The following is a 72,089-nucleotide window of genomic DNA, read 5'->3' as shown; positions in this document are numbered from 1 at the left end:
AAAATTTCTTCTCTCTCTCCTTTGTTCAAGAATTGGACATGAATAAAATCAGATTTGATCTAATTTTTATTCTCTTCCTCTTGATCCATGAGATGGACAAAAAGTTCTCCTCATTCTTTCCTAGATCTAGTTTAAAGGTTGGATAAGAAAGGAAGAAGAAATTGATTAAATCTCTTGTCTTCCTCAATAGACCTTTGATTTTCTCTTGAGAAGAAAAAAATGAAAAAAAAAATTAGATGTAATCTGATTTCATCATCCTCTTATAGATCTGATTGATTCTCTTAAGAAGAGAATCAAAAGATTAAGTTGATTCATCAATCCAGGGAGCGAACTCTGCAAGGGAGCTAGTATCTGATGAGATCGAGTCCTCCTGATCAGATCAATCTTGATGGATATCCTAGAGGTCGATGCATGTACAGCTCTGCAGGAACCTCACTAGATTATCATGGATCATCGGATCGCGGTGAAGATCTATCTACGTAAAGATAAAGGTCTAACTCTAAATTTGATTTTAATTTTCAGTATTTTAATTTCAGCATATGAACGTTCTTAGCATATATAGATTAGATCTATATTTTATATATATTAGATTTAAAATTATTTTAAATCTAGATCAAGTTTAGTTTCTACTATAATTTGATTTCTGTATGCATATCTCAGAAGTCGAACTTCCTTCAAAATGAACCGAATCGAGTCGAGTAGCTGAAAATTCGAGCTCAACTAAAAATACTCGGATTCAAAACTTGATTTGAGATCGATTAAGCCTTCATATCCCGAACTCAAACTCGACTCGATAAAAAGTAGATAAGACTTCAGATTGATTTAACTCGACTTAAATATTGATCGAGCCATATTCGAACTCGAGTTTGAACTCGAAATTGAGCCTTAACCTATTAATATTATATATATATATATATAATATAATATATATATATTATATAAATAAAAATAATATGATTAAAATATATATATATTTGAATAGCTTTGCGAGCTCGAATCGAATATCCTACATATTATTTGAGCTACTCGAATTTGATAATAACTAAATCGAGTCGAGCTCAGATAAATTATGAGCAGTTCGACTTGTTTACATCCTTAACTATATGCAACAATGGCATCGCTTTCTTCTTCGGAGAATCATCCCATGGGACTTAGCATGTTTAAACAATTAATTTACATACATTAGATACAATATGATGCGATATCTTCCCTCCGCTTGCTGCTATACTTGCTAGTCTTTTTCTTATTATTGATATTCTTTTGCTGAGAAGTCAGGGAACCTTAGATTCCCATTTTTCTAAGCCATCCATTGGACATAGCGTCCACAGAACAAACAAATCTTGGTGATCTCACGCCCACCTTCAGTTTCCAATTACGCTCCAACTTTTGTGAAAAGAAGACAGAAGAACGCTAAAAAGAGCAAGAAGAGAAGATGGTGGGGATTGTTGGTTGAGCTTTATGGTGACTGAGAAAGCGGGGAGGGAGTTGATGGAGAGCCAAAGCCCAAAGCAAATTTGTGACTGGAATAACTTGCAGATGGGCTTCTCGATTGCTATTTATGTCTGCATTTCTCGAAATATTGTCTCTGCTTATTGTTGTGACAAACGGTGTTTTTCAAAGTCCCATATCGACTGAGACTAAAACAGAGAGAGCCTGCTCCTAAGAACAGGCCCTCCTAGTTCTTATTTATAACCACCACAATAAATCAAGTCTTAGATTAACTAAGAGGATGTAATCAGGGTCTTGGAGAGTTGTGAGGAAGAGAGGATTTGTAATTTTATCCATTCAAAAATTATAGCAGTTTTATTTTAGTGGAGATATCTTTTTCGGAATTGTGGATGTAGGTCTATTTGAGGGATCGAACCACATAAAAATTTTTGTGTTGTTTTTCTCTTTTTTATTCTCTCTATTATTTATGTAAGTACTTCCGCTGCCGGTCTCAACAAGTGGTATCAAAATGAGATTCCGGCCTAAGAGAGAAGAGAAAAAGGAGCAGGAGATGCCACATCAGCAGTCCAAGTGGAAGACCAGTCAATGCCAGGTCAGCGGGTCCCGACACCACATCAGCATTTTTTCGAAAGAGATTGGTTCTAACTAATTTCGATGTACTGATTCCATTTTTTAGGTCAGTTTTTCCAAATTTGACTTATTTTATGGTACTTATTGCTGATTATTTGAGTGGAGGTATTTAATTGGAGATTTATTAAACACCATGACTATATCAAAAAATAAGATTTCATTGTTTGATGGAAAGATTGATTTTACTTTGTAATAATGCACAATTCAAAATTATTTGATACAGCAGAGTCTTGATTCTGCATCGCAGGATGAAAAGTCGAATGAGATGAAAGATTTAGATTTGAGTACAATCCAAAAAAAGATAATTAATACGATTCGAACGGCACTAGCCCAACAAATTAAAATCACGATGTTGAAGGAGACATCACCGAAGAAGTTGTGGGACATGTTCGAGAGCAAGTATGCCTCAAAGACGTTAAATAACCGCTTGATGATAAAGATGGATCTGTACTCACTGAAGATGGAGGAAGGAGGTAATGTTATTGACCATTCAAATAAATTGAATGAGTTAGTATCTCGACTATTGAATGCAGGGGAGATGATTAAGGAAGAAGAGCAGGCACTGCTCTTGTTGGCTTCATTACCCAGATCCTACAAATCACTGGTATAGTCAATGTTAGCAGAAAAAAGCACATTGCAGTTAAATGAGGTGATGAAGGTTTTAAAAGAGAATCATCAGATGATGGGAGTGTTGCGTAATTCAGTGTAGGGATAAAATGGTAATTTTAAAACTTTTTCAAAATTATGATTTTACAGTGGAAAAATGTTAATTAATCTAATTAATTAACATGAATTTACCCAATACTAGGATCTAAATATGATATATATCATGCATTCATTTAAATTTAAAATTCAAATTCGAATAGTAAACACTTTACTGTAATATGTTCAGAACACAATACCTTTGTGCGGGTAGTAGATCGCCGCAATCTGATCATCATTGAGAGAGTCTGATCATCGCGACGCAGCCACACAGCGTGTCTGGCATTTGTGGATCGTCCACACGAAGTTTTCGGTCTGATCGACTCCTCACGAGTGCTAGCTCGTTGTAGAGCCCTTTTGACGGCCGATACTGATCGAACTCCTTCGATCAATGTCTGTCGATTCTTCAGATGCTTTGGATCGTCAACAGATATGCTTGAGAGGATGTTGAAGATCTTCCTAAGATTTTGTGGGCTCACGACACTTGTAGCTCACTTTCTCACTTCTCGAACTCCAGGCTAAAACTCTAGGGAACTCACCGAAAACCTTGCATCCACTTTTCTTTCTTTTCTTTCTTTTTCTCTTGGAAGGATATGGACTTCCTTCTCACGCACAAGACTTTCTCATGCCTCAAAATTTTTTTTCAAAAAATCTTCTTCCTATACGCCCCACTCTTCTCCTCCTTTTATAACAACGTCAAACGTCTTATCCAAAAGAAAGGATAAAGATGAGTAATTATACATTTGAATTCAAATCAAATTTTGAATTCAAATGGACACCAACTCATCCCTTATCTACTAAAGGCATGAGGTGTGGCTTAAATTATGCATGGAGTAATTTTATGAGAAATATTTTTCTCATGTAACAAATGGGGCGTTAAAAAAGGGATAAGGCGCAAAGATTGATTACCCATTCAAATTCAAACTTTATTTTTAATTTGAATGGCCAATCAATCATCCTTATCCATTCAATTGGTACATTAAAGTGGGGCGTGGAGAGGGCTTGGCATGAGAAAAAAATTCATGAGAAGTTCCTTCTCATGAATTCAAATGGGTGCAATGGAAGTGAGGTGGCGCATGGAGATTGGGTCAAGGTGGTTTCATTATTTAAACCAACCTAATTGAACCAAATAAGTTAGGCCAATTAGACTAATTTAAATCTAACTTAATTAGACTTAATTAGGTTCAATAAAATTCTAATCAAATCAGGAATTGACTAAGCCCAACCCTTGATCAAATCAGGGACCAAACCATCTCGACGATTAGGTCAACTCTTAACCTAATCGGGTCAAACCCAACCGAATCCAATTCAATTGGACTTGATCCAAAAATAATTACTCAATCAAATTGAGTTAATTAGTGATCAAATCACTAATAAAATCTCTCATAAATATTTTGTATAAATTCGATGGGCAATCGGGCATCAGAATTCATCGATATGTAATCCTGATCGAAAAGTCCCAACCAGTGGGACTCTTGACCCCGGTACCCATAATGTGTGGAACTCGTGATCAGAGAATCTTGATTCTTGATCACTGAGTCTCAAACATGTAAGATTCTACACCAGCCATCAGATCAGATAGGAACCTCTAATGTGTGTGACCCTGCAGGTTCGAACCTAAGCCAGTAGCACAAGAATCAATTCCTGTACTAATCGAAGTGACCATCTAGCAATGGTACCCGACATTTGGATAGGTCGAAGAGTCACAATCACAACACTCAGAATCTACATGAATATGATTACTATATAATTCATCCTTTTGACCCCTGTGTTTAGGATGACTAAGGGTTAAACTGTCAACCCTGATCAGATCATCCGAATCGTGCTCAACTCAAACAATCCTGTGACTCCTCACAAGGACTACCCTGGCCAAAGTTTTGCTAAATTGAAACACGACTGTACACAGCTCCTAAACTGGAGTGGTCAATCCTATCTTGACACACGCACCGATAAGTCAAGTACTTGACTATACCCAGCAGCCTTCTATCACTGAATTAAAAATTCAGGTAGTCCAGTGCCTAAGTGCAGTGAGTTGCTTGCAAGTCACCGTGGCGGTCTCAGGTCGGAGGGATATTTATACCCATATTCCATCGGAGCAAATCTTGACAGCAGAAATAGCTCTAGAGTTGGTCACGTTCAGTGTAGATGTACCCTTATATCTCACCTATATGCCATACCAGTGTCTCCACACTCATTGGTTAAGAGGACAACCAACCTATATGGCACACAATGACCTATGCTTGATAAAAGTTGTCGTCCTTAGTAACAACGTATCATTTGGTCGTGAATAGATTTAAGGACTCAACAATAAATCCTCCTTTGTCGAGTCTAAATAGTCCTAAGGACTTCACCACAACATAGGAGTTCATTAGAAGATAAAATATTTTATGATAAAAAATATTAAAATAATTTTTATTAATTCATAATTCATGTATAAATATAAAAAAATGAGCACAACCATCAACAGGCTGATGATTGACTTTGGGATACTATTCCCAACAATCTCCCACTTGGCCTAAAGCCAATCGGTGCAGTATCTAATACCCATCTTCGACTTGTAGTTGTCGAACTCCTTCAGTGCAATGGCTTTAGTGAATGGGTCAGTCAGATTCTCCTTCTCTTCGATCTTCTGAAGATCGACATCACCTCGATCCATAATTTTTCAGATGAGATGGTAGCGGTGCAGAATATGCTTCGTCCGTTGGTGTGCCTTTGGTTCCTTCGCCTGAGCAATGGCTCCAGAGCTGTCACAATAGAGCAGAACTAGACCAACAAAGGAGGGTGCTACTCCGAGCTCGGTAATAAATTTTCTCAGCCACACCACTTCTTTGGCAGCATCTGATGCAGCGACATACTCCGCCTCACAAACTGAATCAGCCACTGTGTACTGCTTGAAACTTTTCCAGCAGATAGCCCCACCATTAAGGGTAAAAATAAATCCCAACACACTTTTGCTATCATCGTGATCAGACTGGAAACTAGAGTCTGTAAACCCTATAAGTCTCAAGTCCGATTCATCATAAATAAGCCACTGGTCCTTAGTATTTCTTAAATACTTCAGGATAGTTTTAACAACCTTCCAGTGATTCTTTCCTGGATCAGATTGGTATCTACTCACTACCCCTAGTGAGTATGCCACATCTGGTCATGTACATGTCATGACGTATATGATAGATCCCACTGCCGAAGCATATGAAATCCAATCCATACGTTTTTTCTCTTGAGGTGTTGTCGGACAATCCCTCTTCGAGAGAGAAATTTCATGGCCTATCGGAAGATAGCCTTTCTTGGAATTCTCCATGCTGAACCTCTTCAATATAGTATTAATGTACGTGGACTGAGATAAACCAAGCAACCTTTTAGATCTATCCCTATAGATCCTCATCCCTAGGATGTAGGAAGCTTCTCCCAGATCCTTCATGGAGAACTGTGATGACAGCCAAATCTTTATTCTCTGTAATGCAGAGACATCATTCTCGATTAAGAGAATGTCATCCACATACAATACAAGAAATACTACTACTGGACTATTAGCCCACTTATAAATGTAGGACTCTTCTCCATTCTTAACGAAGCCATAAATCTTGATCGTCTTATCAAAACGTATGTTCCAACTCCGTGATGCCTGCTTAAGTCCATAAATGGACCTCTGTAGCCTACACACCTTAGACTCATCTGTGGATGTGAATCCTTCAGGTTGTATCATATACACCTCTTCATCCAGCTCTCCATTTAGGAAAGCTATCTTCACATCCATCTGCCAGATTTTATAGTCCAGATGGGCAGCTATCGCAAGCATAATCCGAATAGATTTGAGCATTGCCATAGGAGAAAACATCTCGTCATAGTCTATACCATAACGTTGATGATATCCCTTGGCAACCAGACGGGCTTTATAGGTTTTCACATTTCCGTCTGCGCCTCTCTTCCTCTTGAAGACCCATTTACACCCTATGAGTTTTACTCCTTCGGGTGGGTCAACCAATGTTCACACATCGTTGACCTTCATGGACTCTATTTCGGATTTCATGACCTCTAGCCATTTCTCAGAGTCAGATCTCTGCATTGCATCCATGTAGGTGATCGGATCCTCATCATTTTCATCAAGCTCGATAGGATCGCCGTCCCGGACCAAGAAACCATAGTATCTGTCTGGTTGACGTGGTACTCTACCTGATCGCCTTAAGGGTGCTTGAACAATGGGCTTCGGATCTGATCTAACCAAATTTGGTTCAGGTTCAGCAACTTGTGTCGATTTTTTCATCTGTCGAATTTTATCAAGTTCGATCTTAGAGGCAACAGTCCCTTCACCAAGGAACTCCTTTTCCAAAAAGATTGCCTTAAGGCTGATATATACTTTTTGCTCATCAGCTAGGTAGAAGTAATACCCTTTAGTCTCTTTTGGGTACCCTATAAAATTACACTTGTCAGACCTAGGTCCAAGCTTGTTCGTAATTAAATGTTTAACATAAGCCGGACACCCCCAAACCCTAAGGTGCGAGAGTATTGGCTTATGTCCTATCCATATCTCATATGGCATTTTGGTTACAGATTTACTCGGAACACAATTTAGAAGATAACAAGCCGATTCGAGTGCATATCCCCAGAGGAAGATCGGCAGACCAGCAAACTCCATCATGGATCGAACCATGTCCAACAAGGTCCGATTCCTCCTCTCAGATACACCATTATGTTGTGGTGTTCCAGGAGGAGTCCACTGAGAGAGAATCCCATTCTCCCCAAGATATGTCAGAAAATCATTGGAGAGATATTCACCTCTTCGATCAGATCGAAGAGTTTTAATACACTTTTCAGTTTATTTTTCTACCTTATTTCGGAATAGTTTGAATATTTCAAACGACTCCGATTTATGCTTCATTAAATAGACATACCCATATCTCGATAGGTCATCTGTGAAGGTTATGAAGTAGAAATATCCACCTCTTGCACATGAGCTCATGGGTCCACATACATCAGAATGTACCAGACCCAAGAGTTCACTGGCTCGCTCACCTTTTCCAGTAAAAGATGATTTGGTCATTTTACCAAGAAGACAGGACTCACAGGTTGGAAGTGATTCACAATCACCTACTTCAAGAATTTCTTCTTAAGCCAATCTGTTTATCCTGTTCTTATTGATATGACCTAGCCTACAGTGCCAAAGGTAGACTTCTGACACATTATCTATTCTAGGACGTTTACCGGAGGTTTGAACCACATTAACAGGTTGTGATAGAAAGTAAATTCTATTATTAAGTTATCCAACAAACATTGTAACACCATTCAAAATGATATTGTAAATATTTCCTTTTATTAAAAATTGATAACCGTTCATAGCCAAAAGGCCTACAGAAATAATATTTAATAAAAAGCTTGGACAATAGTGACATTCACTCAGAATTACATTTCGAGAATTGATTACAAGGTTCATGATTCCTAATGCTAGAACTGAAAGTTTGCTTCCATCTCCAACGTTCAGGAATCTCTCGCCTTCATCAAATCTCCTACTGACCTGCAGACCCTGCATTGAATTGCAAATATGATAAGGGCTTCCAGTATCCAATACCCAGGCAGTAGTATCACAAATGAAAAAATTACAAGGTATTATCATATAAGTACCTTGCTTCTTCTTCGGCCTGTTTGGGTCCAGGGAGGCAATGTATAGAGGACAATTCCTCTTCCAATGCTCCTACTTCTTGCAAAAGAAGCACTCCGCCTGGCTCTGGTCGGGCTTGCGCTTCTTGGTCTGACCCTGTGCAGACGTCCCAGCATGCAGCTGCACCTTCTTATTCTTCTTCTTCTTGTTCTTCTTCTTCCCTTTCTTAAAGGGTCGACAACCAGAAGAAGATCCTCCCACAATATTCACCGACTCCTTATGGAGCTGGTGATCCTTCTCAAAGTTCTGCAGCAACTCCAACAAGCCGTGGTAGTTCACTGCAGGCTTTGTCATCCGAAAATGAGTAAGGAAGGGGAGGAAGGACTTGGGCAATGAATTAAGGATCGCATCCTTACCGAGCTGCTCATGCAGGGGAAAGCCCAGTTTACTTAGGCGCTCAATCATTTCGATCATGTACAGTACATGATCAGTGACTGAGGCTCCATCCCTCATCCGAGCATTGAAAATGACACAACTAGTTTTGTGCCTTTCAACGTCGTCAGGCATGCCAAAGGAGTCCTTCAACATTTGAAGTATCTCCTGTGGCTGGATGTTCTCAAACCTGCGGCTGAACTCATTATTCATTGCCGCAAGCATAATGCACCGAACGATGGTGCGGTCGTTGAGCCACTTCTGATAAGTGTCTCGGACCGTCCCTCTAACGTTCGGGGCTGGCTCCTCAAGTGCCGGATCCGTTACTACATAAAGGATCCGCTCATGCTCAAGGATGATTTTTAATTTTCGATACCAGCTATCGAAATTAGGTCCCATGAGCTTGTCATTATCTAATAATGACCGGAGTGACAGAGTAGTGGCCATAGCTGCATAAAGAAAAATCAAATCTCTATTAGTACATAAATTATAAATACTAAAGACTTGGACTTTAGTCTAAAGTTTCTCCCAGTATTTTTACGAACTAGTAGCCTCAACCTTCAATTCGAGGAATTACTTTAATTCCTTAGTGAGTACTAGAATCCACACAGACTACACACGAGCCCAACTTTGGTTGGTCAACCCATGGGCATCTATGGGTAGGTTCATAACCAGTTGTTTCTCTAAACAACTTCTAGTAATTGATTTTGCCCCAGAACCTAATCAGTAGGCTTTGGCCTCCACTGAAAAGATCTAGTTAGGTCCAACCATTAACATGATTTGATTTGGTGAATCGGACCAATAAATGATCAGGCCCGACTTTGGCCGGCCAATCTGACCACCATCAGAAAGACTCAAACCAAATTATCATATTATGAATGATAATTCCATTAGTCAATAAGCACCAGGCCTTTGGGCCTCCAATGATTATTAAACTAATGGACTCATTATCACTCACTTAATGAGAGGTTATGACTTAGTTATCAATATAACTTAATCATTTTTAGGGACCTAATAATTTTTGAGGATTTTATTAAAGGATAGATGAGAAAAAAATATCCAGCCAATTTCAATCCTCCCACTGACTTCACCAAGTCAGATTAAAAAAAGGATTTAATTAAAGCTGGCATTAGGAGCACCTAAATCAGTCAAACTGATTTACCTAATGACATGGGTGAGCCCTAATCACCAAGTGATCTAATCAAAACCTAATTCATCAGGTTGGCCAGGTAAGTGAGATCAATGGTGGGGATAAGCCATTAACTCGTCAGAGATCGAATCACTGCGAGTAGCTCCCACTTAAAAATCACTGGTCAAACCGCCAAACTTACCTTAGACACTAACTGGTTCATTAGTTTTAATTTGATCAACTTAGTAAATAGGGTTCCACCACATAGCCATGAATTAAGTCCATCTTCGTCTAGTTAAAGACATGGACATTCAACTACAACTATTGAAGTTGAGTCTAGAGTATCCTTGACCTAATCTAATTCAACTTTTGATTAGATTTGATCAATTACTCTAATTTAGTCCATTTCTTTAAGCTAACCTTAGGTCTAATCCAATTATAGACCTAATCTATCTAACCCATTGACCCACAAGTTTATGCAATTATCTTAGGTCTTAATTCATAATTTTAGACCTACTAGACAATACTTAATTCTTTTAATTAAGTATTTGGACTGATGGGTCAGAGTTTGGCATTTCAAAAATAATTTTTAAATTTGAAAGGTTTTATTTTCTGTTCATCAAATATGTTGACTCATTTCATAAATAGATCAGCACATTTCATAAATAGCAATCCTATTGCTAATTACATAACAAAAAATAACACAATCAAAATAAATCATGAATATTCCTTTAGATCTAATCTAACACATTCATGATAAATTTCACAATTAAATCTTTACAATTAATTCCTTTCACTGCTTCATCTGCATGGGATATAATTGCAGCGGCACCCCTACCGCCATAGGAGACCCCATCGAATGGGAGGAGAGGACTTTTAAACCGTGCTTTTCTCCTATGACCAGACGGCCATGACAACCAACCCAATTCAATTACTTACTACTTGGATCAAGTATATCTAAATATATCAATTTTAAATTTTAAATTTTAAATTTTAAATTTTAAATTTTGAATTTCATATTTCAAATAAATTTCAAATTTTAAATTTTTGAATTTCAAATTTTAAATTTCAAATTTTGAATTTTAAATTTTGAATTTCAAATTTGAAATTTCAACCAAATTTTAAATTTCAAATTTTGAATTTTAAATTTTTGAATTTTGAATTTCAAATTTTAAATTTTAAAATTCAAATTTTAAATTTTGAATTTCAAATTTTTGAATTTTAAATTTCGAACAACTTTCAAATTTCAAATTTTAAATTTCAAATTTTTGAATTTTGAATTTCGAACAACTTTCAAAATTTAAATTTTGAATTTTGAATTTCAAATTTAAACTTTTAGATTATAACTTAATCTATGCATGCAAATATATATATCATATCTAAGAACCCGCTCTGATACCATTTGTTGCGTAATTCAGTGCAGGGGTAAAATGGTAATTTTAAAATTTTATCAAAATTATGATTTTACAGTGAAAAAATATTAATTAATCTAATTAATTAATATAAATTTATCTTACATTAAGATCTAAATATGATATATATCATGTATTCTTTTAAATTTAAATTCAAATTCGAACAGTAAACACTTTACTGTAATGTGTTCAGAACACCATACCTTTGTGCGGGTAGTAGATCGCCGTAATCTGATCACCATTGAGAGAGTCTAATCATCGCAACATAGTCACACAGTATGTCTGGCCTCTGTGGATCGTCCACATGAAGTTTTCGATCTAATCGACTCCTCACGAGTGCTAGCTCATTGTAGAGCCTTTTTGACGGCCGATGCTGATCGAACTCTTTCGATCGATGTCTGTCGATTTTTTGGATACTCCAGATCATCAACAGATGTGCTTGAGAGGATGTTGAAGATCTCTCTGAGATTTTGTGGGCTTACGACACTCATAGCTCACTTTCTCACTTCCCGAACCCCAAGCTAAAACTCTAGGGAACTCACCGGAAACCTTGCATCCACTTTTCTTTTTTTTCTTTCTTTTTCTCTTGGAAGGATATGGACTTCCTTCTCATGCACAAGACTTTCTCACACTCCAAAATTTTTCTTCAAAAAATCTTCTTCCTACACGCCCCACTCTTCTCCTCCTTTTATAACAACATCAAACGTCTTATCCAAAAGAAAGGATAAAGATGAGTAATTACACATTTGAATTCAAATCAAATTTTGAATTTAAATAGACACCAACTCATCCCTTATCCACTAAAGGTGTGAGGCATGGCTTAAATTATGCATGGAGTGATTTCATGAGAAACATTTTTCTCATGTAATAAATGGGACGTTAAAAAAGGGTAAGGTGCAAAGATTGATTGCCCATTCAAATTCAAAATATGCATGGGCAAATTCAAACTTTATTTTGAATTTGAATGGCCAACCAATCATCCTTATCCATTCAATTGGCACATTAAAGTGGAGCGTGGAGAGGGCTTGGTGTGAGGAAAAAATTCATGAGAAGTTCCTTCTCATGAATTCAAATGGGTGCAATGGAAGTGAGGTGGCGCATGGAGATTGGGTCAAGGTGGTTTCATTATTTAAACCAACCTAATTGAACCAAATAAGTTAGGTCCAATTAGATTAATTTAAACCCAACTTAATTAGGCTTAATTAGGCTCAATAAAATCCTAATCAAATCAGAAATTGACTAAGCCCAACCCTTGATCAAATCAGGGATCAAACCATCTCGACGATTAGGTCAACTCTTAACCTAATCGGGTCAAACCCAACTAAATCCAATTCAATTGGACTTGATCCAAAAATAATTACTCAATTAAATTGAGTTAATTAGTGATCAAATCACTAATAAAACCTCTCATAAATACTTTATGTAAATTCGATGGGCAATCGGGCATCAGAATTCATCGATATGTAACCCTGATCGAAAAGTCCCAACCAGTGGAACTCTTGACCCCGGTACCCATAATGTATGAAACTCATGATCAGAGAATCCTGATTCTCGATCACTGAGTCTCAAATATGTAGGATTCTATACCAGCCATCAGATCAGATAGAAACCTCTAATGTGTGTGACCCCGCAGGTTCGAACCTAAGTCGGTAGCATAGGAACCAATTCCTGTACTAATCGAAGTGACCATCTAGCAATGGTACCCGACATCCGGATAGATCGAAGAGTCACAATCACAACACTCAGAACCTACATGAATATGGTTACTGTATAATTCATCCTTTTGACCTCTGTGTTTAGGACGACTCAGGGTTAAACTATCAACCCTGATCAGATCATTCGAATCGTGCTCAACTCAAATAGTCCTGTGACTCCTCACAAGGACTACCCTGGTCAAGATTTTGCTAAATTAAAACACAACTATACATAGCTCTTAAACTAGAGTGGTCAATCCCATTTTAACACACGCATCGATAAGTCAAGTACTTGACTACACCCAACAGCCTTCCGTCACTGAATTAAAAATTCAGGTAGTCCAGTGCCTAAGTGCAGTGAGTTGCTTGCAAGTCACTGTGACAGTCTCAGGTCGGAGGGATATTTATACCCATATTCCATCGGAGCAAATCTTGACAGCAAAAATAGCTCTGGAGTTGATCATGTTCAGTGCAGATGTACCCTTATATCTCACCTGTATGCCATACCAGTGTCTCCACACTCATTGGTTAAGAGGACAACCAACCTATATGGCACACAATGACCTATGCTTGATAAACATTATCGTCCTTAGTAATAACGTATCATTTGGTCGCGAACAGATTTAAGGACTAAACGACAAATCCTCTTTTGTCGAGTCTAAATAGTCCTAAGGACTTCACCACAACATAGGAGTTCATTAGAAGATAAAATATTTTATGATGAAAAATACTAAAATAATTTTTATTAATTCATAATTCATGTACAAATATAGAAAAATGAGCACAACCGTCAACAGGCTGACGATTTGCTTTGGGACACTATTCCCAACAGGGAGATGAAGATTACCCCCGAGAGAGTCAAGTACTAGCTACGGAGAGTTCTAAGAGAGGGAGGAAGAAGAGAGGTGACTAACGTGGTAGAAGATTGAGATCTCAGTTGAGAGACTTTAGCACTGTTAAGTACCATTACTGTGAAAAGTTTGGTCACATCCAAGTTTGCTATCCAAAGTTCAGGAAGGACTTAAAAAGCTTGAAAGAGTTTAAGGGTAAGTCAACGGTTGATTCTTTCATAAATATAATCAATACTGATGATAAACTTTACCTCTCAAACATGACTGCTATTGAATGTAATTCTAGCTGGGTGATGGATTCTGCTGCTGATATCCATGTATGCACTAACCGAGACATGTTTGATGCTTTGCACATTGAGGGAGATTTTAGCTACGTAAATATAAGAAACAATCTGAAGCAGAAGATTGAAGGCATTGAAAGAGTTTGCCTAAAACTCTACAATGTTAAAGTCAAAGTAATTCCTGATGTAAGGTATATGCCTACTGTATTGAAAATTATGTCCTAAAGCCAATCGTTTGACGATTGTGCTGATTATAAATGTATATGAATTGATAAATAATAAAAATTATATAGTATTTTTCATCATAAGGTTATATCTTCTAACAAACTTCTATATTGTGATGAAGTTTTTAGGACTACTTTGATCGATAAAGAAGAATTTATCGCGTAGTCCTTAAATTGGTTCACGACCAAATGATACACTATTACTAGGACAATAGCGATATCAAGTATAGGTCGTTGTGTGCCATATGCGTTAGTTGTCCTCATAATCAAATAGTATAAAGATACTGGTATGACATACAGATGAGATGTAAGAGTACATCATCACTAAACATAATCAACTACGGAGTACTCTGCTGTCAAGGATAGCTCGCGAAGGGTATGGGTATAAGTGTCCCTCCAACCTGAGATCACTATGATGACTTGCAAGAAACTCACTGTATTTTATTGCCAGACTAATTAAGTTTTTAATTTAGTGATGAAAGATTTTTGAGTACAGTCAAATACTTGTCAAGTCGGTGCGTGAGTCAAGACGGGATTGATCCCTTCGAATTAGTAGGAGATATGCATCAGTGCATTTTAATTTAGCAAAATCTGAGCCCGGATAATCCATGTGATGGATTTGAAAAAGATTGAAATATAATATAGATAATTTATCTAGGATTGATAGTTAAATTCTAGGTCATCCTCGAGTATTAGGGTCAAAAAGATGAATTATACGGTAACCATACATCAATAGATTCCTGAATGTTGCTTCGTCATCATTCGATCTATCTAGACGTCAGGTCATCATTGGTAGGTGGTTACATCGATTAGTTCAGAAAGTTATTTCTGTGCTATCAACTTAGGTGCGAACTTATGGGGTCACACTCAAAAAAAATTTTTGACTGATCATGTGACTGATCAACGATTGAGAATCGTTCAAGAGCTTAATCATCAATTCGATTGATGATTAACCTTATGCAAAAGATATAATAAATTAATTCATCAAATGTTAATAAATTAATAAAGAATTAATTAGCAATTAGATTGCTAATTAGCTTAATTTGATTGAGCAAAAAGGATTAAATAAAATCTAATTAAATTAGATTCAATTAGATTTGACCCGATTAGGTTATGAGATGATCTAATCGTTAAGAAAAAATTATTCCTGATTTGATTAGAACTTTGGTTCAATCAATTCTTAATTTGATTAAGATTTGATTAAAAATTTATAGATCTAATTAGATTGAGTTTTATATATTTTATTTGGGCTAAACCAGATGTGATTTGATTTGGATTCAAATAAGAAAACTTAGAGTCCTTATTGGAATAGGACTCTTCTCCCTGTGCCAACCTACTTTGCACGTCATATATCTCCAAGCATAAAATTATTTTATATGATATTTTTTCACACCAAAGAGTCTTTTCCCTTATCTATCTCACATCCAAATCTAATTTAGTTTTGATAAAAGGAAGGTTCTGAAATTAGATTTCAAAATATTCCTTATCAGGAGAATCTATTCTAATCCAGATCAACCTCTCCACGCCAATAAATTTTTTTCTCCTTATATGTTGACATTTTGAAGAGATTTTTCATGGAAGATTAGTTGGAGAATTGATTTATTGTAAAAAAATATGGAAAGATGTGTCCCTTATTTTTTTGGTATGTTTTGGAATGTAGAATTGTGAAGGAAAACAGAATCCTATAAGAGTCCAGGATCACTAGGACTCTTCACCCCACCTTCTTACATACCTATAAAGGGATTTTTATGGTTTCTTTTATGCGTGTAAGATATCATAAGAGAGTTCTTCATGTGGTAGAAGTTTGGGTATGATTCATAGTGTGAAAAATAGAAAGGAGGATCCTCTCTCTTGGGGTGTGCGCAAAAATCTGAATTTCAGATTTTTGGTTCTAAGGGTTTGGGAAGAGAGAATAAATTAAAAAAATATATATTTTCTTTTTCATCTTTCTTTTACCTCTTCATCTCCTCCAAAAGTCTATCTTCAATCTCTAAAAAAGTTTTAAAGATTTGAAGAAAGAATCCAGATCAGCCAAGAAGAAGATCTTCGTGCGAGCTAGCACTCCCGAGAAGATCGATCAGATCAGGGCTTTGAGTGGATTTTTTGTAGAGACCGGACGCATGTGCGGCTGTGATCAACTAGCAAGGATCCTCTCCACCATGTCTCTCAATAGCGGATATCATCAACCTATGATCAGATATGGAGTTCTGAACTCAGATTAGAAGTAGATGTGATCTACTGCTCACATGCATGCATGCTGATTTTATCTTCAGATGATTTCAAATTTTATATGCTACATAACATATCATAGATCCTAGAGTAGATTAATTTGATAATTAGATCATATGTATATTAGGTTAATTTGATTAATGTAGTTATCTTCCATTGTAATTTTTCGAAAAAGTTTCAAAATATATGCATGAAATCGCCTATGCATCTCAACAGTGGTATCCGAACCCAGATTCTATATGACATGATTTATATGCATATTAAGTCTAAAATTTAATTTTATTTAGATCTGATATATAATATTTTGATATAAATTTAATTAATAGTTGATCGTACAACTGACAGAAGGTTGTCCTGCTGTAGGGTTTACCCCTTACAGTAAAAAGGTTGTCCTAGTTTGTGTTGATCGTTGATAAAATCTGATTTTATATCATGTATGTAATATTTATGATCTGATTTAGATATGATCTAAGATTGTAATCAAATCTAATATAATTTAAATTAGATCTAAATTCATGTATATATAATATGTGATTAGATTAGATGATCTGATTTGCAAGTACTTGGATTGGGTTGATCACCAGACCGTCCGGTCATAGGAGCAAGAAGGGTTTAAAGGCTCTCTCTTCTCATTCGATGAGATACTCTTATAGCGTGTAGGGGTGCCATGTGATTAGATCCCATGAAGAAAAATACAAAAGGAAGAACTTACTTTCTTGCAAAACCCTAGATCTTAAAATCCTAGGTATTGTTGTATGTGATGCAAGTTGCAAAAAAATTAGTTACATCTAATCTTGTTTAATCAGAATTATTTTGATTTAAAATTATAAAAAGTTTAGATTTGATTGAAAAGATTTTATGATTTACACGTGAAAATCATTTTCAAAATCTTAACCATGTTCATGCAAAACTTAATTAAGAATTAAGTGTTGAGTTGATTAGATCTAAAATTATGATTTGAGATCTAATGACATTGTATAAAACATGGTGCATGGGTTAGCTCAAATCAGATCCTCTTAATTGGGTTAGACCTAAGGTTAGAATCAAAGAGTTAATGGACTAACTAGAGAAATTGATTCAATCTAACCAAATATTGAATTAGATTAAATCAAGATTTCTCTAGAACCAATACAATAGTTGTAGATGGTCAAGTCATGTCTTTGATTAAACCAAATAGACCTTAATTGTGGCTCAGTGGTTGAATCTGAATCATTAGGTTGGTCAAATCAAAACTAATTAACCAATTATTGTCTAAGATAAGTTTGGCATTTCGATCGGTGATTTTTAATTGGGAGTGACTTACCTGACCATTTCGATGATGTCTAAGGCAAGCTTAGCAGACCCTCCTACTGATCTCACTTACCTGATCAATTTGATAAATTATATCTTGATTAGACTGCTAAGTGATTTGAGTTGACCCATGCCATTAAGGTTGATCAGTGTGACTAATCTAGGTGCCATTTCAACTAGTATGAACCTGATCTAATTCAATGACTTAGTGAAGTCAGTGGGAGGATTGTGGTTTACTGGTTGATCTCTTCTCATCTCTTCTCTAAATTGATTCTTAAATTCTCTAAATTATTAGGTCCATAAAATGAGCTAGTTATGGGGATAACTAGATCATAGCTTCCTATTAAGATGAATGATAATGGATCTATTATTTCTGATTGACATTGCAGGTGCCATCCGTCTGGTATTCTCTTTGAATGATGGAATTATCATTCATCATATGATAACTCTATTGTACTATCTGATGATGGTTGGGTTGATCGAACCATCCTCGGACCTGATCATTCATTAGTTAGAAATACTGAGTAGGTTCATCTTAATGGTTTGACCTAACCAAAACTTTCAGTAGAGGTCCATCACCTATTGAAATAAAATCTGGAGCAAAATTAATTACTAAAAAATAATTGGTTGAGAACCTACCCATAGATGCATATAGGTTGATCGAGCCATCCTCAGACTTGTATGCAGTCTGTGTGAATTCTAGTACCCGCTAAAAAATTAAGGTAATTCTTCAGATTGGAGATAGAGGCTATCAATTCGACTAAAATAGTGAGAGAACCTTTAGACTAAAGTTCAAGTCTTCAGGTTTAATCAATTCATAAGCATATAGATCTTATATTTTTCTTTTAGTTATAGCTAGATGTCCGTTGCTCCATTCACTATTTGACAGTGACTGATTTATAGGATCTAACTTCGATAATTGATATCGGAAGTTACGAATAGTTCTAGAGCACGAATGGATCATACATATGATTATAGATCCAGCACCTGAAGTTTTCGCATCCAATACATATGATGCAATCAAAGGCACTTATCAGAAGTGGCCAAATGATCATATCACCATGTGGTGTTATTGAGAGCAGCAAAGAATATGAATTTAGTTATAAATTCGATAATGCTCAGTGGGAGAAAATTTTTTAAATATCGAAGGAGTTCTTTCGCACCTCTGAAGATGTGTCTTCAATGTGGCAATAATTTTTTTTTTTAAAAAAAAAAGAAGGTATAAAAGAGTCATGCTTGGGCTAATACGTCCGAACTGATAAAAGAGACTAAGATTAATCTGATCTGACAGAGTCCTTTGATCCGAACCGACAAAGGAAGTGAAATCAGTAATGGGTTGCTGAATAAGATACTTATATGATAACACCTTGTGATTTCTCTATCTGTGATACTACTACCTGGGTATTAGATATCAGAAGTCTATGTAAATTGTTGTAATGACTTCAGGATAGTAGAAAGTTTGAAAACAACAAGAGATTTCTGAATATTGGAGATAGAAGTTATGTTTCAATTTTGATTTTAAAAATCATCGAGCCTATTTTCAATTCTAAGAATATCATTTTAGTGATTGTCACTATTGTCTAATAATTTTATGATATCATTATGAATGATATCATTATGAATGATATCAAAATTATGTAGACAACTGAGAAATGACATTTATGAATAGTTACAGTCTGTTAGTGTATTGTACACAATCAAACAAACTTTCTAAAGTAGATAATGTCATGAAAGTCTACTTTTGGTAATTTAGGCTCAATCATTAAATAAAAATTGTATCAACAGGAGATAATTCTTTAAATCAATGATTGTGAATCATTGTCAACCTGTTAATCCTATCTCCTTATTAAAATGATCAAGTCACCTTTTGTTGGAAAATATGAACGAGCCAATGATGTTTTGAGTCTGATGCATACTGATGTATTGGATCTACGAATATATTTATCATAAATTTAGATTATTTAAAATATTTAAATAATTTTATAATAAGGTAGAGAAATGAACTAGAAAAAGTATTGAAACTCTTCGGTCAGATCAAAGAGGAGAATGCCCTTTCAGTGAGTTTTTTGATATATCTAGAAGAAAATAGGATTCTCTCTTATTGAAATTGACTTTATTAGACATAGTTCGATCCATGATGGGTTTATAAGTCTGTCAGTCTCTTTTTAGGGTTATGCTCTTAAGACTGCTTGTTATATTCTGAACTGGATTTCAAATTAATCAGTTACAAAAACTCCATATGAGATATGGACTAGGCATAAGCCGATACTTTCTTATCTTGAGGTTTGGGAGTATTTGTTTTATGTCAAGCATTTACAGGCACATTAGCTTGGATCTTGATCCTATATATTAAGATAACCCTAAAGGATCTAGGGGATATAACTTCTACCATGCTAAAGAACAAGAGTTGTTCAGCATTCTTTTCAGAAAAAAAAGTACCTTGATGAAGGTACTGATGTATTTAATGTGAAACTTATGAAGTTTGACAGGTAGAACCACCGACATAATCTAGTGAACCCATAGAATTGGATTTGATCAGATCAAACTCGGAACCCATTGTAGAGGCACCATTAAGGAGATTCGATAGAGTACCATATCCATCAGATAGATACTTCGGTATCTAGATTCTGAAACGTGATCTTGTTGAACTCGATGAGAACAACAAAAATTTGATCACCTACATAGATGCCATGCAGAAGTTTGACTCTGATTAATGGCTTAGAGCCATAGGTTCGAAAAGGAGTCCATGAAGGTCAATGGTGTATGGACACTCGTTGATCCACTTAAAGGGATAAAATCTATAGAGTGTAAGTGGATCTCCAATAAGATTAGAGTAGCGCAGATGAAAAGGTAGAGACCTACAAAGCTCATCTAGTTGTCTAAGAATATTGTCAACATTATGGTATTGATCATAACGAGATATTTTCTCTTGTGACAATGCTAAATATTTCGGAGTTAGAACGTGCATTTTAACAAGTGATCAAAACGTGTGGCTTCATTGAGAATGAAGAAGAACCCTGCAAATACAAATGGGTTAATAATTCTATGAGTGTACTTTTTATCTTGTATGTGAATGAAATTTTCTTAATCGAGAATGATATTTCTTACATTACAGAAAATAAAGATTTTGCTATAATCATAATTCTCCATAAAAGACTTAAGAAAAATATCTTTCATCCTAGAGATGAAGATCTATAGAGATAGATCTAAGAGGCTGCTTAAGTTTTCCCAGTCCAACATACATAGGGTGTTTATGAATAGAATTTATTTTATCATTACACCATGTATGAAACCGGATATGGTATACTCACTAGGATAGTAAGTGGATACTTGTAAAATCTGGATGAGAATCACTAGAAGGTCATCCTTAAGTATTTGAGAAATACTAAGAATCGGTGACTTGGTTATAGAGAATCTAACTTAAAACTTATGGAGTATGACTCCAGTTTTCAGTTGGACATAATAATAGCAAGAATGTGTCGGAATACATCCTTACCTTAAATAATGGAGCAATCTGCTGGAAAGATTTCAAGCAGAAAAATATAGCCAAATTCAAATTGCAAGGCAGAATGCATTGCAGCATTCGAAGCTTACAAAGAAGCTATGTGATTGTACAGATTCACTGGTAAGCTAGGAGTGGCACCCTCTGATGATGGTCCTGCTGTAATGTATAGCACCGGAGCCATAGCTCATGCCAAGGAGCCAAAATTTTATTAACTTACTAAACATTTTATATCACTATCACCTTATTCGAAAAATCTGTTAAGATAACGTCAATCTTTAGAAGATTGACGGAAAGGAGAACTTGACCAACCTATTTACTAAAATCTCGATATTTAGGAGTTCTAAGATGATAAATCGAAGATGGATATATGATACTATGCTGATTGACTTTAGTCCAAGTGAAAGTTATTGGGAATTATGTCCTAAAGCCAATCGTTTGACGATTATGCTGATTATAAATATATATGAATTGATAAATAATAAAAGTTATATGATATTTTTCATCATAAGGTTACATCTTCTAATGAACTTTTATATTGTGATAAAGTCCTTAGGACTACTTTGATTGATAAAGGAGGATTTATCGCATAGTCCTTAAATTGGTTCGCGACCAAATGATATGCTATTACTAGAACGATAGCGATATCAAGTGTAGGTCATTGTGTGCCATATGCATTGGTTGTCTTCATAACCAAATAGTATGGAGACACTGATATGGCATGCAGGTAAGATATAGGAGTACATCGTCACTGAACGTGACCAACTACAGAGTATTCTGCTATCAAGGGTATCTCACGAAGGGTATGGGTATAAGTATCCTTCCGACCTGAAATCACTATGGTGACTTGCAAGCAACTCACTGTACTTTGGTACCGAACTGAGTTTTTAATTCAATGATGGAAGATTTTTGGGTACAGTCAAGTACTTGTCAAGTCGGTGCATGAGTCAAGATGGGATTGACCCCTCTGAATTAGTAGAAGATATGCATCAGTGTATTTCAATTTAGCAAAATCGGAGTCCGGATAATCCATGTTATAGATTTGAAAAAGATTAAAATACAATGTGGATGACTTATCTAGGATTGACAGTTAAATTCTAAGTCATCCTCGAGCATTAGGGTCAAAGAGATGAATTATACGGTAACCATGTGCCAATAGATTCTTGAATGTTGCTTCGCCATCATTCGACCTATGTAGACATCGGGTCATCATTGCTAGATGGTTACATCGATTGATTCAGAAAGTTATTTCTGTGCTACTAGCTTAGGTTCAAACCTATGAGATCATACTCAAAAGAAATTTCTGACTGATTATATGGCTGATCAACGATTGAGAATCGTTCAAGGGCATAATCATCAATTCGATTAATGATTAACCTAATGCAAAAATTGTAATAAATTAATTCACCAAGTGTTAATGAATTAATGAAGGATTAATTAGTAACTAGATTGCTGATTAGCTCAATTTGATTAAGCAAAGAGGATTAAATAAAATCTAATTGAATTGGATTCAATTAGGTTTGACCCAATTAGGTTATGAGATGATTTAATCGCTAAGGGAGAATTGTCCTTGATTTGATTAGAACTTTGGTTCAATCAATTTCTAATTTGATTGAGATTTGATTAAAGATTTATGAACCTAATTAGATTGGATTTCATATATTTTATTTGGGCTAAACCAGATGTGATTTGGTTTGGATTCAAATAAAGAAACTTAAAATCCTTATTGGAATAGGACTGTTATATATCTCCATGCACAAAATTATTTTGTGTGAGATTTTTTCACACCAAAGAGTTCTTTCTCTTATCTATCTTACATCCAAATCTAATTTGATTTTGATAAAAGAAAAGTTCTAAAATTAGATTTCAAAATATTCCTTATCAGGAGAATCTGTTCTCATCTAGATCAACCTCTCCATGCCAATAAATTTTTTTCTCCTTATATGTGCGATATTTTAAGAATATTTTTTATGAGAGATTAGTTAGAGAATTGATTTACCATAAAAAAAATATGAAAAGGGACATCCCATATTTTTTTGGTATGTTTTGGGACATGGAATTGTGAAAAGAAGTAGAATCCTGTAAAAGTCTAGGATCACTAGGACTCTTCACCCCACCTCCTTACACGCCTATAAAAGGGATTTTTGTGATTTCTTTTATGCATGTAAGATACTAGAAGAGAGTTCTTCATGTGGTAAAAGTTTGGGTGTAGTTCATGGCGTGAAAAATAGAGAGAAATATCCTCTCTCTTGGGGTGTGCGCAAAAATCTGAATTTCAGATTTTTGGTTCTAAGGGTTTGGAAAGAGAGAATAAATTAGAAAAAAATTATTTTCTTCTTCATCTTTCTTCTACTTCTTCATCTTCTCTAGAAGTCCATCTTCAACCTTTAGAAAGATTCCAAAGATTTGAAGAAAGGATCCAGATCAACTAAGAAGAAGGTCTTCGTGCAAGCTATCACTTTCGAGAAGACCGATCAGATCGGGGCTTCGAGTGGATTTTTTGTAGAGACCGGATGCATGTACGGCTGTGAGCAACTAGCAAGGATCCTCTCCACTATGTCTCTCAGTAGCAGAGATCATCGATCCATGATCAGGTATGGAGTTCTGAACTCAGATTAGAAGTAGATGTGATCTATTGCTAACATGCATGCATGCTGATTTTATCTTTATATTATTTGAGATTTTATATACAACATAACATATTATAGATCCTTGAGTAGGTTGATTTGATGATTAAATCATATGCATATCAAATTAATTTGATTAATTTAGTTATTTTTCGTTGTAATTTTTCGAAAAAGTTTCAAAATACATGCGTGAAATCGCCTGCGCATCCCAACATACTGGTGGAGCTAATATTATTTCATGGAGTGAGCTTGCTTCACTTGGATACAAGTATGTTGACATTGGGAATTGGTGTAGAGTGTATAAGGGTGGAAACTTAATTATGCAAGGAAGGGAGAAAATAAAAAATATCTACTACTTAGATGGACATAACTTGTCAACAAAGATGGAAAGTAGCAGAAGGACAGACACTCCGAAGATTGAAAAGAGAGTTCGGTTCTCCGACAAAGTAAAGATATATGGACTTTTGAAAAAAGGAGAAATTATTGTGACAAGCGTAGTGATTTTCAAAGTCCCACATCGGTTGGGGCTAAAACAGGAGGAGCTTGGTGCTCCTATAAATAGGCCCTCTTGGTTCTTGTTTATAACTACTACAACAAGCCAAGCCTTTGGTTAACTAAGAGAGTATAATCGAGGTCTTGGAAAGTTACGAGGAAGAGAGAGTTTGCAATTTTGTCCGTTCAAAAATTGTAGCAGTTTTATTTTAGTGGAGATATCCCTTTCAAAATCGTGGATGTAGGTCTATTTGAGGGACCGAACCATGTAAAAATTCTTATGTTATTTTTCTTCTTTTTATTCTCTTTATTATTTGTGTGAGCACTTTCGCTGTTGGTCTCAATACTAATTCTGTTTAGATGTTCATGCTCAACTGCTTCTACATTGTTAGAACTCACACTTGTGTACTGCAAAATTCTCTAGACTCCATGCATCTGGTTTCACTCTTTGTCATTTCCTTAAAATAAAAGCAAGGCAGAAATAACTTGAGGATAAAGACTTCAAGCGATCCGGAAAAATTTTGAAGATAAAACCATTGTAACCCTGCAAGATAAGATCTAGATAAGGATGTTTCACGAAAAAGGTTAAGAGTAACATATATACAGTGACGAAGTATACAGGATATTGTGCTTCTGAAAGTCATATATTTAAGTATTTTCCTCCCAGACCCACCCCTATGATAATCAAATCAAGCTTCTATATTGCATTCTAGAAAACATGGCATGCATGCAAGGGTTGGCTGCGTCAAACTATGGCTTGAAAAATTGACTTGCTCACACTCCAAACACATAGCGGCTAGCGCAATGAGCAAGTTAGGATTGCCATGCCTTGAACCTTCTATTAATTAAAAACCTGTGGACAGCTCTCCCCTTCTCTCTGTCTTCGTTGTTCTCTAAAGCTTTCAAAATGTTGAGGGGAAGCCAGCTGAATTATTTCATAATTTCATGGAGAATTCAACACAGTTGCTCTTAATTACCTAATCCATTAACTAATTAGGACTACTGCATTCGCTATTCCCATTCTTACTAGTTATATTTTGCCTTCTTTATAATTTTTTTGAATTTATTATAATATTCTATTTATTTTATTTTATATTATATTTGTTTTTTCTTGTTAATATTTTTTTGCAATGTGTTAAGCATCTTTGACGGTGTATGCATGTTCATTTGTGTGTGCATAAAAGCGAGGGAAAGAGTAGACGAAGATCTATTTAGTGCATATCCAAGTCAGACTAAATTTTAAGGTGAATTTTTCGAAGTGAAAACTAAATTCTTACATGTGTACCACAATATCCAAAGTACCAACAGATCAAAAATAATAAATAAATAAATAAATTGGAAGGGTGGTGGAGTTTGCACACCCTTGGTTGCACAATAAGCCATTTGAAAATTAACAATCCTCATGGCACGTCAGAATATTTTAAAATTCTATATCCAGTAACAATTGTAAGACCATTCATAGAAATCCACTTAACAAGTTTATCTTTACGACAATAACCAAATTTATTTCTCAAATACTCATCCATTTCCAAAAGCATACAGCAAACTGATTTCAAACGTATTGGCGAAACGAGATTACCCGAGTGATGAACCGAAAAGCCCATGGCATGAAACTGAATTATGATGGTTTCATTTTCAAATATCAATTAGACTGAAAGAGGGAAATGCAAGCATTGAATGAGAAATACAGCTACCATGCATCTTTTAAGGTAATCTTTCGAACTCGACCCTCCGAAAATGTTCACCTGACAAAACTCCAAATGTCCCAGTTATGCTGCTACAACAACTCCATTAAGCATCAACCACCTCCCGCCTTTAGCAAAATATGCCTTGCTTGTTTTTGCATTTCACACACACATCATTGACTTGAACTGGTTTTCACAGTGATAATTATGTTCCAGCAATGCATATAGATACAAATTTCCCAGAGAATTTTAGTGAACAAAGCTACCATCTCTATCCTTCTTTTTCCCTCCTTCCTCCAGAGACTAAAATTACGTACTCCTCGAAGCAAATGCATTCGTTACTTTAGCAGAAGGCTACATGCATCCTAGAAAAAATCTGCTCTCAGACATACCATTCTTTTCATTCCTCTGCTACATCAGATGCCCCTTCCTGTAGTCGCTTATCTGATCTTATGGTGGTAATTGCCACCTCCTCTGACAAGGCAAACTGAGCCATTGAAGCAGTCCAAGACCATGTGTTGCTGCAGTCCAAGGTTTCTTGTACTTCTTTCCGAAGTTGTTTTATAACACTCGAGGCTCGATATCATGGGCGCAACGTAGACGTATTTCCTATGTCCTGCAAAGGCAAGCGCTTGGGAAAATTGCTCTGGGACTTCTTCAGGCGGCAGACTAGGACATGCTTCTCTTTCTCCCTATGCAAATCCAGTAATCTCTGTTGCTGGTTCTTGATCCTTTGGGAATCTTGGTTCCAAGTCTCTGAACGTGTTCGAGTAGTGGGGGGATGAGAAAGCTCAACCCTTGTTGATTGGAGCTTGATTTGTAGCTCAGACACCTTTTTCTGCAGCTCGGTCACCTTGTGCTCAGAGGCGCATGCTCTTCGTTTCCATTCCAGCATCTGCAACACCACAGTCTCATCCTCATGAAGTGTTTGCAGGCATAGAATAGAACTTAGATCAGATCAGGTCAAAAATCCAGTGACAACTTATCAGGCGGTGCACAATTCATGATTGAAACTGATTTCTATTTTTGCTCACCTTGTAGTAGAAAAAAAAATGGTGGAAACAAATAGCCATTAGATGAAGGAAAACCTTACTTGGCTTTGAATGGAATGGGTATTGATGTCCGAGGCAATGGCACGGTGTTGCCAGAGTTCCCTAGATGACCGGAGCTCCTCCATTTCCACCCTGACTTGTTCCAGCATGCCTTGCATCTCGCTCCACTGCTCAGTTTCCGTCCTCACCTGCTCCATTATTCTCCCCACCACCTTCTTGCAGTTGCAGCAGTTCCCGGACCCTATCACAGCCCAGCCCTTCTCCTCCACCTGCAGTAATCAATGCAGCTCATGTTATGACGAGTATAGTGCTTCTGGTGAAGAAAAGACGCAATGTCTGGACCACAATGTTGCCAATATCTAGCAAGCTAGTTCATCCTATATTGTGTAGAGCAACTAAATCAATGATCGCGACATTAGACTATTCAATTTTGCACAACCCTGTTGAGGTTTAATTTACTGCTTTCCATGTAAACAGAAAAGGTGTTCATATAGCATATTAATGCATCTGGATTGCAACTAAGGTGCAAGTTATAGACCCCCTACCTTGGCCATGCTAATCCTGACAAGCAAAGACGTGAACAACTAAGATTAAATGGATATCTCATGTTTGAAGTCCATATAGTGACCTCACCACATGATGCGACGCAAGTTATTTTGGTGCAGGGAGAAGTACCTCCTCGGGAGACGCACTAAAAAATCAACTAAGCAATTATCATACATGAACAGGTCATATGCCACAGAACTGGAGTCCTGTATCCTAATTATTTGTTCAAGTATGACGCGAAGAAATTTAGATTGCTATATAAATCTATTGCAGCACAAGATTGGACAGTGGATGGAGAGGGCACAGGCATAGGATCTCCTCCACAGGCTCCACCATCCAATATATTGGAAACCTATCAAACTAGGTACAAGATTTTATTGGAAACCTACCAAATTAGCTACAAGATTTTTTCTCTACCAACGCCTTTCCACCCATCCATTGGAAACGTACCAAATTTGTGCACAAGATCTTCTCTTGTTCTAACAACCTTCAAAGCATACGAGATCTTACCTTATTTTTCTGACTATGCTGACTTGTATATTTTATACTTCTATAATTACAGGATTGAATCAATCTAACCAAATCTGAAATCTTGTATATATAGACTGTAAAAAAAAAAGAAAAGAAAATCAAGCAGAAGCTTATTAATTTTGCATATACCTCACTCACATGAAATCAACCATTTGAGATCTTAGAAAGGGCTTTTTATGTTGCTTGATATGCCTTTTTGAACAATCTATGAACTTCAGAAACTTGGATTAGCACCCCGGTAATCTTCAAAGTGGAACTTTGTCAGGAACCAAACTATTTAATTACGGTGGTGTACACTAGTAGAGTGTTACAAATCCATGTCCCAAAAGATTTAGAGCACAAAAGGAGAGAGAACTTTTTTTTTTTGAATATTTTCTAACTCTTGGCTTGTGTACATCAAGCTTGGGTGGAGGTTTATGTTTAGGAGTTTCTCTATGAAACTTACAATAAATGAGCCATCACAATAACTTAATTTATTCAGCCTATTCATAGCTTTCAATTGCCAAAAGTTTGGCTCTTCAATTGCCAAATGTAAGGCTTTTCAATTACCAAGCCATGCGTTCCTTTATTTGGTCATCCTTTGAGTTTCAAAGCATATAATATACACACTAAAATGCAGCCAAAAAGGCATGGGTTTGCCCACTTTGGGTGTCCTTATATTGGGCATTTAACTCCTAATGTGTAACATCTCCCACTCCCCATAATGGGCATGGCCTTGCAATGCATCTCTCATTTGCTCCATTCATATTTGCTAATAGATTGTGCAATTGTTGAGTATGCATACAAGAAAAATCTCATTGGAGATAAAAAGGTTAGTTTCAAAAAGGTGTCTCATTATGCCTTAGACTTATTTAGCCACCATATAATTAAACATCTCTAATCCCTCTCAAATTTTAATCTCAAAGTCATGTTTAAGCCCATCATTTTAATGTACTTATGATTACATCACAACCCTTATATTGGGCATTTAAATCCCAATGCCTAGCATCTCCCACTCGCCCATAGTGGGCATGACCTTAACATGCATCTCTCTCTTGCTCCATTCATACTTGCTAAAAGGCTGTGTGATGGCTAAGTACGCTTGCTTGAAACATCTCACTGGAGATAAAAAGGTCAAAAAGATGTCTCATTATACCTTAGACTCATTTAGCCACTATATCAGATTAAATGTTTCTAATCCCTCTTGAGTTTTAATCTTAGTCATGTTTAATCCCTTCATTTTAATATACTCATGGTTATATCACAATCCCAGGAAGTGACATAACCTATTGACAGTGAGTATAAAAATTTAACTTTTGTGGTTCTAAATAATATTCTCTTTGCCTCATGATATTTGATTTCAGCTTAATCGCTTTCTTAGTGATGTTTTCTAAGACTGAATCAATCATAGTCATTAGGCAACATACTAAAGTAGTACATGGTAAAACTTTAACTTCATGCCATCGCCAAAAGCTACAAAAGGCATAGTTTAGATCAATTACTAAAATTTCTAGAACTCACATAATGCAGAAGTAGGGATCTATTTTCTCACCTCCTACATCGGTCGACAAGCACATATAGTATGAATTATATGTTACGGTAGAGTTCTCTTTTCCAAAATGTAAGTCATATCTCTCTAACATCTTACAAATCTTGGTCTAGTTAATTACTAATGGTTAACTCGAGTCTTTTAATTTGCTCGCTAGCCCAAACACAATTTAAAAACTTACAGCTGGCCAATCACGAGCTATATGATTGTGGGTAAATCATGTATAGTGTATTAACTATAGATTCAAGTCTCATATGACTTAACCAATAAACTAAAATAGATCTCATCTTAGATCCTACTAAGGTGACATATTATAACATGTCTTATTGCTGTATGTTCAGGAATACCATAAACCATTATCTTTGCTCACTACATAAGTGCCAAAGGATACTATATCTCATCTCTACTCACTACTTCTAGTGCCAAAGGCATTTGCTCATGTGAGGGAGTTGATCTCGCCTGTTCATATACCTTTACACCATATTTTCAATTTTCATAGTGAATGTATGCGCCAAGTAACATATATGCAACATAATATTAAGCCGATGATAAATAACATCATGTGCATTCATAATAAATACTATCTCATAAAGAGTACATCCAACAAAAATTAATAAAAACTAAAAATATAGCAATCATAGTCTACGTAGTCCTAAACTCCTAACATGAGCCTAAAAATATCTTTAATAATAGGCTTAGTTAGGCAATCAGCAACCTCTAAGTCGTAGAAATATATTTTAGTTTCACTTCTTTCTATGCGATTATGTCTCTCACATAACGAAATCTGATGTCAATGTGTTTGATTTTTCTATGGTACTTAAGATTTTTGACATAGGCAAGAGCTGACATACTGTCACAATGGATCGTTATTGGATCAGAAACATAAGTGACAATATCAAAATGCCTAAAAAACTTTCTTAACCAAATCGTCTCCTGTATTACCACTGAATAAGTTATATACTCTACCTCCATGATGGATAAAGCTGTACATGTTGCTTCTCGCTAGACCAACTAATGGTGCCATGGTTAAGCAACAAAGCATATCCAAAAGTAGATTTGCACTCATCCAAGTTGGTGCCCTAGTCAGCATTAATATATCCAATAATTATGTACAAATCTAAACCCTAATAGTATAGTATATAATCTACTATCCCTCTAAGATATTGAAGTATACTCTTCACAATGGCTCAGTGAGTGAGCTTGGGGTTAGACTAGAATCAACTAACAATCCTAATAGCATAACAAATGTTTAATCGAGTCCACATCATTGCATACATCAGGCTTCTCATGACACTATAGTAAGGAACACGAGCCATCTTTTCCTTTTCACTTTGAGTCTTAGGACACATTTCTAGACTCAAAGATTCACCCTTTGTAATAGGAGTGTCAACGAGTTTGCAATTTTGCATGTTAAAACATTCTAGAACTTTCTTAATCTAAGTCTGTGAAGGCAAATCAAGTTACTTTGAATAATCCTTGAAGATCTTCAAGGATATAATCTACTTCACCCATATCCTTCATCTCGAAAGAAGAGGACAGCCACCCTTTAATTGCAACAAGCATCTCCATATCATTACTAGCGAATAATATGCCATCGACATATAATGAAAGAATAGTAAAACTTTCTTTAAGCCATTTAACATAAATATAATGGTCCTCTTCAATCATCATAAATCCATCAAAAATAATGGCTCGATGGAATCTAAAGTACCATTATCTAGATGATTATCTTAGACCATAAATAGATCTTTTGAGCTTTACACACTTTGTGCTATTGCCCTTTGACTACAAAGGCAATAAGCTGATCCATATATATCTCTTTCTCTAACTCTCCATTTAGGGAAGCCATCTTAACATTCATTTGGTATAGTTTCGAATATAAATATGCAGCAATAGCCAATATCAAGTGAATCGAGGCAAAAATCACTACAGATGAGAAAATTTTCTCATAAGCTACACTCTTCTTTTGGGTGTAGCCCTTAGCCACAAGGCGAGCCTTATATCTTTCAATGGAATCATTCACTTTTCGCTTAATCCTCAAGACCTATTTGTCCCCAACGGCCCTGTGCCCTAGCAGAAGATCCACCAACTCCTAAACTTGGTTAGTCTTCGTAGAACCCATTTCATTATTCATTGCTTTAATCCACTCTTCAAAAGCAAGAGATGAGAGAGCCTTATGGTATGTCCTTGGCTCGTTATCATCATGTGTAACAACCACAAAAAGCTTCCCCTTTTTTTTTCTACTACAACAAATGCTTCCCCTTTAATATCAAATCAATGATGAGGAATCCTTCCATGGCTACTTCTATGCAATTGAGGTTCTTATGAATCATTTTCTTATTATATACTCCCACTAGGCTGTGAGTCATTTCCATTGTCCCTGGGATGTTCAAAAAATTCTTCCTTTTCCTCTATCAAGCTATTTGGAGCACCTTCTTCCAGATCTACTGTTTATTAACATTGCTTCTGCTTGGGAATTCATCCTCGATGAAATTCACAGCTCACGACTCAATTTCAGCCATACTTCCATTGGATTGTTCACCAAAACCACTTAATTATTAAAATATTCTGTGTATCTTATGAAAATATATTTCTTTCCTCCTAGGCCTAACTTTCCATATTTACAAGAAGTTTCGTGAACAAAACATGCTGATCCCTATGGCTACAAAGGATCCAAATTAGGCTTTTTGTTAGTCAATAATTCATATGGGGTGGAAAGTTCTGATTTAGAAGCCACATGGTTAAGAATGTAGGCAACAGTCAAAAATGTATGCCCCAAAAAAAATATTGGTAGATTTGCTTTCTCTATCATTGACCTAACTATCTCTAACAACATCATGTTCCTTCTTTCTGCTATACTATTTTATTGCAAAGGTCCAAGTATGGTTAGTTGTCTTTGGATTCTATATTCCTTGCAAAGTGCTTTAAATTGCTTGGACAAATATTTGCGTCCATGGTTAGTTCCAAGAGCTTTAATGCTCTTGCCTTGTGATTCTCCACTTCCTTTTTAAAATGTCTAAAGCACACTAATGCCTCTGACTTATGAAAGATCAAGTAAACATAACCAAATCACAAATAATCATCTATAAATGTGATGAAACAAAAAGCCCCATGCCTTACCTTCACAATCGTTAGGCCATAAATATCTGGTTAGACTAATTGCAATTGAAAAGATGCCTATTTTGCTTTTCCAAATGATTTTCTTATTGACTTTCTCATAAGACAATGTTCGTATGTACATAGAGAGACTTTAGTGATGAGGCCTAAAAGGCCTTCTCTAGCTAACCTAGCCATCCTATTTTCTCTAGCATGCGATTTAATAGATCTATTATAAACATTATCACCAAAAGTCAACAAAATAGCTGAATTATTGATTGAAATACCAAGGTCCACCACCATAAAACCATTGGAAATAAAGCCACAACCAAAGCAAAGTATTCCAGAGTAAATTTTAAGACTCTTAGACTCAAAATGAAATAAAAAAACTAGCTTAAGCAAAATCACAACTGAAAGTAAATTCTGCCAAATTTTCAAACCATAAAGGATGTCATGAAGTAGCAGAGTGTAGCCGTCCTACAAATCTAGCTTGTATGTACCTATCCCTAGCACCTCTAGGTTATCTCTATCACCTAGAGTCACTCTATGGCTCCCTGCAAGAATTCGGCAATACTTCACAAACCCAACTTAGTCTCTTGCTATATGCTGGGTTGTTACCGACTCTATAATCTATATAGGATGAGAGTAAATAATCATAATAATCATAACATGACTATATATATATATATATATATAAGTACCTCAGTTCGGGAGTACTTTCTTTAGCTCAATGCACTCACGAGCGAAGCAACCTTCCCTTTCATAATTGAAAAACTTTAGCTTACTCTTATTTTCTTCCCACACTTGCCCCTCTTGTGCTTGATTGTAGTTGCCTTCTTAGGTGCCATGTTACCAGCTACACCAAATTTAGGGCCATTTATTCGATTCTTGCACTTACCCTTGTGCGAGTTTGACTTAGCCACATAAACAAAACTCTCAATAAATTTAGCAGCTTCTAAGCGCTCAGCCTCAAGTTCTAAATGATGCACCACATCCTCAAATGATTTATCATTCTTGTTGTGCATCAAATTTTGGCATAGTCTTCCAAGATTTGGGAAGAAAGCATAGCACAACTTGAACTTGCTGCTCATTACACTACAAAAAAATAAAATTTTTATGATAGAATTATTTGTAACATAAATATTTTCATCGCAAATTAAGATATTTACAACGGAATACTGTTTCCATCGTAAATAACCAATTATTTACAATGTAACAAGAATTTCATCGTAAATAATTAAGTATTTACAAAGAAAATTATATTTGCATCATAAATAAAAATTATTTACGACATAAATTTTTTATTGCAAATAATCGATGAAAAATATAAATTTTTAAAAATAAATAAATATCAAATTATTTACGATGAAAAATTTGTATCACAAATAATAAAGTATTCATGATGTAAAAATAATATACATCACAAATAATATATTATTTATGACACAACAATTCCATTGTAAATAATTGATAAAAAATTAAAATTTTTAAAACTAAATAAATGCTAAATTATTTATGACATAAAATTTATGTTGTAAATAATTAAATATTTATGATGAAATAGCAAGTTACATTTACATCATAAATAATTAATTATTTGCAATGCTACTATTACGTGACAAATAGTTGGCAAAAAATTAAAATTTTTAAAACTACATAAATTCTAGATTATTTATGACTGAATATTTGCATCACAAATAATAGATTATTTATGATGTAAATTTAAATTTCATCACAAATATTGATTATTTATGATGCATATTTTTCATCATGAATAATTCATAAAAAATAAAAATTTTTAAAAATAAATAAATACTAGCTTATTTGTGATCAAAATATCCATTGTAAATATCTGATTATTAACGATGGAAATTATTTCCATGTCACAAATACTTCATTATTTGTGATGTAAATTTTTCATCACAAATAATCAACAAATTTAATAATTTTCATCAAAAAATAATTTATTTTCTAAAATTTTTCTCTCTAAAAAAATTAATAAAAAATTTTATAAAAATTATTTGCAATAAAATTTTAGTTTACATCATTAATAATAATTATTAGTGATAGAAAAGGTTATTCTATCGCTAATAATTCCCATCAAAAAATAAATTTTTTCTCTTTAAAATTTTTTTCTCTAAAAAATTTATAAAAAAAAAATTATAAAAATTATTTCCTATAAAATTTTAATTTACATCACTAATAATAATTATTAGCGATAGAAAAAGATATTTCATCGCTAATAATTCCTACAAAAAAAATAATTTTTTTCCCTTTAAACTTTTTTCTAAAAAAATTAACAAAAAAAATTTAAAAAAATTATTTGTCATGAAAAATAATTTAAGTATTTTATGATCAATTTTTTGGTCATAAATTTTTATATATTTTACAACTAAAAAATCAATCGTAGATATATTTTGTAATCAAATATAATTTTTTTTTATTTTTTTGAATATAATATAATTTTAAAATTTAAAATTCATCTTCACTGTTTATTATCTAAATAATTATCATTGTAGTATCATCATAAAATACCACCTCAATCCGATAACCATAGCTATGTCGATCAATAAAATTTAATTTCGACGGTCACGAACGACCGCATGATGATCTGATAGATAGAGACCACCGATAGATCTAAAAACTCACAATGATGATCTTGATGATATTTATAGTATATTATCAAAATTTTATTTCAATCGAACATCATTATCATGGTCAATTTGGCATGAGATGATTTGGACTATTAAATGAAAAATGAGTGATCAAAAGGTTAAATGACATCCGATTATAAGATATTTTTTTAGATAAATGATCTTTGCTATTACTTTAATCATCTATATGGTGGTGATCATAAAATTTAAACCTTATATATATGAACTATCTATGTTAAGTAGATCTTACAAAGACATAAGTATAATTACTTAAGAACTTTAAGAATATGTATCAAGAGATATATAGTTTTGGATGGTTTATATATATGCAGTTTGAATTTTATGATCATCATCATACAAACGATCAAAATAGTAGTAAAGATTATTTATTTAAAAAAATTATCTTATAATTAAATATCGTTTGGCCTTTTGATCATTCTTTTTTATTTAACGGTCCAAATCATCTCATACTAAATTAACCATGATAATGATGTCCGATTGAAGTAAAATTTTGATAGTACACTACAAATATCATCGAGATTATTGTTATAAATTTTTAGATCCATCGATGGTCTCTATCTATCAGATTATCATACGATCGTTAGTGATCATCGAAATCAAATTTTATTGATCGATATAGCTACAAGTATCGGATTGAGATGGTCTTTTGTGATGATACTCTAATGATAATTATTTAAATAATGAATAATAAAGATGAGCTTTAAATTTTAAAATTATACATATTCAGAAAAAAATAAAAAAAATTATATTCAGTTGTAAAATATATTTGCGATCAATTTTTTGGTTGTAAAATATAAAAAAATTTATGACCAAAAAAATGATTATAAAATACTTGAATTATGTTTTATCATAAATAATTTTTTTGAATTTTTTTTAGAGAAAAATTTTTAAAGAAAAAAAAATTATTTTTTTGTGGGAATTATTTACGATGAAATAACCCTTTCCATCGCTAATAATAATTATTAGCAACACAAATTAAAAGTTCATCGCAAATAATTTTTTCAAATTTTTTATTAAATTTCAGAGAAAAAAATTTTAGAGAAAAAAAAATTATTTTTTTGGTATGAAGTATTAATGACAGAATAACCCTTTATGTCGCTAATAATAATTATTAGCAACATAAATTAATGTTGCATCGCAAATAATTTTTTCAAAATTATTTATTTATTTTTTTAGAGAGAAAAATTTTAGAAAAAAAATTATATTTTTGATGAAAATTATTAGCGACGAAAATTGATATTTCATCATAAATAAATGATTATTAGCGACAAAAAATGATTTGCATCACTAAAAGTTAAATAAATATCAGGGATTTCCTGTTACTTCTGTTTGCATGCGTTTTCGGTTCTTGCGTTTCCTCCCGATTTCCCCCACTCCCAGGCTTCCACTGGTTGGCTCCGCCATCACTTTCTTGGGCTCTGCCGTCACTTCTGCGGACCATCACCGATGACTCCTCTTCCCCCTCAGGTATGATCCACCATCGCTTTCCGCCCGCCACCAGACTTTTTTTTTTTGGTTGATTGGGCCATCGAAGCCGCCGATGGGGGGGAGGGGGCAGGAAAGGGGATCAGCCATGGGGAAGGGGGGGCCGTGGGGTGCGAAAGAGCGGTGTCGGTAGGGGTGGGCGGTCGTTGGGTTCATCAGAGTGGGGAGAAGGGAGGGGGGGTGGGTCACAGGGGCCGTTTGGCAACGATAGGGTGCGAGTGCAAGAACCGGGGGTTGAGGGGATTATGACGAAGGTTAGGGGAACGGCGGTGTCTCGGAGGAGGTTCGGGTGCCGTGGGGTTGGGGGAACAGCGGCGCAGGGGGCCGTGGGGCCAGGTGGCTGGAAGGTGAAGGGGGTTGCAGGGGGGGTGCGGGGGGTTGGAGGGCGTAGGGAGTTTCATGGGGTGGGGGTGGGTGACCGAAGGTGGCATCGGGGTCGAGTGGCCGAAGGGCAGAGGGGGTGGCACGACAAGCAAGGCAAGGTCGTGGGTGGCGCATCGGAGGGGGTGGATGCAGGTCAGTCGTCGGTGGATGAAGATCTACCGGGGCAGGGAGGAAGGGAAGGGAGAAATAAGAGAAAAAAAAGAAAAAAATATTAAAATATTAAAATATTAATCAAATATTTTATTATTTGATTAATAATAATTTTTTTCTTGTTACAATTTGATGCATATTTTTTTGCTTGTTATAATTTAATACATATTTTTTTATAATTTAATACATATAAAATATTGTGATTATGATTTAATGTTTTAACTATGATTAATCGAATCCTTCATTAAATTTTTAATGTATATGAACTGTCTGGTCCGGGATCCGATTCAGATCTGGGTCATGATCCGAATTGGATCGAGATCGGGATCTGAGTCGGATCGAGGACAGGATCCAAGATCAAAATTCAGTCTGGATTTGGATCATGATCCAGGTCGGATCTAGTCAGAATCCAGGTCGGGATCCCAGGTTGGGATCCAGATCGGGATCAAATCCAAATCTGGATCAGATCTGTCGAAGAACCTCATCCTTGAGCATTGAAAATGCGAGCACAAGGGACAGCATCTCCGCATCGAGATTCCATCCGGCTACACCACACCCATTAGAGGATGGTCCGAGTCATGGCGAACTGAGCTCGACATCATATGCTCAGCTATGCCTCTGTGACGCTCTCTGATTGGCGTCACATTACACTGGCCTAGAAGGAAGTCTTCTATAGTCATTTATAGGTAAAATAATATTTAGTAAAATATTAATTATTTATGTATTCTAATAATATTTGTTATTGGTAGGCTATTTTTGATATTGTTGATTTTGAGCACGACTACGTGTGGCGAGCTGTGTATGATCACCTATACTCGCATTTTAAGGAATTTCGGCATCGCATTTATCATCACTGGTACGATGTTGTGCGGGATCAAAGGGTGGAAACAGTATGGCAGTGGTCATATGACAATATCAGTATCGAGAACTGGGCTATCATATGCCGCAGGTATAAGGATCCGGCATATCAAGTTAAGCATCTTTTTTTTAAAGTTTAATAATTAAATCATTTATTTTTAAATTCAGTTAGTTACTTACTAATTAAGCTGTTAACTATATAGGATCGATGTGCTCAAAATGCCGCCAATTGGGCGAGACAGACTGTCACGCACTATGGGGGTTCGAGGTCATTCGCTCGCTATATAGAGCAGATGATAAGTAATTTCTATTTAGCATATTTTAACTTTTTAACTATTTAAAATTTTTTTATTAATTATTCTCAAATTACAGAGAAATGTAGAAAATGACGAGCTTCTTGGTAGGATCGAGATCTACCAGCGAACCCACCAGCGACAGTCAGAAAAGTGGACGGTGGGGAGCCAGGAGCTTTACATAAGTTTTTCTAACTATTTTTTCATTGGTATTTTGATTGTTTCAGTACAAACTTAGAATACTTATAACTTCAATTTTCAGGTTCGTATGATAAAGATTAGATCTCAACCTATCCTTGAGAGCTCGACCACACCCACAGATGATCAGATCTGTGATCAGATGCTTAGTACGAGATCCTATTATGTTAGGAGGTTAGAGTATGAGATTAGAGCTCTCCCATCCTCACGTTCATCCCGGACTGATGTCCATGCTGCCTGCGATGTTCGGCTAGTGAAGATACAAAGACAGACTACTGAGGATCGACAGTGGACTGATGAGGATCGACAGCTGATGAGACAGATGATAGAGCAGATGGCACAGATGGAGCTGATGAAGTAGCAGCAAGTCCATTCGAGCTCCTCCACCCGCTCTCCTTCTCCAGATGCTGATGCTTAACGGCCAGTAGTTTATTTTTATATTTTTATATTTTTATTTTAGATCTCTTATAATTATTAAATTTATTTTTAATATAATGAAATGATCAAATTTTAGTTTTTGATCTCTTGTGTGAATTTTTTATTTTAATTTTATAGATTATAAATATAAATATTAAAAATATATATTTAAAAATTAATTAAAAATATATATTTAAAAAAATATTTAAATACTTTAAAATTAATTAATTATAAATATATAAAATTAATATATTTTAAAATTAGATTATAAATATATTTTTTCAGTAATAAAAAATATATATTTAAAAAAATTTAATATATTTAAATATATATTTAAAAAATATTATATTTTAATTAGTGACGAAATTATTTGCGATAAAAAAATGCATCACAAATAAAAAAATTTAATATTTTCAAAAAAATAAATTATTTTTTGTGACTGAAAATTTTCATCATCAATATTTTCGTCACAAAAAAATACTATTGACGACAAAGAATTTATGTAGCAAATAATTTTAAAAAATAATTTTTAAATTTTAAAAAGTTATTTATGATGGAAATGTATTTACGATGGAAATATATTTTCATCATAAAAGATTATATTTGCGATCAAAATTTTTTCATCGTAAATAATTAAAAAAAAATTACGACGTAGATTTTTTCGTCACAGAAAAATATGTTATTAGCAACGAAATTAATTTTTTATTGTAAAATAATATTTACGATCGTATTTTTAGTAATGCAGTATTAACGATGAAATTTTTATCATAAATAAAAATTTATGATAAAAATTTAATATTTATGATGTATTTTTTGTATCACAAATAATCCTGTGGTGTTAGTCAGGTTACTTCCAACAACTTGCAACTGGCGTATCATAAATGACGTCATCCTAAGATATTGCTTCATCATATACTGAGCACATATTTTCTAAGAGTCAAATTTCATCATAAATGCATGCAGTCTGGTGGTCATAATGCCACCAAACCTTCGCATGAGAGGATCCCACGTCTCATGCACACGAAACCAACCACTAAAAACCTTCGGAAGAGCTTTCCATATTACTTGATACAGCTTTTTAAACAATTTATAAACTTCAAAAATTTGGATTAGCGCACAAGTAATCTTCAAAGTAGAATTTCATCACGAACCAAACTATTTACTCGTGGTAATGTACACCACTAGATTATTGCACACTAATACATGACGTAAACGCTTTAGAGCACAGAGAGGGAAAGAGAGCGAACTTTTTTTTTTGAATATCTTCTAATTCTTGGCTTGCTTACATCAAGCTTGGATAGAGACTTATGTATATAAAGTTTCTCCATGAAACTCACAATAAATGAGCCATCCCACTAGAGCTTAATTTATTCAGCCCATCCATGGCTTGTGATTGCCAAAAGTTTGGCTCTTCAATTGCCAAAAGAAGTATTCTCAGTTAGTAAGCCATGTATCCCTTTATTTACTCATTCATTGAGCTTCAAAGCAGGTAATAAACATGCTAAAATGCAGCAAAAATGATATGAGTTTGCCCACTTTGGGCATCCTTATATTAAGAATTTAAACCCCAAATATATATATATATATAGTTTTTCCAAAGGGCGGGATGATGCAGCGACCAGCGGACACTGAGAGGTCGGCAAAGACAAAACAGGGCATCTTTTGCTTTAAAAATATATAATTTCGCCACCGTTGTCCACAGGACATAGGCCCTTGGGCCTAGAACGCAGGACAAAACGGTGGTGAAACTATAAATGCTAGTGCAGGGACCATGCCAAGTACGAATCGGTCGGAGGCAACCCATGCCAAAATTCAAACGTAAAGGTAGCACTAAACGATCAGGTCTTGCATTCAAGGCTTTGAATGCGAGAGGCAACATTTACTCTGCTGGAGCGTGCATCGTTTGGGGAATTATGAGCCTGAGCAATGGTAGGTAAGTCAGTCACACAGAGATGTCGGACGGTACTGGTATAGTAGCCGACAGTTGACAAAGAATGCGATATCTGTCTTGACCAAATAGAGGAATCACTTTCATCTCATACAAACCTTAGTACGCAACATAAGCAAGTGCAAACTCCACCAAGCTCGGGGGACAAAATCTGAACCAACTTCCAAGTTGCTGATCAAACAGCAAACCAGCAGATACTTGCACACATAACTAGGATGTATATAACTGCATTACGTCTATTACCACAAATATAGTATATAGGTAAACTAAATCTAGTTTTTAATAAAAGTAAGAATTAGTGATATTTTAAGAAATTATCCCTTCAACTGCATACTACATGCATATCATTGAAGCAATTTTGCTAAAAAGAGAGAGGGACGAGAAAATATTCCTTAAATTGCTTGGATTTGTTAACAAAAGGGGAAAAAAGATCCCAAAGCGAGTATGATCAGCCTGATTTCAACCCAAGGTCAGTTGTGGCCCAGGCTGAGCCAAAACCAGAGGGCTATGGGCTAGGCTGAGCTTGGACCAGATGTTCAGTGATGTGCACTTATTGTGGAACCATTTTCAGGCCGGCAACCTGCCCACCATGCATTCCTAACCGGCACGAACAAATAATTTTGGGCCATGGTCCAAACAAAATTCAGCTCGCACCATTATTAACTTTTCTGGAAAGAACCCAAGCCAGCAATTATTTGGAGCCCAAGATAATCTGCGTGTTTATTGGACTCAAGGGCTGGAGTGACAATAACGAGTGATTGCGTGGAATCTCAAAGCTCCAATATTTTTTACTTCCTTTCCAACAGTGAAGACGGCTTTCATGTCTGAGTCATGCATGGTCATCTGCATGTCATACTTTTGAAGCCTCATGTAACAGATTTTCGCTTGCACAAGTTTCAGTGCTCACTTGACCACTAGACCAGAAAACTTTTTCATTGTTTTATTTTTCGGTCCACTTGGGATCAGCTAAATCTATGGCTATAGTTGATTTGATCATATGGTATCCACTGAAAATAGTAACACTATCGTTGTCAAATGTCCATCATCGGGTTTTCTACTTGAGACCCTTGCCCAAAGAGGACATGGGACCAGAGCTCAGGTTGCGAAAGTTTCTGAGGCCTAGGACAGCCCAAGGGCCCGGGTCTAAACCTATTCATCCCCAAAGTTTTAATTTTTTGCAATAGTGGTGAGCCCTGGCCCATTAGCACGTGAGATAGAAAATGTTCGTAGGCACGTCAGACTTATTTTATTTTATGCCATGGACCGGTTGACCAGGGTAGCTGAGTCAACGACATCCTCATGCCAAACCCTTGTAAATTTAAAAACATTCGCAGTATATTATTTGATAAGGAAATTTAAATTAAGCAGTTTTGAATTGTTTGTACCTGCTGGTGCTGCTGCGGCTGTTGCTGGTAGTGGTTGTGCGCCTTTTCTGCCATTTCCGTATACTCGATCACTCTTTGGCCGCTGATAAATCTCCTCATGCTGTCGATGCTGCTGCTGGTGGTGGAGTGAGGGTAGGAGGAGTTGTTAGAAAGCAAGCAGCTGTACTCCTCCATCCTCTCCAACATCCCTTTGGACAACCCCTCCATTCTCCTCCTCAACATCTCCACCTTTTATTCCCCATTCCAAAAGAAAGACAACAAAAACAAAACTATAATAAGAATTATTGCCGCCATAACCAAAAGTAGAAAACAAAAAAAAAAAAAAAAGTAAAAAAAAAAAAAATCAAGAACTGCAGAAAGCAGCGTTACATCGGGAAACCGGCAATAATGACCGGCTTGGAGAGGAGAGATTTCCTTATCGTCCTTCTCGTCGGCGGCGATCTCTCGGATTTCCCTCACGCTGGTCTCATCCGCCATCTTCTCCAGCCGCCGCCGGAGGACCGATGCTTGCCGGTCGAAGTTACGCCGGCAGCTCCTCGGAAGCTCCCTGAAGCTCTCATTCCCTCTACGCCTACCACTCCTTTCCACCTGCAACTCCTCCAGCTTCTCCTCCAATTCCTGGATCTTCTCATCCAACGCTACCCCCACGTTCTCACTCCGATCAATCTTGTTCCTCCCCTGATCAAAACGACGAGAAGTTTTCAAATAGTGAAGAACGGCAGAGATCTAAGAAACCAGGTTATAGATTGAAATGAGTACCGAAATGAGAGTCTCCATGGCGGATCTCAAGGCGGCTTCCATCTGAGACCGATTCCTCTCCAGCTTCCGCAGCGCCACCTCCCTCTCCATCCGGAGAAAGTTGCACTCCGCCCGGAGCATCTCCGCCTGGAACCTCCACCGCTCCTCCCCGGAGTCCCTGCCGCTCTCCCCCGACGACGCCGCCACCTCCACCCTCGCCCTCCTCTGGGAATGACCACCAGAGAACGACCTCTCCTCGTCTAGAAGAGCTCCCAGGTTCCTGCCGGACCCCGGCGGCAACCTCGTAGTCGGCCGCGCCTTAAACGCCGGCGCCTTCGGGGGGCGGGACAGCCTGGACCGCCGCGGGAGATGGCTGATCCTCGGCGTCGGCACCGGCGGCGGATGCCACTTCCCTCGCCTCGTCGCCATCGCTTTCCCCAAATGGAAAGAAAGGAAGCGATCTTCCGGGAAGTGGGTTTCGAAATGAAAAGGACAGGGAAAGCGAGAGCTGGAGGAGAAAATGGCCAGAGAAAAAGATCGCAGACTGGAAGGGGGAAGGCGTGTCTCGTTTTCTGGAAAAGAAGGCGATTTGAAAAGGATCTCCACCGGACTTCCCATGATGACCGGAATAACCCCAATTTTTCGATCATGGCCATCCATCGACGATCCAATGATTGAGACGTCCAATCATTAAGGACCATCAAATCAACGCCCGATGATCACTCTTTTTTAAAGCCTCATAGATGGCGTAATCGTGATTAAAGACATGTTGATGGGGCAAATGCGGAAGCATGAAAGGTTCGTGATTGCGTCTCGGTAATTCCATGCAGGGTCAAGTGGCGTGGGAACTGCTGCAGCTAATGAGGTCGGGACACGTGGCTAGAAGGCAGCAAGTGAGGCCTTGAGATTCTCACCCGGTTCTCTTTCCTGCTTGTTGTCTTTGCTGCAGGGGAGGGGCTGCAATGAATGGTATCCGTGCCGTGGAAGGCTGTTCGTTAATTAACCATTCATTTCAAAAAATCTGAAGGAGAGTATGCATTGATGAGAATGAGATATATTTACCAAAAAAAATTAGTGTAAGATATTATTTTGGCTTCAAGATAAATCTTGCCATTTGGTTCAACGTCTCTCCGTGTTCTCTCGATTGGCACGAGATGCTTGCGCTGTTCACGGTGACGCGGAGGCAGCTTTAATTACTTAATTAATGGGAGAGCAATTGAAATGGGAAGGGGAGAGATGATGAGTAGTACAATTGTTCGCAGTTATTGCATTTAAAGAACTAGGCCATGCGAGTTCCAAAGAGAAAAGTACTGCACCTGATAAGAGAACACTGTACTCGGGTGCCACATGTCTAGTGGACAGGCCTTTTTTTTTTTTTTTTCTTTGCCCTTGCCGAGATTTTTTAACCACCCATCATCTCATGATGAAAACCCAAAATCAAAACGGGATAGGACTTCCCCGGCTCCATCCCGTTACTTGAAAAGAAAACAAACAGAAAGAAATTACGTGCACGTGAGAATAGACCATGAAGCTGCACCACTAGCTCGCGCCGCTATCTTCTTTCTCATTAAACCATCTCTCCCACCATCCGCGGGATTTTCCTCGTGCTCTCCAAATCTCTTCCTCCTCCTGAAAATTCTTCTCTTCTCCAAAACCATTACATCTAAAATTTGATAGAATTTAAATATATAAATAATTTTTTATATTAGATAAAATTAGACAATTCTCATCATCTTCTTTATTATTATTTTTTTCTCTTTTTTCATAAATTAGGCTAAAAAAAGTTAAAAAACTCAAGGGATGTGGGTTTAAATCCTAACATAAGCGATCCTATTCAGGATTTCGGGCTCTCAATACCAAAAAATATCGTATTAATTAAATTAGCTTCTATATTTCATCTCTTATTTACAATGCTAAATTATATTACACTACATATACAGATATTTATATATTACATAGTACTTACTAGCATATATTAAATATTCAAATAATTCATACTTAGACAAAGCTAAAATAATATAATGACAAAGATTACATGCACAATTTTTTCAATATAAATTTTATTATTTATTAATATATATTCAAAATTTCACTATTATATACACCTAGTATAGTGAACGTAGGTAAGTTATTAGTTAAGTTCAGTATAATCAATTCTGTATTACTTTTACATTTATTACTATAGTTATTTTTATTTTAGAGGACTCTATATTTTTTTCAAATTATTTCACTTTTGTAGATATCTACTCAACATAAAAATTTATTATAAAAGAGTTGTTGGTTCACAGTCTGAGCCAAAAGTTCGTACATGTTTAATTTAGAAGAGAAGGCATATGAATTTTATAACTCATATACAAGGAGAGTTGGTTTTAGTGTTCGTAAGGGTCTCACTAGGTGCAGCACCAAGGCCATTTAGGGCCTAATAGTAGTGCAATCGAGCTCACAAGGCCTAGAAGACCAAAAAACCTTTGGCCCAAAATGAAAATTGAAAAGAAAGAAAAAATAAAAGAAAAGGAAGGAAGAAGAAAAGAAAAAAAATGAAAAAATGAAAAAAAAAAGAAAGAAAAGAAAGAAAGAGAGAGAGAGAGAGATTCTCTCTCTTCTCTTCTTCTCTCTTTTCTCTCTCTTCCCCATTTTCTTTCTCTCTCTCTAATTTCGCTTTCTAGATTGCTTCTCTCCCTACTCTTTTAAGGTTGTTGGATCCAACAAAGGGCTCTTCTTAATGATTTTAGTTGACTCTAATGAAGGAGATTCTCACCCATAATCACTAGGCAACATTTGTTAGCTTCCACCTTGGCCCTTATTGAACTATTAGATTTTGATCATCTTTAATGGCTATTGAGCTTCCTGTACAAAATGAAGTTGCTTTGATTAGACTAACTCAGACCGTTAGGCACAATCACCTAGTCAATCCTATTCCATCCTCTTAGTTTTTTTTCTTTTCTAAATTCATCATTCTCTCTACTTGATTTATGAATCAGTGAAGCCAAGCCTTTTGATTGGAACCTAAGTTGACCCCAATTAAAGAGCTTGAATTATCCTATTAATCGGGCACCATATCCATACCATCCAAGTAATTGGCAAGCATCTCAAGATTTAGTCTATATTGATCTCTATTAAATTCTTGTATCTTAAACGATCTTGATTAGATGAAGTCACTTGAATAAATTGATATGATCGGATGAAGTTATCATGATCGGATTGATCCAAACAGTTGGATGCAACTACCCATTAATCCTATCCTTCAATAATTATTTGACCCCTTTTTAATTATTAAAGTCACTTCTATATAGGGGTGTAATTGTTTGGATAAAAATATGTCCAACGATGGGATACTGCGATATACTCTACAATTAAGGATTTTGAGAGAAAATTTTTGGAATTATTCAGATTTATCAGAGTACTTATAAGATAAGTAATGCTTCAATCTTTCCAGATTTATCAGTGAATTATAAATTATTATATTAATAAATTTTGAATTATACTACTCATGGTGCATAAATTTGATGAATAGTATTTTGTTATTATATCTATTTTATTTTGAAATATAATGATGACGTATGATTGAAAGTATTGATCTTATTCAATTAATTTTGATACCACATAATTTCATATATTTTGTCAAACTGAGATGTGAAATAACATGATTGATTTGAATTCTCAGTCCAACTATATTAAAGACCACATAAATGGGGGTCAATATGTTAATACTTGATTATCCTAAAGGATTTATGTCGTAAGAAGATGCATGCATGGCATATCACAAGTAGATGTATGGTCCTGAAGGAGTTTGTTGCAAAATGATGCATGATACACCATAAGAAGATGTACAATATTATGACATTGCCATAGAAAAAATATAGTCATAATTCATGGCTAACGAGTTAAACTTCATGTTTTAAAGAACTTGAATTTATAAACAAAATTTGAATTTTGAGAAAGATTAAATTTGATATGCATAATATTTTGATAATGCTGCATATTTGTATTTAGTTTTGAATTAATGAATTTCATATACTTATTTTGTATAAATGATTATTTAATTTATTATCTTGCTAATCTAATTAAAGTATTCATTACTTATTGAATTATCCAGTTCATTATTCCATATCTTACTATTTTTTTACAGATCTTGATAAGATGGCAAGCAAATATATTTTAGAAGAGTAATTAGAAGAAAAACTTTGATATCTTTATTTTAGATTGAAAATTTTACTGAAGTTGGATGTAAGACCTTAGAATATTGTTGAATATTATGAGATATTAAAGTTTAGATTTTAGTTAGTTAAATTTTAGATTTAATTTATTGATTATTTATTCTGTTGTTTGCTTTATGATATCATGATATACTTTGTAGGCTTATAGGGAGAGTGTTGGAAATAGTGTCCCAAAGTCAATCGTCAGCTTGTTGACGGTTGTGCTCATTTTTGTATATATACATAAATTATGAATTAATAAAAATTATTTTGATATTTTTCATCACAAAATATTTCATCTTCTAATGAACTCCTATGTTGTGGTGAAGTCCTTAGGACTATTTAGACTCGACAAAGGAGGATTTGTCGTTTAGTCCTTAAATCTGTTCGCGACCAAATGATACATTGTTATCAAGGACGACAATGTTTATCAAGCATAGGTCATTGTGTGCCATATAGGTTGGTTGTCCTTTTAACCAATGAGTGTGGAGACACTGATATGGCATATAGGTGAGATGTAAGGGTACATCTGCACTGAACGTGACCGACTCCGGAGTTATTTCTGCTGTCAAGATTTGCTCCGATGGAATATGGGTATAAATATCCCTCCAACCTGAGACCGCCATGGTGACTTGCAAGCAACTCACTGTACTTAGGCACTGGACTACCTGAATTTCTAATTCAATGACGGAAGGCTGCTGGGTGTAGTCAAGTACTTGACTTGTCGGTGCGTGTGTCAAGATGGGATTGATCACTTCAGTTTAGGAGCTGTGTACAGTCGTGTTTTAATTTAGTAAAATCTTGGCCAGGGTAGTCTTTGTGAGGAGTCACAGGACTGTTTGAGTTGAGCACGATTCGGATGATTTAATCAGGGTGGACAGTTTAACCCTGAGTCGTCCTAAACACAGAGGTCAAAAGGATGAATTATACAGTAATCATATTCACGTAGGTTCTGAGTGTTGCGATTGCGACTATTTGACCTATCCGATCGTCGGATACTATTGCTAGATAGTCACTTCGATTAGTACAAAAATTAGTTCCTGTGCTACCGGCTTAGGTTCGAAACTGCGGGGTCACACACATTAGAGGTTCGTATCTGATCTGATGGCTGATGAAGAGTCCTAATGCTCATGGACTATGAGTCCTACGTATCTGAAACTCTATGATCGAGAATCAAAATTCTCTGATCATGAGTCCCACATATTTTGGGTACCGGGGTCAAGAGTCCCACTGGTTTGGGACTCTTCGACCAGGGTTACATATCGATGAATTTTGATGTCCGATTACCCATCGAATTTGGACTCAATATTTATGAGAGATTTAATTAGTGATTTGATCACTAATTAGCTCAATTTGATTGAGTAATTATTTTTGGATCAAGTCTAATTGAATTGGATTCAGTTGGGTTTGACCCGATTAGGTTAAGAGTTGACCTAATCGTCGAGATGGTTTGGTCCCTGATTTGATCAGGGGTTGGACTTAATTAATTCCTGATTTGATTAAGATTTTATTGAGCCTAATTAAGCCTAATTAAGTTGGATTTAAATTAGTCTAATTGGGCCTAACTTATTTGGTTCAATTGGATTGGTTTAAATAATGAAACCACCTTGACCCATTCTCCCTGCACCACCTCACTTCCACTGCGCCCATTTGAATTCACGAGAAGGAAGTTCTCATATATTTTTTCTCATGCAAAGCCCTCCTCACACCCTACTTTAATGTGCCAAATGAGTGGATAAGGATGATTGGTTGGCCATTCAAATTCAAAACAAAGTTTGAATTTGAATGAGCAACCAATCTTAGTACCTTGACCTTATCCTCTTTTAGCACTCCATTTATTACATGAGAAAATATTTCTCATGAAATCACTCACGCACAAATTAAGCCACGCCCTCCTCTTCTCACGCCCTTAGTGGATAGGGATAAATTGGTTTCCATTTGAATTCAAAATTTGATTTGAATTCAAATGTGCAATTACTCATCTTTATCCTCTCACGTGGATAAGACATTTGACATTATTTTAAAAGGAGGAGAAGAGTGGGACGTGTGAAAAAAAAATTTTGGAGAGAAAATTTGGGCGTGGGGAATCCTTGTGTGCAAGGTGAAGGTCAATATCCTTCCAAAAGAAAAAGAAAGAAAAGAAAGAAAAAGTGTGCGCACGGTTTCAGTGAGTTCTTCAGGGTTTCAGCCTGGAGTTCGGGAAGTAAAATTTGGTGAGCTACGAGTGTCGTGAGCCCACCAAATTTTAGAGAGATCTTCAACATCCTCTCAAGCACATCTGCTGATGATCCAGAGCATCCAAATAATCGACAGACATCGATCGAAGGAGTTCGATCAGCATCGACCATCGAAAGGACTCTACAACGAGCTAGCACTCGTGTGAAGTCGATCAGACTGGGAGCTTCATGTGGACGATCCACAGAGGTCAGACATGCTGTGTGGCTGCATCGCGACGATCAGACTCTTCCGACAGTGATCAGATTGCGGTGATCTACTATCCGCACAAAGGTATTGTGTTCTGAACATATTACAGTAAAGTGTTTACTGTTCAAATTTGAATTTCAAATTTAAATGTATGCATGCTATATATATATCATATTTAGATCCTAGTGTAGGATAAATTTTTATTAATTAATTAGATTAATTAATAATTTCTGCTGTAAAATAGTGATTTTAAAAAAATTTTAAAATTATCATTTTATCCCTGCACTGAATTTTTTCTTCAGAGAGTACTTATGAGTATACAATAGTTTTCGCAATCTTTGGCTAGTTGTGGGCATGACAATAGGAGCAGAAAGGATGAAACCACACAAAGTAGAACGTTTTTATGCAATAAAGAAGGTACTCATGTTTTTGTTTTCAAGAAGGTACTCATGTTAAATTCAAAATCGACCATAAGAATTTTTGGGCTATGAGCAATGTTATCGTTGATCAAAAACATCCTCTAACAGGTCTTGACAAGGCACATATGTTAAGGTCACATCACACACTACTATATATTAGTATAGATGATGGTCCTCGATAAGATGGAAGAAAATTGGAGTTAATACTCTACAAGCCTATAATTTTTTTATTGATGGATCCCATGATGTTGGACATATTGGGTTTACAAGAGTAGATCACTCTAATCATTTACATATAAAGAGAGAGAGAGAGAGAGAGAGAGAGAGAGAGAGAGGGAACATAAGATTGGAGATACACAAATTTTTTTGGACCATTTAAAGAGTCAATAGTCAAAAGATCCTTCATTTTGTTATGATATATAAGTCGATGAAATGAGGCAAGTCGCTGATTTCCTTTGAGTGGATGGGAGATCAATTACAGATTATAAACATTTTTGGATATGATTTTATTTAATAATTCTTTTAAGATGAACAAATACGAAATACCTTTTACTATACTTTTTCATATTAATCATCGCAAGCAAATGGTCATGTTTAGATAGCTTTTTATTATTTGATGAAATAATTAATTCATTTGTTTCATTGTTTAGAAACCTTTTGGTTATAATTTTCAATAAACAACTTAAAGCGATCTTCATAGATTAATGCACTGTGATATCTAAGGTTATCAAAATGGTCCTACCTAATATGTGCCACCATCTATGTCTATAGAATATATTTCAAAATATTGCAAAAAATCCCTCACATATATTCTAGTCATCTTGGATTCCAAACCAAGTTCAAAACTTACATATATGAATATCACTCTATAAAGAATTTTCAATTATAATGGAAAAGCTTAGTTAAAATATAAACCTAAGAAAATTCGATAGATGAATAAATTGTATGAATTATGTGAGAAATGAGCTTTAGTATATCATTGAAAATATGTTGATATGATAATTACAAGCAAAATTGGATATCCAAATATAGATATGGATATTTGTATATCTATATTTATATTTATTTTTTTATGGATGCAAATGTTAATATGGCTATCAATCAGATGGTAAATTTTGTATCCATAGCACGATTGATTCAGATGTAGAAATAAATCCATATAAATATTATACAATCTATTTTCATCCCTCAATATCAGTTTACATTTAATTTACCAAATTTTAAGGTATCATGTTAGAGAGGCATTAATTTTATGTAAAATAAGGAAGACAATAAGGATGAAAATCAAACTATTAGTTATTTAAGATCTCGAGGAATCCAACTTCTTCGTATTAATCATCACAAGTAAATGATCATGTTTAAGAAGCTTTTTATTATTTAATGAAATATTTAATTCATTTATTTTATTGTTTAGAAACTTTTTGACTGTAATTTCCAATAAATAACTTGCAATCTTCATGGTTCAATGTGTTGCGATGTATAAGATTATCAAAATGGTCCTACCTAATATGTGCCACCATCTATGTCTATGGACTATATTTGAAAATGTTACAAAAAATCTCTCCCATATATATCTAGTCATCCTGAATTCCAAACTAAGTTCAAAACTTACATATATGAATGTTGCCCTATAAAGTATTTTCAGTCACAATGGAAAAGCTTAGTTAAAAATATAAACCTAACAAAATTCGATAGATGAATAAAATGTATGAATTATGTGAGAAATAAGCTTTAGTATATCATTGAGAGTATATTGATATAAAAATTACAAGCAAAATTGGATATCCAAATATGGGTTTGGATATTTGTATATCTATATTTATATTTATCTTTTTTATGGATGCAAAAATTAATATGGCTATCAATCAGATGGTAAATTTTGTATCCATAACAAGATTGGTTCAAATGTGGAAACAAATCCATATGAATATTATACAACCCATTTTCATGCCTCAATGTCAATTTACATTTAATTTACCAAATTTTAAGATATCATGTTAGAGAGGCATTAATTTTATGTAAAATAAGCAAGACAATAAGGATGAAAATGAATCTATTGATTATTTAAGACCTTAAGGAATCAATTTGGATTCTCTTTCAAGATGATTATAGTTTTTCCTCTACTGTCAAGCCAATCAAACTATTCAACAACTAGCTAAAGCCCTACAGGGGGAGGAGAGGATCACTAGAAAAAGAAAAATTAATTATTTATTTATTAAAATTTAATTTGATTTAATGATCCAAGTTGGATGAAAGTATAGAGCTCGAAGATGTCAAAAAAAAAATTTATTTGCATAAATCTTAATTGAGGCTCATTTAAGACTTATGGATGACTACTTGATAGAAAATGAGTTTTTATTTCCTTCTCATCAGATAGAGGCAAACAATAAAAGAATTTTCAAAGTGGGGCTTGCATTTTTTTTTTTATAGAATAGTGGGGCTTACATTTAATTAGTTAGTTGGTTAAGCAATAGCTTATTAAGGCAATGAGCATTAGTTAGAAAGAGAGAATGATCAACTAAAGTAGAATTAAGATATGACCCAGATTCTTAGGAAAGGCATCAATAAGGAATTTTCTACAATAGATAAAAGCATGTTCCAATACTACCATAAGATATATGCAATTAATCGGAGATGAGATTGATAGACTTTTTTTAGACACACACACACATATGTGTGTGTCTGTGCGTGTATATATATCATTCTCTTCCACAAATGCAAAAATATATTTTTCCTTTCTTTCTAGCCAAATCAAATGGAATATTTGAGTTCAATAAAATTTAAAAAAGAGAAAAAATAAATCACTGAGGTTCAAATCTCTCTCTTTTTTTTTATTGAATAAATTTGTTTATCTATTCATTTGGCCTTGCTTATGGCCCCCTACCATGCTCCAGATTGGTAGTTTTCATTGTTTGTTTGTGATTGAGAAATGATTTAATGATAGACTAGAAAAGCCATCAATGCTTTATGCCTAATTATTCTGAATGATGCTATTTGATTAAATACCTAACAACAACCTCCCATGTTCCTTTCATAATGGTATTTTTGAACAAATTTGATCTTGTACATGCCACCCATCATACTATGAGAGCTGGGCATACCCAAAGCCATTATCTTAGCCACAAGGAGAGGGATGTCGAAGATAGGGCCAGTAACTAGACTAAGGTTGTAACAGAATAACTATATTGAAAAGTGCGATTGGATCGCCTCCTTTTTAAGTGAGCTAATACTTATGCTGGAGAGCCTACATGCCCCAATGATCCTTTATATATATTCTAGTAATCTAGGGACTCTTATATGTAATGTAGACTTCGTAGTTTTAGAATCATCAATAATTGTTGAATCGATAGATCTATTTGCAACTCCTTTAGAAATATTACCTAAATGTATTTCTTTTTCATATATCAAATACTCCACACATCTACCAAGTGCTAGAATCATTGCACCCTACCATGCCATCATGGTCATTTGAAGCATAGGGGATGGACATCATTGATTGCGTCAAACCTCTCTTGTCATGGGAACATCACAAGGTATTTCTATTTCTAGACGACAAATTGGTTATTTCACATTTATAAAGCAACAAATTCTTAAGCAGTGGGAATCACATTAATATCTTAATTTGCTATACTCATATATATTATTTTAAAAAATTTATAATTCTTCTATTTTACTACATGGAATTTAAACGAGTTGGGTTCATAAGAACTAGAAAGTCCTAATTTTTGTAATAAAAAAAATTTACTTAAGATAGACTAAGATTTCTAAACTATTATGGTAGTTTGGCTATAGATTTTATTTATTTCAATATTTTTGGAATATGAGTGTGTGACTTGTTATAAGTCAATCACTTAAGATCTTGTGGATCCATTCTTTTTCTTATTCAAAGATTAGCCTTTTTCTCTATTTTCACATTAAGAATTCTTTACAAATGAAGAGATGATAAAGAGGCTTACTTTTTATTAGCCAACCACCTTTTAAGTTGCTACAAGATACAAGTATAAAAGGGATAAACTCAGATAATTGCTATGGCATCTTCTAAAACTCTAAATGTGATTATAAAATCTGAAATATCTAAAAGACCATAAATTTATAAGAAAAACTAATATGAAACCAACATACATCCAAATTTACCTAATATGTGTCAAAGATAGTATGGTGGAATATAGATTTCATTTAGATATAGACTTAGTGGGTCGACATAGAGGCAAAAATAATATTGTAATTATGATGGAAAATTAGTACTATGTAAACATTTTTTGATGATAGTTTCATGTAAATGTAGAGGTCAATGACAATACATTCATATGAATGACCACTTAAAACTTCATAAAACAATTAGCATGAAGAAGGACATCCAATAAAAAACTAGACGTCAAATTACAAGAGATAAAAACAATTCACCTAACAACATATGAAGAAATATTGAACCAATAAAACCATACAATAAATCATCCATATTTCTCAGTCATTAATTGATGCTAGAGAGTCAATAAGATATAATTAGTTGAACATTAAAATAGCATATTACAAATAGAAATGAGGAAAAGCATATAAGCTGTATAAAAGTGTAAGAAAAATAATTATATTTATAATAATCAAATTATGCTTCACATTCTAATTTTCACATATGATCCAAAAGAGGTCTCCTATATACAATAATGTTTCTTTTTTAGATAAGACTAAATTGCATTCACATTTTCTTTTAAAATTGATTTTTTGCAAATTAAACCTATTCTACATTTATTATACCTAAAGATTTATCCTATAGATGTTTGCTAATTGAGCCAAAGAACCTCATATATATTTGCATGGACCTTGGTTTAAGCTACCTCTAATAGAATGGTAACCTACCATTATATCCTTTATTAAGGTAGGAACTAGAAGTTCAAAGACAAAAATATCTACTACCTATATGCATTATGTGTTTTATTTACATATTTCTCTTCACAATGATCCACCACCAAAGAAGAAGCACTAATGACAGAGGAGTATTTGTCTGAGAATGGGTTATTGGCTAGTGAGATTCACAAGTGTGGAGAAGATGGGAGAAGAACAAAGGAAAAATGAAAAATGAAAAATGAAAAAATGGAAAAAAGAAAAAGTATAAGATAGTTGACCCCAACATGAAATATTGAAACAAGTATGAGATCATTCCCTTTGATAAAAAAGGGAAACAAGAGAAAAAGGAGAGGATTAAATCTATGTAATTCTAAATTATATATAAAATTGCTTATCTAAAATAGTATGTATAAGGTATATATAAAAATCAAATTACAACAAACTTGGTTTATGATAATAACTCTATTAATATTACATGTTCGTTATGTTAACATCCCTCCCCCACCCCCCCCCCCGGCTCCTATCTCAAACTTAAGATAGTATAGTAGTGGAAGCTAATTTGAGTTTGGAAACCTAATCTTGAATATATCTAGGTGGATGGGTCTTAGTGAAAATATTTAAAATCTACTCAGCAAAGAAAATAGAGCGAAGCTGTATAATACCATGGTAAATGTGTTGACAAATGAAGCAACCATTCATTTCAATATATCTAGTATGCTCATGAAAAATATCATTATGAGTAATTTAAATTGTTCTTTCATTATCACATTACTAGAAAAAAGGGTTTTATTGATGGACAACTCCATCAAAAAAATTCATAAAATCTATTAGAAAATATGTTTCGAACAGATTCTTATCTATTGAAAAAAAATCATGTCAGTAATTTTTTCTAATAGATTGTGTCTATCAAAAAATTTTCTAACAGATTTGTGATAGATAATTCATCAGAAATATACTTTCTACATTATTTAATGAATGTTATTTTTCTATTAGAAAATATAATTATGACATAATTTTTTGATAGATAGTTCATCAGAAAATTTTTTACTACTTGGCACTTATATTGACAAATTTTCCATCAAAAAAAATTATGACAAAATATCTATCAAAAATTTATCATTATTGTATTTGAATTTCTTTTTATTTACTAACAGATCATCTATCATAAAATTTATAAATGAAAAATTTATCAGACATCCATCAAAAATTTATAAACTTGAAATAAATATCAAATTTAACAAAATAAAATATCGAGATTCACCTATTAATATTCAACCAATTACATATTCAAGATCTAAAGTTTACCATTAAGTGTATTAAAATATATCAAATACCATACAATAAAAATTTTTCACATACTTATAAAAGTGCATGACATATATAAACATTAAATCAAAAATATTAAATATCTAATCAATCAACGGTTGGAGGATTGTCACCATCAGAAGGGAGAGGCAAAAATTGGAACATGCCCAAGCTTCAAATGAAGAATCTGGGTCATCATCTGAGCTATAACTCGTGCAGCAACCTATGCTTCTATCTCGACAGTCTCTATCTGCAAGCAATTCTACATCCATTTGTTAAGCATCTCATCAAATTGCTCCTATGTCTAATTAAGCTGGAATAAGGAGCTATCTTGTTGTGTGTAAGAGGAGGATGTGGAAGGACCTCAAAGTATAGATGTTCCTTTTATCATGGATCCAAAGCCATATAATCGATCCTTATTGGGGTCTCCAGTTACTTCCATCTATGCATCAGCATCAAAAGAAGACTACAATAAGATATCATCACCATACTTGACTGAAATGATCGATGCATAAGACTCCTACAAGTATAATAAATATATAAATTTTTAAATAGTAGTAAGTAGCATATTGAAATAAAATAAATTCATGACTCATAATAATTTTGTTTGACTTAACATCAATATATTCTGAATTCTCTTTTAACATATGAGTGTGGCTGAACAACTTTACGTGATTCGATTCTCTACCATACTCCCAGTTATACTAACAATACATGATATTATTGAATAGTAAAAAGATTTAAGACCAAGTACCTAAAATAATTAAAATTATGTTTATAACTTATTAACTCATCATTCTTTTCTTGTGCGGTATCGAACCGCATGAAAATATTTTATAATAGATCCCTCCTTCTCCGTCATCCAATTAGCATAGTCTGCTTCAGACTTCTCTAGCTATTTTTTCTTGACCTAATAATCATTAATGAGCTTCTTCGATATGCCAGGTTTCATTCATTTAAGACATAATCCTTTGCACTCCTCCGTAGAAACCTTATAAAGCCGACCCTTCTTTTCTTTTATATTATCTTTTGTTCTTTTTTGTCTTCATTAAGAATGCTTCTAAATTTTTTAGATGTTGCTGGACAATATGTGCCAAGAATTTATGCATGTATTTCTAGAGTCCATATCTACGTGGCTTGTTATCATGTTAATAAAAAAATATAAATTAATAAATAATAGTTATCTATATTATATAACATAAATATTTATGTTTATATTTTACAACTCATCTGGAATGGAACCAAATCTCATGTTTGGTGCATTCTAGCACCAAAATTCATACAGGCCAAGGATTGGAGTACAATTTCTTGATTATGGTTGTGATCGCACTAGTGACCTCAGGATCATGAAATCTATATAATTATTCATATGATATCAGAATGTAATACTAGTAATTTTTATTAACTAAAAATAATTTAACCATCATATACTTTCCATCCTCTATTATGATATATTGCCTTGTTGATAGATCTACAAGCTCTAGAGTCTCTTGATTTAGTCCTCTTATCCTGGATGATGCAAACGATGGCAGATTGATCTCTGATATCTGATCTAATAATGGATCACTATCTAGAGCATTTATAGGATAAATAATATCATCTACGGTGTTAGTAGCATCATTCACTACAAGAAAAAGATTATTAGCGACAGCTAATTATCGTCACAAATAGTTAGTTTGTCATCACTAATGATATTAGCGATGACATGCTGTCATTAAAAATCTGATGAAAATAATCTCATTGCTAATTATCATTATTAGCGATGGTAAATCCATCGTCGCTAATAAAGATAATTAGCGATAGTATTAGCGATAAAATTTTATTACTAATAATTTTAAATTTTTTTAATTAAATTATTAAAAAACTATTAGTAATTATGATTTCATCGCTACTACCATCATTAATAATTTTTTAATTTTTTAATTAAAATTTAAAAATTATTAGTGATGGTTGTTTGCATCACTAATATCATTGCTAATAATTTTTTTATTTTTTTAAAAAATTTATAATTAAATATTTTAAAATCTACTTTAATCATAGTAATAAAAAATAATATTTTTTAAAATTTATTATAAATAAGATAACAATTATATAACATAATCATAAATATAAAATTAATTATATTATATTAAAAATATAAATTATATATTTTACATATAGATACTACTTTACAAGTATCAAAATTATATTTATATCAAAAAAAAATCATATACGATCCTCATCCTCTTCCTACTCCTATATATCCTCTCTAGTAGCTAGTAGATGAGAGCCGGATATCCCAGCATCCTGTAATGAAGAAAAAATAAAATATTATTAATAAATTTTGATATAAAAATATATATGTCAATATGGATATGCATATTTTGATATACTATTTTGATTTTGAATAGATTATTCTGACACTTTCTATTTGATGATACGGAGCTATAGACATCTTCGATCTATCATTTAGATAGTTAGATTGAATTTTTATCCCCTATATCTTTTTTTCATACTCAAGCCTAAACATATGAAGCTTCAAAATATAAAAAATTTAAAATAAGTAAAAAAATGATTAATAGATTTACCTGCTATGATGGATGTGACAACGAGTCCAACTGATCATGTAGATATGGGTCTCAGAGAATTTTAATGATCATATCGCGAACGATGTCTCAGAAACTCTGAGATCGTTAGCTCAAAAACCTCTGCACAACCTCCTGTACATGTGCATCAGCCCATGTCTAAGTCATCAAGTCTTGAGAGAAGGATGTTGATGAAGATCCTCGAGCTACTGGAGGGTTGAAGTAGTGGTCGAATCCTATAACCCAACTCCTGCTCACCCCTCCGGTGGCCTTGAGCCATCCCTCGAGGTCAACGAGAGGCTGAGAGGATAGGTCCTCGCCATGCCATGATACGAGATACTTTGTATAATCTGCCTATATGGTTTAAAAATTCATTAATCCATATATATAAGTATATATAAAAATTTAATAAATAATGTTTTAAATTATTACCGCGATCTGTTGAGAATGAAGATCTAAGTAATCACCAATCCTCCTAGACTGATGTGTGGCCTCCCATATCTGTAGCTGCCCTGATGCACGATCTAACTACCATATCTATAATAAATAAATAATAAAATTAAGTTAATTAAAATATACATATGATTAATTCAATATGAAACTAATTTAAGGATAGAATTTTTACCAATCTATCGATCACAATATATATACCGATCACAATATATATACCAATGGAGCCACCAGTGTGCTTGATCGAATGCTTCTTGATGGATCGATTCTGTCGTGCCCTCTGCCGCCTATCAGAGTACTCCTCAGTACTCCACTGGTTGCAGAGGACCTCCCATATATCCATCTGCATCTAATGATCTGTGTAAGATTTTCAATTCGATGGTGACTTGAAACTAGAGTGCTCTAGGATAGACTGTCGAAGGCTGTATAGTCCATCCCGGAACCTCCGCATGGCCATCTCCTCAGAGGTCCGACAGCTAGCTTCCTCATCTTGAGGAGTCTTGAATCGATAGTACCTCTACAAATAGAAGCAATCATGTATTAATAAATAGAATACAAATCTATCATGAATTTAAAAATTTAACATCTTTAACTTATCAAGAACATCTCTCAGGCTGCATCACGAGCCCTGATGGCCAATTGGAGAACTCATTCACCAATCCCGACATCAATCGTCGGATGATGCCTGTAACTACATGAGGCACCCCAGGCTCTGTAAATGTACTACAAAATTTATTTTGAACAATAAATATTAGACTCTAAAATAGCAAAAATTTAAATATATTTAGTGAAGATATATAGTACTTATGTGCGGCTCTGAATGTGGACAAGCTCTCTATCTTTTGATCGAGTCGGAGGTGCCACTAGCTGGGCAGATCCTCTACCATGCCTCTGACTCTAAGAGCCGAACGCAGCTCCATGTGACTATGGGAAAAGATCACTGGTGACTTCCCATCATCCGAATTTGAGAGTATTAAAATATCATAAAAAATATTATATTAGATTATAAAAGATAAAATAACATAAAGAAGAATATCTAAAGTATTAGAGTTTACCACATGATATGTATGGCATAGAAGCATGCGAGCTGGCAGCATGAGAGCTCTCTCCTCCAGCACTCTCTCTTCGACTACGACAGCTCCAGCCTCAGAAAGACATGATCTATAATCTCTAAAAATAAAAATAACTATGTATCATATTGGATTAACTGTGTATCAGAATAAAATAACTATGTATCATATTTATTTAATTGTATATCATGATACCTTAACTTTGTACCAACAAATCGATATATTATCATATACTGCTGGATGAGAATCATTTTTCTGCTGATACACTATAAATGCTAAGTAACAATCTTACATAACATCTTTTTTTGGGTAGTTCTCCCAGCATATTATGCACATCTGGCTGCTTTTCGTGCTTGGTATTATGTAGACTCTGATCTCTCTGATGGAGGATCGACATCGATTGATGGGTCTAGCTTCTTGATACCTTTTGAATGTTTGGTATCCTTCATATGGGTGGCAATACAAGATAAGTATTTAAAATGAGTCAGAGGTAGGAAAGTTCATCGCAAGCCAGGAGCACCACTCATCAACCTCTTCAGATGTTTGGTACCCTTTGGATTCTTTGTCTGATTCTTCCTCTTCTTTCACTTCTTCATCTTCTTCCTCTTCTTCTCCTTCTTGGATAGGATTGTCTTTAAAACAAACTCAGAATTATCTACCTCTTCATGTTGGCCATCACGTAGGAGAAAACCTAAAGCATCCAACTCTGCATCTATGAAAAACTGATGAACTTCAGATGTTTCTTCCTTTTAAAAGCATTCTAGTAAATGGAGCTCTTCTTCTTCTAGCGTGTAATGAATGGTTCGAGACTTAATTTTGCATATAGCCTACCATTCTTTCCTTCCTCTCTCCCTTGATGGGAATGGAGTATAATACACTTGAACAGTTTGTTGGGCTAGCACAAGGGGATCATTGACATATGCTTTTGATCCATGTTTGATTTCAATAAGCCCATACCGTAGATCAACCTTTATATAATTATCGATATCAAATTATCGGCACTTAAATAGAATGACACTATTATCTCTAAGGTTGGTCAGCTTGATTACTTCTTTGAGGATTCCATAGTAGTTACTCTCCATCTCTGCCCACCAACTGTCCTTTATACATATACTGTTTACTCTCCATCTCTGCCCACCAACTGTCCTTTATACATATACTGTTGTTTATTGTACTCTTATGATATGTATATTACTATGTGTGAAATTTGAAATCATTTATGTTACTATCATTATAGCATGTCATGTACTTTATTGGTCTATAACCTAATGGTCTTAGCTTCCTAGGTATGGATTCGCCCCATGCATGACCTGCACAATATAAAAAAATAAATTGAAAAAAATTAAAATAAATAAAATAACAATGGTCGCTTACCAGTTGAGAAAATCAATTTGCAAAGTTCTGTGAGCACTGAGTGGAGATTTCTTCCTCACTTATCATCGGGTTGTCCCATCTCAGTATCTTATCATATTGCCATACATGCATAAGATGAATATAAAATGATAAGTAATTAAAAAGTTGAGATGGTGATGGTTACGTACTCAACATATAGATCGATCTTCATATAGTTTAGCAAAATATATCTCTACCTATTAAATTTTAGTATCAATTAATATCTGACGAACGTTGTGCCCAGATTCATGAGCAAGATAGGCAAATATTGAGATCTCCATCTCTGATCACTCACCACCATCATCATTTCGATCTATTTGAGTCAGCTTTGTCTACACACTAGGGTTAAAGTAGTGTCGACTGAAATTAAAAATTTCTTCAATTATATAAACCTCCACAATAGAACCTTCAACTCTGGCCTTATTTTTTACTTTCTTCTTAAGACTGTACATGTATCTTTTAAATGGATACATCCAACTGTACTGCACCGATCCCTCCACCCTAGTTTCATATGTCAGATGAATCATGAGATGCTCCATGGAGTTGAAGAAACTAGGAGAGAATATCTTCTCCAACCTACATATAGTCTCTATACTGCTAGCCTCAAGACTAGAGATATAGTCGATGGATAGTTTGGTAAAACAAATATCTCTGAAGAAAAGACTAAGCTTTTTAAAAACTCCATATGGAGTTGGAAAGATGATCATGCCAAGCCAATGGGAGTAATCATTACATGAAGACATCACAGTCATGGCTCTTTAACCTATACAACCTGCAATCTTTGATATTGATGCATCGAACTAGATTACTTGTATAACCTTTTGAGAATTTAAGATTTTTATACCATTCACATACATCCTTCAACTGCTCCCTTGTTAAAATGTAAGATGCTTTTGTTGAAAAATATATCTTAAAGCCAATCATCTAGGTTGTAGATGATTGTATTCCATATATGTATATGAATTATAAATTGATAAATATTATCTGATAAATTTATTATAAGGAATATATCATCCTAAATAGAACTCATGTGTTATGATAAAGTCCTTAAAGTTACTTTCAAAATGATAAAAGAGGATTTATCATATAGTTCTCAAATTCTGCTCGTGACCAAACGATATAATTATTATCAAGATGATAATTGTATCAAGTGTAGGTCATTGTGTGCCATATGAGTTGATTGTCCTCTTAACCAAGGTGTGTGGAGATACAGATATGGCATACAGGTAAAATATAAGAGTACGTTTCACTGAGCATGACCAACTTCGAAGCACTCTATTATCAAAGATTGCTCTGATGGGATATGAATATAAGTATCCCTCTGATCTGAGACTACCTTGATGACTTGCAAACAACTCACTATACTTTGGTGTCGAACTATCTGAATTTTTAATTCGATAATAAAAAATTTTTAGATACAGTCAAGTACTTGTGAAGTTTGAGTGCAAGTCAAGATAGGATTGACCGCTTCAAGTAAAATTAGAGATGATGCATTACTGTGTTTCAATTTAGTAAAACTCTAGCCAGAGTAATTCTAGTGAGGAGTCACAGAATTTTTGAGGTTGAGACACAATGTGGACCACTCATCTAGGGTTAACAGTTTAACCCTAAGTCATCCTTGAGCATCGAGAGTCAAATAGATGAATTATACGATAACTATATTTATGTAGGTTCTTAAATATTGTTGAGCATATATTCAGCCTATCCAGACGTCGAATCTCATTACTATATGGTTACATCGATTAGTATAAAAAATATTTTTATGCTATCGACTTAAGTTCAAACCTATGGGGTCACACATATAGAAGTATCTATCTGATCAAATGGCTGATCGACGATTATGAATCATTGAAGGATTTAACTATCAATGTGATTGATGATTAATCCTGCGCAAAGGTTGTAACAAATCATTTGCTAAGGATTGATAAATTAAAGAAAGAATTGATTAATAATTTGATTGTTAATTATCTCAATTTGATTGAGAAATAGGGATTGAATAAAATCTAATTGAATTGAATTCAATTAGGGTTACTTTGGATTGATTGGATCATGCCCTAATGGATATCAGGATTTGTTCTAATTGGTTTTAGAGATACGAATCAAATTTAATTAAATAGGATTTAATTTAATTTAATTTGAATTTAATGGGATCAAACCATAATGGATAATAGGCTTGATTGGATCAAGCCCTAAAAGCATGAATGATATCTAATAAGAAGAGAAGAATCAATCCTTAGATTGATGGGATATAACTAAATTCCTAATTGAATTAGGGTCTAATTAATTTTTTAATTAGGCTAGGACCTAATCATTAGTTTGTTATAACTAATTTCTAAATTGGTTAAGATTGATTTTAGAATTAGTTAGAGTTTGATCAAGAATCATGAGTTTTATTTGGAATAGGATTTAACCAACTCATAACCACTCATATGCTATTTATTCCCCATGCCTCCTCTTCTTTTGTTGTGAGAAACCAATACCCCACTCTTAAGAGCCACGCCCCCTCTTGTTTCTTCCATGTAAGATGGCATCCCCCCTCTTCTTATCGCCTACAATTTAGGAGGGGGCCATCCAAGAGTTGGACACCCCCAAGACTCCTTATAACCTCCACGCCAAGGCCCTTCTAAAGGAAGTTTTTATAGGCTTTTGCTTATTGGTTCTTAGGCATCATAGAGAGGCCCTCCTTTGCTATTTTTACAGTAGAAAAATAAGGAAGAAAGGTTCTTCCTAACGAGAGAAAGAGAAGAAAGGTCTTCTTTCTAGTACGCAGCCTTGGAGAAGAAGGAGTTCTTTTTTCTGATTTTTTTTTATTTTTTTCTAGCATAAAAATTAGATTATCTGATTTTTAACATAAAAAATTAGATAAAAAATATCAAAAAATTTTGATTGGGTGTTGGGGGCTTCCTAGGGCTCTAGATCATAGAGAAAAAGAGAGAAAAGAAAAGAGAATGGTTCTTCTCTTGGATCTCTCTTTTGAGTTCTTTTAAGACATAAGATTTCATATTATTTTCTATATGAAAAATTAGATTAGATCTAATTTTTATCATAAAAATTAAATAAAAAATATTTTTCTTGAAAGCGTGAAAAGAAGAGAGAAAGATTCTCTCTTGTATATGGGAGAATTGAGAGGAAAGAGTTCTTCTCTTGATCTCTATCATAGAGATTTGATATGTGGATCCAGAAAGAAAAAGAGAGAATCTTTTTATTCTTCATCTTCTTCATGTTTCTCTTAGATCAGCTAACAAAAGGTATCTTCATGAGCTAGCACTTTCGGAGAGACCAATCAGCATAAGGGCTTTGTGTGGATACCTGTAAAGGTCGGATGCATGTGTGGATGCCGAGCATAATAAAGAACTAACTACCATAAATTTTGGATACGGTGATCTGCTATCCATGTTCAGATATGGAGTTTTGAACTCAATTTATATTTAGATATGATCTAAATATAATATAGATAAGATCTATGTTTGCTGAATTTTAAATTTCAGATTTACATACATGCATATTAGTTCATATCATAGATCCTGTATGGTAGTTTTAGATTTGATCTATGCATATATTATAGATTAAATTATTTAATCTATGTATGTTCCATTATAAAATTTTAAAAATATATGCACAAAATCGTCACGCTTTTCTTCAACTGATATTAGAGCGAAGGTTTGTTATGACATGAACGTATATGTATGTAGATTTGAAATCTAGTTTTTGTAATACATGAGATGTGTTATAATCTGATTTTAGATATGATCTAATATAAAAATTAGATCTAAAATAATTTAGATTAGATCTAAATTTTTATATATATGATATGTCAGTAGATTAGATGATCAGATTAGCAAGTACTTGGATTGGGTTGATCACCAAGCCGTCTGATCATAAGAGCAAGAAGGATTTAAAAGCCTTCTCTTTCTATTCGATAGGATACTCTTGTAGTGTATAGGGGTGCTATGTAATTTAATCCTATGAAGAAGAATGCGAAAGGAAGAACTTATTTTTTTGTAAAATCTTAGATGTTAAAACCCTAGGAATTATTGTATGTGATACAAAACATGAGTTGTATGCAAAGTAAAATATCTAATCTATATAATTAAAATTATTTTAATGATGAAAAATAAAATTTAGAATCATAAAATATTTAGATATGATATAAAATTTATTTATAATTGATTTTATTTTAGTTTATACGAGAATTTTTAGATCTGAAACTATGTGATACATGCTGGCACGTCCACTGAGTCGATTCAGTTTTGAACTTAGTCGATCCAATCTCTTGACTTAGTCAGCTCAGTACTGATTGAGCTGACCCAATTATCTCAGACTGAACAGTAATAATTACTATTCATGATCAGTTAGTCGATCAAGTATCAGACTTAGTCGATCCACTGAAGTGAGCTGACCTAATTTTCAGAACAAGAAGATTTTGCATAAAAATGATGTAAAATTATTTTATAAAATTAAAATAATTTTAATTAATAATCTTAACTCATATTAATGCTATACTTAATTAAGAATTAAGAAATATATTTTAGATCTAAAATTATGATTAAAAATCTAATGATATTGCATAAAATATGTGATATGGATTAGTTCAAATTAGGTCCTTCTAATTGGGTTAGACTTAAGGTTAGATTCAAAGACTTAATGGACTAAAAAAAATAGTTGATCAAATCTAATCAATAGTTGATTTAGATTAGATCAAGCATACTCTAGATCAAACACAGTTGTAGTTGGTCGAGTCCATATCTTTGATTAGACCAAATAGACTTTGATTATGGCTCAATGGTCGAGCCTGAGTTATTAGACTGATTAGATCACTGAATGATTCGAATTGACCCATATCATTAAGGTTAATCAGTATAATTGATTTAGGTGCCTTGGACCAGCTTGTCTCTGTCCTTCTAATGACTTATTGAAGTCAGTGGGAGGATTTATGACTTGTCAGTTGGACCAGCTAGTCACTAGTCCTTTTCATGACTTGGTGAAGTTAGTAGGAGGATTTATGACTTGCAGATCAACTGATGTCTTATAAAATATATCAATCAAATCTTTTAAATTATTAGATCTTTAAAATGAGTTAGTTATGGGGATAACTAGATCATAGCCTTCCATTAAATTAGATGATAATGGATCCATTAGTTGGATGATCATTAGAGGTGCTATACGCCTGGTGCTCATCTGCTATTAGAATTATCATTCATAATGTGATGACTCAGTTGAGTCTCTCTGATGGTGGTCAGGTTGGTCGAGCCTTCCTCAGGTCTGATCATTTATTAGTTAGATTCTTGAGTATGTTCATGTTAATGGTTGGACCTAATCAAATTTTTCAGTGGAGGCCTCCGCCTACTAAAAAGATACTTGGGATAAAATTAATTACTAAAAATTATTTGAAGAAATAATTGGTTAAGAAGCTACCCATAGATGCACATGAGTTGGCCGAGCCTTTCTCAGGCTCGTATGCAGTCTATGTGCATTCTAGTACCCACTAAAGAATTAAAGTAATTTCTCAAATTGAAGGTAGAGGCTAATAATTCATATAAAATAGTGGGAGAACCTTTAAACTAAAGTCCAAATCTTTAGGTTTAAAATAGTTCATATACTACTAGGTCAATTGTGCTCTTTTCAAAAATGACTAGAATATTGTCACTCTATTCACTGTTAGATAGTAATAATATTATCAGACCTAACTTCGATAGCTAGTATCAGAAGTTAAGCATAGTTCTTGAACCTGACCTGATCAAAAAGTCTAAGGCTAACCCAAAGAGGCCTAAAAGAGAAATCAGTAAATGGTTGTGGGTCAAGATAGTTATATGATAACTCTTTAAAATTTTTTTATTGATAATACTACTATCTGGATATTGGATACTGACTATACAAGTCATATTTACAATTAGTTGTAAAGACTTCAGAATAATAGAAGATTTGAAAACAGTGAGAGATTCCTGAATGTAAGAGATGAAAGTCTGTTCTAGTCCTAATATTAGGAATCATCGAGTTTATTTTTAACCTTGATATTGTCATTTTAAGTGATTGTCACTATTGTGCAATCTTATTGATGGTGTCAATAAGTATGATTATTGTGATATCATTGTGAATGATACTACAATAATGAGTGGACAAGTTAAAATGGCATATACCCAGTACCATAGCCTATTAGTGTAATATACATATCTAACTAGCATCCTAAATTAGATAATGTCACTAAAGCCTATCTTTGGCATAATTGACCTACTCAGCTTTTATTAGAAAGGGTGAATGAGCTAGTGATGTTCTGAGTTTGGTATATATTGATGTATTTGCAATCATGAACATAAATGCCAAAGAAGGGCTTTACTACATTAAAATCTCAGACGATCTATCTTAGTATGGGTGCATCTTGCTTATGAAGCATAAGTCTGAATTGGTTGAAATATTCAAATGATTCCATAATGAGGTAGAAAAATAAACTACAAAGAGTATTAGAACTCATTAGTTAGACTGATGAAGAAAATACCTTTGCGGTAAGTTTTTGACATGTGTTGAAAAGAATTGGATTCTCTCTCAATGGACCTCTCCTAGGACACCACAGTTTAAAAAGGTATTTGAAAGGAGGAATCAAATTTTGTTAGATATGGTTCGATCTACTGTGAATTTGCTGATCTGTCTGAGGTTATGCAATAGAGACTACTTAATATGTGCTCAAGAATATTTCGAGCAAATTGATCATCAAATTTTCATATAAGATATGGACTTGGATAATTCGATGCTCTCTTACCTTAGAGTTTGGGATTTTAGACTTATATGAAATGTTCACAAACCGACTAGCCTGAATTTTGGTCTGATAAATATTATTTTAGAGTATCCCAAAGTAATTAAAGATATTTCTTATACCTTCTTGATGGACATTAGATATTCGTGAATCTTAAGGTATTTTTTTTTTAAAAAAAAAATTTAGTGAAAGAACTGATGTCGTTAAGAATAAGCTTAGTGTAGCTTGATAGGTAGAAAAACTAACTCTGACACATAAATCAATAGAATCGAATTTGATTAGATTAAATCTGAAGTCCTATTTAAAGGCATCTTTGAGGAGATACAATAGAGTACCATGTCAGTCAGACAGATACTTCAATTTCTAAGTTCGAGATGAAGATTTGATCTTCCATACGGATGTCATACAGGAATCTAACTTTAAAAAATGATTTGGAGCTATTAAATCTGAAATAAAGTCCATAAAGATCAATGATGTATGGACATTCATTGATTCACGTGAAGGGGTAAGACCCATAGGGTGTAAGTAGATTTTCAAATGGATAAGAGGTGCAAATAGAAAGGTGGAGACTTATAAAATTTTATTTGGTTGCCAAGAGATTTCATTAAAGTTATAGTGTTGATTATGACGAGATATTTTTTTTGTGGCAATCCTCAGATCCATTCGGATTGAATTAAACTTCTCAGAGTTGGAACATATGTTTTGAATGTATGGTTTCATTGAGAATGAAGAAGAATTCTGCATGTATAAAAGGATTGATAGTTCTGTAATATTATTTTTTATATTATTTATGGATGAAATTTTCTTAATCGAAAATGACATCCCTATATTACAGAAAATAAAAGCTTGGTTGTCATCTCAGTTCTTCATAAAGATTTGAAAGGTTATAAGAACCATCCTTAAGTATTTATAAAATACTAAGAATCAATAGCTCATTTATGAAGAATCTAACTTAAAATCTATGAAATATTAATTTCAATTTCTAGTTAGATTGAAATGATAAAATTATGTCAGGTTATGATTTTATCCTAAAAGGAGGAGCAACATGCCGATAAAGAAGTTGTTTAGTTATAACAGTTCATTAGCAAGCTTAGAGTGGCACCCTCTATTGATGGTCTAATTCTTCTGTATTGACAGCAGCACTGGAGCCATAGCTCAAGCTAAAAAATCAATATTTCATTGGAGAACCAAATACTTTCTGCATCGTAATTATCTTGTCTGAAAAGATGAGGTAAAGTTGACCTTAGGAAGATTGATCGAAAGAAGAACTTGACCAATCCATTGACTAGAGCAATCGGATCTAATGAGTTCGATGATCATAAACAGAAGATCGATATTTGATATCGATCTGATTGACTTTAGTCCAAGTGAAAGTTGTTAAAAAATATATCCTAAAGTCAATTATCTAGGTTGTAGATGATTGCGCTCCATATATATATATGAATTATAAATTGATAAATATTATCTGATAAATTTATCATAAGGAATACATCTTTCTAAATAGAACTCATGTGTTATAATAAAGTCTTTAGAGCTACTTTCAAAATGATAAAAGAGGATTTATCATGTAGTTCTTAAATCCTGCTTGTGACCAAACGATATAATTATTATTAGGATGATAATTATATCAAGTGTAGGTCATTGTATGTCATATTAGTTGGTTGTCCTCTTAACCAAAGCGTGTGGAGATACGGGTATGGCATATGGGTGAAATATAGGAGTATGTTTTACTGAACGTAACCAACTCTGGAGCACTTTACTATCAAGGGTTGCTCTGATGGAATATAGGTATAAGTATCCCTCTGATCTGAGACTGCCTTGGTGACTTGCAAGTAACTCACTATTCTTTGGTGCCAAACTATCCAAATTTTTAATTTGATGATGGAAGATTTTTGGATACAGTCAAGTACTTGTGAAGTCTGAGTGCGGTCAAGATAGGATTGACTGCTCCAAGTAAAATTGAAGATGATGCATCACTGTATTTCAATTCATCAAAACTCTGGCTAGAATAGTCCTAGTGAGGAGTCACAGAATTTTTAAAATTAAGACACAATATGGACCACTCATCTAGGGTTGACAGTTTAACCCTAAGTTGTCCTTGAGCATCGAGAGTCAAAGGGATGAATTATACAGTAACTATATCTATATAGGTTCTTGAGTATTGTTGAGCATACATTCGACCTATTCGAACATCGGATCCTATTGTTAGATGGTTATATCGATTAGTAAAGAAATTATTCTTGTGCTATCGACTTAGGTTCGAATCTATAGGCTCAACACATAGAAGTATCTGTCTAATCAAATGACTGATCGATGATTATAAATCGTTGAAGGACTTAACTATCAATATGATGGATGATTAACCCTATGCAAAGATTGCAATAAATCATTTACTAAGGGTTGGTAAATTAGAGAAAGAATTAATTAATAATTTGATTGTTAATTGGCTCAATTTGATTGACAAATGGGGATTGGATAAAATCTAATTGAATTAGATTCAATTAAGGTTGCTTTGGATTGATTGGATCAAGCCCTAATGGATATAAGAGTTTATTCTAATTGATCTTAGGGATGCAAATCAAATTTAATTAAATGAGGTTCAATTTAATTTAATTTAGATTTGATTAGATTAAACTTTAATGGATAATAGGCTTGCTTGAATCAAGTCCTAAAAGCATGCATGATATCCAATAAGATGAGAAGAATCAATCTCTGGATTGATGGGATCATAATCTAACTAATTTCTTAATTAGATTAGGGCCTAATTAATTTCATAATTAGACTAAGATTTAATTAGTTAGTTTGTTATAATTAATTCATAAATTAGTTAGGATTGATCCTAGAATTAGTTAGAATTTGACTAAGAATCATGAGTCCTATTTGGAATAGGACTTAACCAACTCATAACCACTCATATGCTATTTATTCCCCATGCCTCCTCTCCTTTTGTTGTGAGAAACCCACACCCCACTCTTAAGAGCTGTGCCCCCTCTTGTTTCTTCCATGTAAGATGGCATCCCCTCTCTTCTTGTCGCCTACAATTTAGGAGGGGGGCGTCCAACGTCCAAGAGTTGGACACCCCCAAACTCCTTATAACCTCCATGCCTAGGCCCCTTTAAAGGGAGTTTTTATGGGTTTTTGCTTGCTGATTCTTGGGCATCATAGAGAGG

General features: G+C 34.3%; 1 protein-coding gene across 1 annotated transcript; it reads right to left on the bottom strand.

Moving 5' to 3' along the window:
• Positions 1-26,272: 26,272 nt before the first annotated feature.
• LOC105033143 (uncharacterized) lies at positions 26,273-44,184 on the bottom strand. Its single transcript, XM_010907820.4, has 5 exons — positions 43,531-44,184; positions 43,141-43,449; positions 42,772-42,999; positions 27,319-27,546; positions 26,273-27,120 (listed from the first exon to the last, which is right to left on the bottom strand). Exons 1-5 carry the CDS (start codon positions 44,167-44,169, stop codon positions 26,809-26,811), a joined length of 1,716 nt encoding a protein of 571 aa, XP_010906122.2. The 5' UTR covers positions 44,170-44,184; the 3' UTR covers positions 26,273-26,808.
• Positions 44,185-72,089: the final 27,905 nt, after the last annotated feature.

The sequence above is a fragment of the Elaeis guineensis genome, chromosome 13 (assembly GCF_000442705.2).
Source record: "Elaeis guineensis isolate ETL-2024a chromosome 13, EG11, whole genome shotgun sequence".
NCBI classification, from domain to species: Eukaryota; Viridiplantae; Streptophyta; class Magnoliopsida; order Arecales; family Arecaceae; genus Elaeis; species Elaeis guineensis.
This window is presented reverse-complemented; position numbering and strand designations above follow the sequence as displayed.

Excerpts from the sequence above, each read along its gene's own strand:
- LOC105033143 (XM_010907820.4), bottom strand. The coding sequence starts at position 44,169 with ATGGATGGCCATGATCGAAAAATTGGGGTTATTCCGGTCATCATGGGA. Across the intron at positions 43,450-43,530 it reads CCATGGAGACTCTCATTTCG|GGGAGGAACAAGATTGATCG; the intron begins GTACTCATTTCA and ends CGTTTTGATCAG. Across the intron at positions 27,547-42,771 it reads AGCCGCAGCAGCACCAGCAG|GTGGAGGAGAAGGGCTGGGC; the intron begins GTACAAACAATT and ends TGATTACTGCAG.